The following is a 72,089-nucleotide window of genomic DNA, read 5'->3' as shown; positions in this document are numbered from 1 at the left end:
TGCTGGAACATGCATACAAACACCCAAAATCTCGGTCATTTGCACATTTTCTTTTCTTCACCTCTGCTCACAAACCTGCTTACTGGGGCTCAACTTGGACTTAAACGGCATCCGGAGAGTCACTATTCATTTCAGCCATCCCGAAAAGTATGCATTCGACACTATTTTCTATTAATTTTATGTCTCACTCACCCCCCCCCCCCCAAGGTCGCTGAACTCACTTCAATAGGGAACACTACGAAATTCTTCTCTCTTAATGCTGAACATGGAATTTTAAAAATCCGGAGTGTCACTACACATCTCAGCAACGCCGAACACTATAGATTCGTCACTATTTCCGATTCATTTTATATCTCATTACCCCTCGCCCCCCACCCCAAAGGGTGATGAACTTTGAATTTAAAAAATTCCGGAGTGCCACTATTCATCTCAGCGACCCCGAAAACTATAGATTCGACTTATATTTTCTATTACTATAATTATTATATCTCACTCCCGCCTCGTCCCCACCACTTAGGGTGCTGAATATGAACTTTAAACAATCCGGAGTGTCACTATTCATCTCAGCGACCCCGAAAACTATGGATTCGATACTATTTCCGATTATTTTTATATCTCACTCTCCCCTCGTCCCTCACCCCAAATGGTGATGAACTTGGACGTTAAAAAGTTCGGAGCGTCACTATACATTTCAGCGACCCCGAAAATTGTGGATTTGGCACTATCACCGATTATTTTTATATCTCATTACCCCTCGCCCCCCACCCCAAAGGGTGATGAACTTGGACTTTCAAAATTTCCGGAGTGTCACTATTCATCTCAGCGACCCCGAAACTAAGGATTCGACTTCTATTTTCTATTATTAATACGTTTATATCTCCTTCCCCCTCGCCCCCCCCGCTAAGGGTGCTGAATATGGACTTTAAAATATCCCGAGTGTCACTATTCATCTCAGAGACCCCTTAAACTATGGATTCGACACTATTTTCGATTATTTTTATATATCATTCCCCCCTCGTCCCTACCACCCCAAAGGGTGATGAATTTGGACTTCAACAAATTCCGGAGTATCACTATTCATCTCAGCCTCTCTGAAAATGATTAATTCGTCTCTATTATTATTATTATTATTATTATTATTATTATTATTATTATTATTATTATTATTATTATTATTATTATTATTTTCACTCCCTCTCGCTCCCGCCCCGAAGGGGACTGAAATTGGACTTTAAAATCCGGAGTGTCACTATTTATCTCAGCGACCCCGAAAACTATGAATTCAACACTATTTTCGATTATTTTTTAACTCGTCCCCCGAGGCCCCCCCCTTTAAGGGTGCTTGTGTCTTTTACCACACGAGGTTTGCTTCCGGATACTAAGTCATAAGTGTACCAAGTTTGGTTGAAATCGCTCGAGTGGTATAGTATTTTTTGCTAGGGGCTTTACGTCGCACCGACACAGATAGGTCTTATGGCGACGATGGGATAGGAAAGGCCTAGGAGTTGGAAGGAAGCGACCGTGGCCTTAATTAAGGTACAGCCCCAGCATTTGCCTGGTGTGAAAATAGGAAACCATGGAAAACCATCTTCAGGGCTGCCGATAGTGGGATTCGAACCTACTATCTCCCGGATGCAAGCTCACAGCCGCGCGCCTCTACGCGCACGGCCAACTCGCCCGGTCGAGTGGTATAGGAGGAGATGCAATACATACCCACATACCCACCTATAGACCTATAGATTACATAGACTCGCCTTTGCTCGTTGGGAACCCCCAGTTGCTCTTCGTTAAGAGGGGGTGATAACACTTGTCATTCCATTGTTGATATTCTATATTTTTAAAAGTTTCTTAAATATTTTACACGTCTAATACACAGCTACATTCTTCAAAATGGGCAGACCTATCAATGTTGGTACTATGACATGAAAGTACATCTCGATCCCGGCATGTTGGATTGCTATTTCAAAATAATAGGCATAAGAATGCACCTCCTATCAAGAAAGGTACTTTGTAAGTCAACGTGGCGTGTTTTCATCCTCCTATATACAGCAAATATTATCCTCATCACGACGTGCAGGTCGTCTACGGGAGTTAAATCACAAGACCTGCATGTGGCGAGCCGAACATGTCCTCGGGCAATCCCGTCACTGAACACCATTCGCCATTTCATTTAGCGGACTATCGTGGTATAACGTAAGCTTCTGTCGCCTAGCGACAATCTGTCCATCAAGTCGATCCAATCTTGGTGAGGCTTTGCAATTTAATAAAATTACATAAAATTACTCATAATAATAAAACTACCTTACCGATTTCGTTCAAACCACTTCATAATCCCTTTCAGATGAAATAAGATCTAATTGTGAAAATTTCATCGAAATCGGTCCAGTAGTTTTTGAGTCTATTAACGTCAAATATACCAACATCCAATTTTATATATATAGATTCACACACAACTTGATTCAGGAACTGGAAAACATCCAAAGAAAAGCAGTTCGATTTGTTCTGGTCGATTTCCGACAAAAGAGTAGCGTTACAAAAGTGTTGCAAAGTTTGGGCTGGGAAGACTTGGGAGATAGAAGACGAGCTGCTCGACTAAGTGGTTTGTTCCGAGCTGTCAGTGGAGAGATGGCGTGGGAGGACATCAGTAGACGAATAAGTTTGAGTGGTGTCTTTAAAAGTAGGAAAGATCACAATATGAAGATAAAGTTGGAATTCTAGAGGACAAATTGGGGCAAATATTCGTTTATAGTAAGGGGAGTTAGGGATTGGAATAACTTACCAAGGGAGACGTTCATTAAATTTCCAATTTCTTTGAAATCATTTCGGAAAAGGCTAGGAAAGCAACAGATAGGGAATCTGCCACCTGGGCGACTGCCCTAAATGCAGATCAGTATTCATTTATTCATTCATTCATTCATTCATTTAACAAGTAGTGCGGTAATGAGTGCCAACGATATAACACTCTCAGGGTAACTGCCTGCTGCAGGTCCGCAGCAATCAGGTCATGGGGAAGCAGGCACGGTGCTGCGGAGTGCTGCTCGCCAAGCTGATAAGGAAATAATCATCGCAGCACAAACACGTCGCTCCCTTCAACAGTCAACTAGCAATGGAATACACATGATGATCTCTGTGACAATGACCACTTCCGTATTATTCTTACTTTGTTGAAACAGAAATACATCGAGGTTTCTGCCCGACGGATTCTTAAACTTGCTGATTGGCCGAAACTTACATCATTAGCTGTCTTTAATGATGCGAACAGCCGCAGCGTAGACGACAATACAATTTATATAACACATGCTATTCTTGCTGCTGCTGAGGAGTCAATTCCATTCTTTCCGGGAACTCCTCGACGAAAACTCGTTGCTTGGTGGAACGAAGAGATTGCAGCAGCGACATGAGAACGACGTTGCGCTTATAAACGGTATCGTAGGCAGCCTACTGTGGCCAACTTGGTAACATTTAAAATACTCCGCGCTAAGGCGCGAGTTCTTATTCGACAGAGTAAGTAAACTTCCTGGGAAAGGGGATACACCGTCATCTTAAGAGTGGACTATACTTCGACGTATATCCGGAGTACAAGGACCATCCCCTCTTCCGGGAATTTCCATTGCAGGCCGCATCATTACCGATGCACCCTCTGTTGATAACTACCTTGCAAGCCATTTTGCAGATGTATCTGGTTCCGGGAATTAACACCATGATTTCTTACCTGTGAAGCTGAAGGAAGAACGCCATCAGCTGAGTTTTATCACTCAAGCTACAGAGGACTATAACGTACCCTTTACGGAGTGGGAACTCCGCAACACTTTGGCGCGTTGTAGGGACACGTCTCCAGGACCGATAATGTCCATAACCAGATGTCGATACATCACAGTGAGGACAGTCGTTTTTATCTCCTTGGGGTCCTCAACCGAATCTGGATTTCTTTTTGCTAGGGGCGTTACGTCGCTCCGACACAGATACGTCTTATGGCGACGATGGGATAGGAAAGGCCTAGGAGTTGGAAGGAAGCGGCCGTGGCCTTAATTAAGGTACAGCCCCAGCATTTGCCTGGTGTGAAAATGGGAAACCACGGAAAACCAACTTCAGGGCTGCCGATAGTGGGATTCGAACCTACTATCTCCCGGATGCAAGCTCACAGCCGCGCGCCTTAACGCGCACGGCCAACTCGCCCGGTCCGAATCTGGATAGAGGGTGAGTTTCCGTCACACTGGCGAGAGGGTATAGTAATTCCTCTCTTCAAGCCTGACAAATATCCTAAATATGCAGGAAGTTATAGACCTATTTGCCTCACTAAAGGTCTGTGAAAGCTGTTTGAGAGGATGATGAATCGCCTACTTGCGTGGTGCCTTGAGAAAAGGGAATTTTTGTCCGAGTACCAGGGTAGTTTTCGAGCCGCTCGCTCGACCACTGACAATTTGGTACGCCTGGAGAGTTCTAAGCAGGATGCTTTTCTCCGCAAACAGCATTTGGTGGATGTTTTCTTTGACTTAGAAAAGGCCTATGGCATCACATGGCGATACGGCATCCTATCAGTCCTGCATCAGTGGAATTTACGAGGCAACTTGCCGGTATTTATTGCGAAAATTTTGTCCCTCCGTCTATTCTGTGTCCGAATACAGATCGTATATTCACAAAACCACGTTCAGAAAAATGGAGTCCCAAAGGGATCGGTTCTCAGTGTCACTCTGTTCGCGATTGCCATAAACGGTATTGTTGCTGCTGCTGGTTCAGCAGTAATACCGTCGCTATATATAGACGATTATAGCTAGCAAAATATGGCCGTCGCCGAGCGACACTTACAGCAAGCAATTAAGAGAGTGGAGGAGTGGACCTTAGAACATGGCTTTCGGTTTTCAACAGCAAAGACCTCGGTTGTGCACTTTTGCCGGAAGCGCACTCTTTACTCCCATCCTGAGCTTTCTTTAGGGAATATCGTTCTTCCCATAGTTGACACTTGCCGATTTCTTGAGCTCCTTTTCGATAGCAAAATTATCGAGGGAGCCACACGTGCGGCAGTTAAAAGCGAAATGCGCTAAGACGCATAATATCTTGAAGTTTCTTAGTGGCACTACTTGGGGGCAGACCGCACGGTGCTTCTACGATTTTATAGGGCACATATTTTATCCAGGTTAGACTACGGCAGTGCAGCATATGGATCAGCAAGGCAAAGCGTCCTAGCCAAACTGATTAGCATTCACCACAGCGGAGTTAAGTTGGCAACGGGAGCTTTTTGTACAAGCCCCATTGCTAGCCTGCTCGCTCAATCTGGTGTGCCGCCTTTACACCTGAGGCGCCAGCAAATGCTTCTGTCGCATGCTGCAAATTTGCGACAGATGCCACTTCTCCCAAGCTATCCTTGCGTATTTCACAATGGAAACTTTCGGCTGTACGCTGCTTACCCTCGAGCAACGCGGCCTGTTGGAATACGCTTAGATGGTGTACCTTCGGTCCCTTGTCTTGTCAGATGACCAAGTATGGTACCTCCTTGGATAATACGACGACCGGAAATCATTCTAGATTTGCACACTGGTCCGAAGGACAACACGGATCCCTGCATTTATCGGAGACTCTTCCTGTCCGTTGTTGGCCGGTACCCCGATTCGGTCGTTGTTTTTACGGATGGTTTAAGGGCAGAAGCTGGATGAGTACCGGCAATTTCTGTTGTGTACCGACTCCTTGAGCGCGCCACAATATATATATATACACTAGCAAGATACCCGTGCTTCGCTACGGTAATATACTGAAATTTATAATTGGATGCTTATCGTTTTATATACAACCCGCCGATATTCGTGATCTGACTCGTTTACTGAGAGATTACGGCAACGTTCCTCCCATTTTTCAATCTTTCTTTCCAGCAATCGATTTCGTATTTCCCGGGCTAGGTCCAGGTATTCCACCCGGTCAGTTGGGTTCCTAAATCTTAGCCATGCTTTCCTATAAGCATTTTTAATGTGGATCAAATCCTTGAGGAGATCCGGCGTGGTGTCCTCTTAGGTGCCTTGGCGGTACTAAACCGGCGGCCGGACTGCAATCGTAGTCATTACCCGTCCAGGACCCGTTTCCAGCACGGTCCGCACATGTTGACGACGGTCCAGGACATTATTATTATTGTTATTATTATTATTATTATTATTATTATTATTATTATTATTGATGTTCTGGACCCCACAGCAAGATGCAAGACTTCTACTTGGCGGTAAATTACATCTGCTGCCATTGTCATTGATGACAGTATGACCAGCACCATTGTCTCCCGTAGGCAAGTGTGCAGGACTTCTGGCGATACGAATGACATACTTCCGTGTATTATTGACCTTATTATAGAAATGAACAATTGCACGGTCAATCTTATACCTATCGTTTATTTCAAATGTGTTTAAATTTCTAATTATATGCCAGCAGAATCTACTGTAATCTAAGAAGGTTCTCCAAAGGAAAAGATGGCTCTTGAAAACGAACCCAGGAAAGATTAAAAATGATCGGTTTATGATCAGAATAAGTCCATTGAAAATCAACAGTCATTCAACCGGGTCAGGAATGGAATTAATAAATCCCCCAGCTAACGGTGAGGATAGGAATTGTGCCGGCTGCCGAAGCCCGTCGCACTCCTCTGGAGGAATGATTATTGAATGACAAATGAAATGAAATGATATTGGAGAGTGTTGATGGAATGAATGATGATGGGGAATACCGGAGTACCCGGAGAAAAACATGTCCCGCCTCCGCTTTGTCCAGCACAAATCTCACATTGAGTGACCGGGATTTGAACCACGAAACCCAGCGGTGAGAGGCCAGCGCGCTGCCGCCTGAGCCACGGAGGCTCCTTATAAGTAAATTAGGAACAGTAAAATTAATTGGTCTCACCTCCGTTTTCACCCCACCGCGGCAGTTTCTTTATGATTAAAGGAGATTCCAAATATCAATGTTTACGTGTGTTACCTTCAGTTTTGAGATATAAGTATTCCCATAAAAATAATTAACTTTTTTCACTTACTTTCACACTCCCCTCACCCCCTTAAGTGAATTTTCCGGCAAAACATATTTGTTTCTTTAATAGTAAATGATCTTCTAAATACCGATTAACTTCAGATTTTGAGATATGTGTCCTCATGAAACGAATTCAACTCCTTTTCACACCTGCCCCCAAAGATTATTCCCCGAACCCCCCTCCCCCAAAACGCGTCGTTTTATTTTTAAAGAAAATCTAAATACCATTTTTTACGTCTGTAACAACTTTACATTTTATTAGATGTAAGTATCCTCTTACAATTAATTCAATTAATTTTTCAATTTTTCACCCCCCACCACCACCATCACCACCTACCCTCCCTTCATCGGATTTTACGAGAATACCTGCTTCTTTACTTTAAAAGGAGATTCCAAGTACCAGTTTTTACGTCTGTAACATTTTACGTTTCTGAGATATACTGTACATACAGTCTTTCTAAAAATTCACCCCAATTTGTCACTCCTGTTTAACCCCATTGTTTAGATTTTCCAAAAACAAAATACATGTTTCTGTATTTTGAAAGGAGATTCCATATACTAACTGTCTGGTCTGTAATGTCTTCAGTTTCTGAGATATAAGTATCCTCATTTAAGACATTCAACACCTTATTCACACTTTTCACCCCTCCTATTGGGATTTACAGAAAACAAAAAAATACATGTTCTTTTATTTTTAAAGGAGAATCTAAATATCAATTTTTACATCTCCAAACTTTTGACGTTTTGAGATATAGATACACTAATTTTTTAAATACACCCCCCTCTTCACCCCCCTATTTGTATTTTCTTAAAACAAAAGTACATGTTTCCTTATTTATAAAGGAGATCCCAAATACCGATTTTCAGGTCTGTAACATCTCCAGTTTCTGAGATATAAGGATCCTTATTAAAGGCATTCAACCATTTTTCACCCCTCCTATTGGGATTTTCCGAAAACAAAAAATACGTGTTTCTTCATTTTGAAAGTAGATTCTAAGTACCAATTTTTACGTCTGTAATCTTTGAAAGTTTTGAGATACAGATACACTCATTTTAAAAATTCACCCCCCTTTCAACCCTCCACTATTTGGACTTTCCAAAAACAAAAAGTACATGTTTCTTTATCTTTAAAGGAGATCCCATATACCTTTTGTCAGGTCTGTAATATCTTCAGTTTCTGAGATATAAGTATCCTCATTAAAGACATTCAACCCATTTTTCACTCCTTTTCACCCCTCCTATTGGGATTTTCCGAAAATAAAAAATATGTGTTTCTTTATTTTGAAAGGACATACTGAGTACCAATTTTTATATCTGTAAACTTTTAAAATTTTTGAGATATAGTACACTCATTTTAAAAATTCACCCCCCTTTCAACCCTCCACTATTTGGAATTTCCAAAAACGAAAAGTACATGTTTCTTTATTTATAAAGGAGATCCCAAATACCGATTTTCAGGTCTGTGACATCTTCGGTTTCTGAAATATAAGGATCCATATTAAAGGAATTCAACGATTTTTCACCCCTTTTCACCCCTCCTATTGGGATTTTTCGAAAACAAAAAATACGTGTTTCTTTATTTTGAAAGTAGATTCTATGTACCAATTTTTACGTATGTAAAGTTTGAAAGTTTTGAGATATATATACTCATTTTAAAAATTCACCCCCTTTTCACACCCCCATTAATTTGATTTTCCAAAAACAAAAAATACTTGTTCCTTAATTTTTAAAGGAGATCCCAAACACCAATTTTTAAGTCAGTAATATCTTCAGTTTCTGAGATATAAGTATCCTCATTAAAGGCATCCACCATATTTTCACCCCTTTTCACCCCTCCTATTGGGATTTTCCGAAAACAAAAAATACGTGTTTCTTTATTTTTAATGAAGATTCTCAGTACTAATTTTTAGATCTGTAAACTTTCAAAGTTTTGAGATATAGATACAGTCACTTTAAAAATTCATCCCCTTCTCACCCTCCCAGTAATTGGATTTTCCAAAAACAAAAAAATACGTGTTTCTTTATTTTTAAAAGAGGTCAAAAGTACCAATTTTCATGTCTGTAATATCTTCAGTTTCTGAGATATAAGTACCGGTATTCTGATTAAAGGCATTCAACCCCTTTTTCACCCTTCCCCCCTCCTATTGGGATTTTCTTAAAACAAAAAAATACCTGTTTATTCATTTTTAGAGAAGTCTTTAAATGCCAATTTTTACGTCTGTAAACTTTGCAAGTTTTGAGATATAGATACACACATTTTAAAATTTCACCCCCCTTTTCACCCCCTTAGCGACGGGATATCCAAAAATCCTCTCTTAGCGAGCACCTACATCTTAATATGAATGTATCCCCAAAATTTCATTTCTTTATGTCCAGTAGTTTTGGCTCGGCGATGATGAATCAGTCAGCCAGTCAGTCAGGACAAGTTATTTTATATATATAGACTAGCAAGATACCCGTGCTTCGCTACGGTATTATACTGAAATTTATAATTGAATGCTAATTGTTTTAGATATATAATCCGCCGAAATTCGCGATCTGACTCGTTTTCTAATAGATTACGGTATGTTTCCTCACATTTTTCAATCTTTCTTTCCAGCAATCGATTTCGTACTTCCCGGGCTAGGTCCAGATATTCCACCCCGTCAGTTGGGTCCCTAAATCTTTGCCATCTTTTCCTATAAGCGTTTTTAATATGGATCAAATCCTTCAGGAGATCCGGCGTGGTGTCGTCTTAGGTGCCTTGGCGGTACTGAACCCGCGGCCGGACTGCATTCTTAATTATTACCCGTCCAGGACCATTTTCCAGGGGGGTCCGCACATTTGACAACGGTCCAGAACATTATTATTATTATTATTATTATTATTATTATTATTATTATTATTATTATTATTATTATTATTATTATTATTATTATTAAAAGATGTTCTGAACCCCACAGCAAGCTGCAAGATCGCTACTTGGCGGTAAATTACATCTGCTGCCAGTGTCATTGTTACAATGTGACCAGCACCATCGTCGCGCGTAGGCAAGTGTGCGGGATTTCTGGCGATACCAATGACATACTTCCGTGCATTGTTGACCTTATTATAGAGGTGAACAATTTGACGGTCCATCTCATTCCTATCGTTTATTTCAAATGTGTTTAAATTTTTATTAACATGCCAGGAGGATCTACTGTAATCTAAGAACGTTCTCCGAAGGAAAAGATGGCTGTTGAAAACCAGCCCAGGAAAGATTAAAAATGATCGGTTTATGATCAGAATAAGTACAACGAAACTATATAGCCTGTTTCCAGTCATTCGACAGGGTCAGGAATGGAATGAATAAAGCCCCATCTAGCAGCGACAATAGGAATTGTGCCGGCTGCCGAAGCACACCTCTGGGGCAATGATCGTCGAATGACAAATGAAATGAAATATTGGACAGTGTTGCTGGAATGAATGATGAGAGAGAAAATCGAAGTATCCGGAGAAAAACCTGTCCCGCCTCCGTTTTGTCCAGCACGAATGTCACATGGAGTGACCGGGATTTGAACCACGGAACCCAGCTGCGAGAGGCCGGCGCGCTGCCGCCTGAGCAACGGAGGCTCCTTAAGTACATTATGAACAGTAAAATCAATTGATCTCACCTCCTTTTACACCCCACCGCCGTTAAGTTTATTTACACCCCCCCCCAAAAAAATAGAAAACGTGTTTCTTTATGTTTAAAAGATATTCCAAACACCAATGTTCACATCTGTTACATTTAGTTTTGAGATATAAGTATCCCCATAAAAATAATTCACTTTATTTTCACTTCCTTTCACACTCCCCTCCCCCCCCCCTAAGTGAATTTTCCGGCAAAATATACTTGTTTCCTTAATAGTAAAGGGTCTTCTAAATAGTAATTATCACGACTCTAACTTCTTCAGTTTTTGATTTATGTGTCTTCATGAAAGGAATTCAACTCCTTTTCACTCCCGCCCCCCAAACGCGTTTTTCTTTGTTTAAGGAGATTCAAATACCAATTTTCACGTCCGTAACAACTTTAGTTTCTATTAGATGTATGTATTCTCATACAATTAATTCAATTAATTTTTCAATTCTTTCACCCCCCACCCCCCCTTCATTGGATTTTCCGAGAATACGTGTTTCTTTACTTTTAAAGCAGATTCCAAAGCAGATTTCACGCCTGTAATATCTTCATTTTTGAGATATCAGTAGCCTAATTAAAAGAATTCAACACCATTTTCAGTCACTGTTACCCCCCTCCTTCCACCCAAGTGGTATTTCCGAAAGCTGAAAATACACGTTTCTTTATTTTTAATAGAGATAAAAATACCATTTTTCACTTCTGTAACATGTTAAGTTTTTGAGATATACTGTAGAAATTCGCTTTTTAAAATTTCAACCCTTTTTATTTCCCCTTACGTGGAGTTTCCGAAAACAAATCACCTATCTTTCTTTACATTTACAGGAGATTCCAAATACCCACTTTTTACGTCTATAACATTTTACGTTTCTCAGATATTCTGTAGATATAGTCTTTCAAAAAATTCACCCCAGTTTGTCACTCCTGTTTAACCCCCATTAATTGGATTTTCCAAAAACAAAAAAATACGTGTTTCCTTATTTTTAAAGGAGCTCCCATATACAAATTTTCAGTTCCGTAATATTTTCAGTTTCTGAGATATATGTATCCTCATTAAAGGCATTCATCCCATTATTCACGCATTTACACCCCTCCTATTGGGATTTAAAGAAAGCAAAAAATACGTGTTCTTGTATTTTTAAAGAAGATTCTAAATACCATTTTTTTCATCTGTAAACTTTTAAAGTTTTAAGATGTAGACACACTCATTTTAAAAATTCACCCCCCTTTTTACCCTCCATTATTTGGATTTTCCAAAATCAAAAAAATACCTGTTTCTTTATTTTTAAAGTAAATCCCAAATACCAATTTTCAGGTCTGTAATATCTTCAGGTTCTGAAATATAAGTAGCCTCATTAAAGGCATTCAACCGCTTTTTCACCCTTTTCCACCCTTCCAATTGGGATTTTCCGAAAACAAAAAAAATATGTGTTTCTTTATTTTTAAAGGAGATTCTAAATGCCAATTTTTACATCTTTAAACTTTAAGAGTTTTGAGATTTAGATAGACTCATTTTAAAAATTCACCCCCTTTTCACACCCCCCATTAATTGGATTTTCCAAAAACAAAAAAATATGTATTTCTTTATTTTTAAAGGAGATCCTAAACACCAATTTTCAGGTCTGTAATATCTTCAGTTTCTGAGATATAAGTATCCTCATGAAAGTCATTCAACCACGTTTTCACCCCTTTTCACCCCTCCTATTGGGATTTTCCGAAAACAAAAAAATACGTGTGTCTTTGTTTTTAATGAAGATTCTAAGTACCAATTTTTACATCTGTAAACTGTAAGAGTTTTGAGATATAGATGCACCCATTTTAAAAATTCACCCCCTTTTCACCCTCCCATTAATTGGATTTCCCCCAAACCAAAAAATACGTGTTTCTTTATTTTTAAAAGAGATCAAAAGTACCAATTTTCATGTCTGTAATATCTTCAGTTTCTGAGATATAAGTACCGGTATCCCGATTAAAGGCATTCAACCCCTTTTACACCCTTTTGTGCCCCTCCTATTGGGATTGTCTCAAAACAAAAAAATACGTGTTTCCTTATTTTTAAAGAAGATTTTAAATAACAATTTTCACATCTGTAAACTTTTAAAGTTTTGAGATATAGACACACTCATTTTAAAATATCACCCCCCTTTTCACCCCCTTAGCGACGGAATATCCAAAAAACCTCTCTTAGCGAGCACCTACATCTTAATAAGAATATATCTCCAAAATTTCATTTCTTTATGTCCAGTAGTTTTGGCTCGGCGATGATGAATCAGTCAGTCAGTCAGTCAGTCAGTCAGTCAGTCAGTCAGTCAGTCAGTCAGTCAGTCAGTCAGTCAGTCAGTCAGTCAGGACAAGCTACTTTATATATATAGATGTTTCCGTCGGCACCCTCTGGTGCAGCGGATCCAGGACCTGCTGGCCGGGTGTTCGGCTGCCGACACCAGAATTACGTTTATATGGCTCGCAAACCACATGGTGTAGATGGAAACGAGTTAGGTGATACGGCTGCTAAGGAGGCTGTTACATTGCCGTCGTTGCCTAACAGGGTTCCAGCTAGTGATATTCGCTCTCAGCAGAGACATTTATTTATGTCCCACTGCGAGATGGAGTGGCAGGCCATCCCTCTCCAAAATAAGCTGTGAGCGATAAAAGGAACTACGAAGGTATGGAAGACTTCGCTTCGGGCTTCTCGGAGAGAAGCAGTGGTATTACTGTATGTCGTCTTCGGGTCGGTCACGGCATAGTCTGCTGAAGGGTGAACGACCCCCGGTGTGTACTTGCGGCCGTCATCTAACCGTGGTACACATCCTTTCGGAGTGCGTAGATCTGGCCGACCTGTGCCGTGGTTTAAAACTCCCGACTGCCATTTCCCTCACCCTACTAGATGACGAGCAGTCAGCAGACCTCGACATACAGTGCCCTTTCTTATGGGGTGTAAAAGTATATTTTGTATTAGAGTATTTTTGTTAACTAAGTTGTTGTCCCAATGACTCTATTTTAGTTCGTGTTTGTGTATTTTAATGTGTTATTTTAACTTCTAACTTGAATGATATACACTGACTGACAGAGCAAATGCAACACCAAGAAGGAGTGGTTCGAAAGGGATGAAAGTTGGGGAAAAAACAGAGACGGCACGGACGAATAATTGATGTTTATTTCAAACCGATATGCAGGTTACACAATGCGCACGGCATCGACTCAGTAGGATGTAGGACCACCGCGAGCGGCGATGCACGCAGAAACACGTCGAGGTACAGAGTCAATAAGAGTGCGGATGGTGTCCTGAGGGATGGTTCTCCATTCTCTGTCAACCATTTGCCACAGTTGGTCGTCCGTACGAGGCTGGGGCAGAGTTTGCAAACGGCGTCCAATGAGATCCCACACGTGTTCGATTGGTGAGAGATCCGGAGAGTACGCTGGCCACGGAAGCATCTGTACACCTCGTAGAGCCTGTTGGGAGATGCGAGCAGTGTGTGGGCGGGCATTATCCTGCTGAAACAGAGCATTGGGCAGCCCCTGAAGGTACGGGAGTGCCACCGGCCGCAGCACATGCTGCACGTAGCGGTGGGCATTTAACGTGCCTTGAATACGCACTAGAGGTGACGTGGAATCATACGCAATAGCGCCCCAAACCATGATGCCGCGTTGTCTAGCGGTAGGGCGCTCCACAGTTACTGCCGGATTTGACCTTTCTCCACGCCGACGCCACACTCGTCTGCGGTGACTATCACTGACAGAACAGAAGCGTGACTCATCGGAGAACACGACGTTCCGCCATTTCCTCATCCAAGTCGCTCTAGCCCGGCACCATGCCAGGCGTGCACGTCTATGCTGTGGAGTCAATGGTAGTCTTCTGAGCGGACGCCGGGAGTGCAGGCCTCCTTCAACCAATCGACGAGAAATTGTTCTGGTCGATATTGGAACAGCCAGGGTGTCTTGCACATGCTGAAGAATGGCGGTTGACGTGGCGTGCGGGGCTGCCACCGCTTGGCGGCGGATGCACCGATCCTCGCGTGCTGACGTCACTCGGGCTGCGCCTGGACCCCTCGCACGTGCCACATGTCCCTGCGCCAACCATCTTCGCCACAGGCGCTGCACCGTGGACACATCCCTATGGGTATCGGCTGCGATTTGACGAAGCGACCAACCTGCCCTTCTCAGCCCGATCACCATACCCCTTGTAAAGTCGTCTGTCTGCTGGAAATGCCTCTGTTGACGGCGGCCTGGCATTCTTAGCTATACACGTGTCCTGTGGCACACGACAACACGTTCTACAATGACTGTCGGCTGAGAAATCACGGTACGAAGTGGGCCATTCGCCAACGCCGTGTCCCATTTATCGTTCGCTACGTGCGCAGCACAGCGGCGCATTTCACATCATGAGCATACCTCAGTGACGTCAGTCTACCCTGCAATTGGCATAAAGTTCTGACCACTCCTTCTTGGTGTTGTATTTGCTCTGTCAGTCAGTGTATATCTCTGTACTTCCAGGCAATGCCTTATTCCATTGTATTCTATATTTTCTATGATGTTTACTAGAAAATAAGGCACTACGAATTAGACCCGCTGATTATTTTCATCTCATAATCTTTTTTCATCACCATTTGTTTTAAATTCTAATCGGTGGATATATTTTAAAATTTTAATAATCATGTCCTTTTGTTCCATCTCGTACCATAAGGGGCCGATGATTTAGCTGTTAGGCCCCTTTAAACGACAAACATCATCATCATCATCCATGATGTCACTCAATGCTTCATAAAACTTGTCAACTTCATCCTCATCTGCACCCTCACATGGTGAATACACGGACACAATTCTTGTCCTAATTCCTCCCACTGACAAATCTACCCACATCATTCGCTTATCATCATCATCATCATCATATTATTATTATTATTATTATTATTATTATTATTATTATTATTATTAGTGCTTTGTCAGTATTTGCATAGAGGTTGAAGGTCGAATGAGGTCAGTCCTACTCACTGATCACCGCGTTATCTGAGTAGCCTTTGACTGCTGGATAGTGGATACATGCTGGTTGCTATCCCATTAGTTATAATATTGAAGTAACTAAGATGGGCCGAGTCTTGTTGGCGGTTTTCTTGTTCGGAGTGGGAATGTCCTACGCCTATACGTACATGGAAATTGTAACAGAGAGCCCAGGTAGGTACTATAATTTAAGTCCAGAAAACTTTCACGTGATGCTTGAAATATTCTATGGACGACTTCATGCGAGACGTCTTATGGTATATATTTTCTTTTTCTCCAGCAGCAGATTTATTTTCAGAGTTTAATAATGACGTATTAAATTAGATATCATATCGGTTGGAGTGGCCGCGAGCGTGTTAACGCCCTACGGCTATGGAGTCGGTTCGAACCTCAGCGTCGGTTGTCTTCAGAATGGTTTTCTGTAGTTTTTCACTTTACAATAGAAATTTATTTCCTCCTGTTCAATACATGTATCCATCTCCTGAGGGGGAGATTTTTAAAAATTACTCAAAAATCAAATAGGGAGATTTTTAAAAATCATTCAAAAATAAAAAAAGATGGATGAGTGTTTTGAACGGGATGACGTAATAAAAACTTTTTATTGGAAAGTGAAAACCGTCAATACGGAATAATTTCTGTAGTTTCTCATTTTCACTTCCAGAATTTTGCTATTCGTAGGACACAGTCGATTCCTTTCACCTCTTTGCCCATTTTTATTTACCGTCATTTACTTCATCTTGTGGTTCATGTTTGTGGGTTACTGTAGTCACGTCCTAGTTCGTGAACCATGGGCAACGGCTGAGTGGCCTAGTAAGTGGTCCTGAGAGTCGGGATACCAGTTGCTATGGAATGGGAGTGGGCATCTCGGACATATTCTCAGTCTCGTGGCCCTCCTTGTGCTCAGGCGCTAGGACTATACAATTCACCGGTGGTCCATAACCCGTTAGAGGAGAGATCCTCACTTGGACTATGTGCAAGTAGGGTAGCATCCTGCTTCATGAATTTACCGAGCTCAGAACACTTTAAGCAAGCCTCGGACGTATGGGAGTAATGGAGTCCCACTCCCATTTGACAGGCGAGGGACTCCTTGGAAACAACTTGGCGAACGAAATGGAATTCGATGGGGAGCTATCAATATTAATGGGGCTTATGGAAGAAAGAAGGTAGAACTGGCTGAGTCAGCAAAGAGGATGCATCTGGATGTGCTAGGAGTAAGTGATATTCGGGTAAGGGGAGATAATGAGGAAGAGATAGAAGATTATAAAGTGTACTTGACGGGTGTTAGAAAGGGAAGGGCAGAGTCTGGGGTAGGGCTCTTTATCAGGAATACCGTTGCACGCAACATAGTTTCTGTTAGGCACGTAAATAAGCGAATGATGTGGGTAGATTTGTCAGTGGGAGGAATTAGGACAAGAATTGTGTCCGTGTATTCACCATGTGAGGGTGCAGATGAGGATGAAGTTGACAAGTTTTATGAAGCATTGAGTGACATCATGGTCAGGGTCAACAGCAAGGATAGAATAGTGCTAATGGGCGATTTCAATGCGAGAGTTGGGAATAGAGTTGAAGGATACGAAAGGGTGATTGGTAAATGTGGGGAAGATATGGAAGCTAATGGGAATGGGAAGCGTTTGCTGGACTTCTGTGCTAGTATGGGTTTAGCTGTTACGAATACATTCTTCAAGCATAAGGCTATTCACCGCTACACATGGGAGGCTAGGGGTACCAGATACATAATAGACTATATCTTAACAGACTTTGAATTCAGGAAATATGTTAGGAATACGAGTTTTTCGGGGATTTTTCGATGATACAGACCACTATTTGATCTGCAGTGAACTATCTCTAGGCCTAGGGTAGAGAAAGTGAAATCTGTCTGCAAACGAATAAGGGTAGAAAGTCTTCAGGACGAGGAAATTAGACAGAAGTACATGGATATGATTAGTGAGAAGTTTCGAACAGTAGACAGTAAGCAGGTTCAGGATATAGAAAGTGAATGGGTGGCATACAGGGATGCTGTAATAGAAACAGCAAGGGAATGCCTAGGAACAACTGTGTGTAAAGATGGGAAAAGGCGAACATCTTGGTGGAATGATGAAGTGAGAGCAGCTTGTAAACGTAAAAAGAAAGCTTATCAGAAGTGGCTCCAAACAAGGGCCAAGGCAGACGGGGATTTGTACGTAGATGAAAGAAACAGAGCGAAACAAATAGTTGTTGAATCCAAAAAGAAGTCATGGGAAGATTTTGGTAATAACCTGGAAAGACTAGGTCAAGCAGCAGGGAAACCTTTCTGGACAGTAATAAAGAATCTTAGGAAGGGAGGGAAAAGGAAATGAACAGTGTTTTGAGTAATTCAGGTGAACTCATAATAGATCCCAGGGAATGACTGGAGAGGTGGAGGGAATATTTTGAACATCTTCTCAATGTAAAAGGAAATCATCATGGTGGTGATGCAAACAGCCAAGCTCATGGGGAGGAGGAAAACGATGTTGGTGAAATTAAGCTTGAGGAAGTGGAAAGGATAGTAAATAAACTGCATTGTCATAAGGCAACAGGAATAGATGAAATTAGACCTGAAATGGTGAAGTACAGTGGGAAGGCAGGGATGAAATGGCTTCATACAGTAGTAACATTAGCGTGGAGTGTTGGTAAGGTACCTTCAGATTGGACAAAAGCAGTAATTGCACCTATCTATAAGCAAGGGAACAGGAAGGATTGCAACAACTATCGAGGTATCTCATTGATTAGTATACCAGGCAAAGAATTCACTGGCAACCTGGAAGGGAGGGTGCGATCAGTCGTTGAGAGGAAGTTGGATGAAAACCAGTGTGGTTTCAGACCACAGAGAGGCTGTCAGGATCAGATTTTCAGTATGCGCCAGGTAATTGAAAAATGCTACGAGAAGAACAGGCAGTTGTGTTTATGTTTCGTAGATCTAGAGAAAGCATATGACAGGGTACCGAGGGAAAAGATGTTCGCCGTACTGGGGGACTATGGAATTAAAGGTAGGTTATTAAAATCAATCAAAGGCATTTATGTTGACAATTGGGCTTCAGTGAGAATTGATGGTAGAATGAGTTCTTGGTTCAGGGTACTTACAGGAGTTAGACAAGGCTGTAATCTTTCACCTTTGCTGTTTGTAGTTTACATGGATCATCTGCTGAAAGGTATAAAATGGCAGGGAGGGATTCAGTTAGGTGGAAACGTAGTAAGCGGTTTGGCCTATGCTGACGACTTGGTCTTAATGGCAGACTGTGCCGAAAGCCTGCAGTCTAATATCTTGGAACTTGAAAATAGGTGCAATGAGTATGGTATGAAAATTAGCCTCTCGAAGACTAAATTGATGTCAGTAGGTAAGAAATTCAACAGAATCGAATGTCAGATTGGTGATACAAAGCTAGAACAGGTCGATAATTTCAAGTATTTAGGTTGTGTGTTCTCCCAGGATGGTAATATAGTAAGATTGAATCAAGGTGTAGTAAAGCAAATGCAGTGAACTCGCAGTTGCGATCAGTAGTATTCTGTAAGAAGGAAGTCAGCTCCCAGACGAAACTATCTTTACGGGGGCGAAAGCTGGGTGGACTCAGGATATCTTATTCATAAGTTAGAAGTAACAGACATGAAAGTAGCGAGAATGATTGCTGGTACAAACAGGTGGGAACAATGGCAGGAGGGTACTCGGAATGAGGAGATAAAGGCTAATTTAGGAATGAACTCGATGGATGGAGCTGTACGCATAAACCGGTTTCGGTGGTGGGGTCATGTGAGGCGAATGGAGGAGGATAGGTTACCTAGGAGAATAAAGTACTCTGTTATGGAGGGTAAGAGAAGTAGAGGGAGGCAAAGACGACGATGGTTAGACTCGGTTTCTAACGATTTAAAGATAAGAGGTATAGAACTAAATGAGGCCACAACACTAGTTGCAAATCGAGGATTGTGACGACGTTTACTAAATTCTCAGAGGCTTGCAGACTGAACGCTGAAAGGCATAACAGTCTATAATGATAATATATGTATGTATGTAGGCTTATGTACTTCATCTTCATTAAATACCCAGCTGAGCTCAGCTGAGGTTGGCGTCAGGAAGGGTAGTTGGCCGTAAAAACTTCATCTCACCTCATCCCTGACCCCGTATCAGGAAACGTGAGTGAGCGGTAGACATACATTAGATATCGTTTTTATTCGTGGCGATGTTCGAGCTCTTGGCCATTTCATACACAACTACTGTTACACTATTTGATTATTGTGCCAAAAATTACGCAATACTACACAGAATAATAATAATACTGTGAGGGATGTGATGATTGAGAGACATGTCACTGGGTTTTTGATTTTCACCGAAGTAGTCGTGTTTAGAATCTCGACCATTGAATGTGAGATTTTTGAAAGAGTAAATAATGACTTTTTGGTTCGGATTCCACATAATATTGTATGACTTCTTGCTTTATAATAACAGCTATCAATAATTAGAATCGTATTACTGTTCCCCAAAGGCTCGCAATAATACGTTATTGGTTTCATGTCCCACTAACTACTTTGACGGCTTTCAGAGACGTCTAATAATTAATGTAGTCGGCATAGTTTACAATTACTTGTATATTTTTCTGTTTCAATCTGTATATTGGTAAATCTTTGATCTAGGATGCCCTTCTTTTGACATTGTGCCTAGGTTACCGGTCATTAGGGATGCCTGTTCTCTTGGGCAAATATTACCCCCCAAAAATTATATCCAACAATACATTTTTATTGTAGCGAAAAAAATAAGGATTTCTGGAGATACGGTAGGTGTGCTGCACCTCTTCTTCAGCTATCTTTGTAAGTCATAACAGTTGACCACCATTGTAAAGAAATTATGTTCTCAGAAGGTTCCTGATCAATCCTGCAGGTTCTTCGGTTACAAGCACTTCCTTCTACTTCGGTCTCGCCGGCCATCTCTTTCGCCTTAAGAGGTTCCTCATGAAATATACGATACAGGCCGGAGGTTCCTCATGAAATATACGATACAGGGCGACTTCCTTTCGGTGATGATTATTATTGTTTGAAGAGGAAGTACAACTACGCAACCATCCTCTATATAACACTAATCAGAGAGAAAAAATGGAAGGTATCCGGCACTTCGAAAAAAAAAAGGTATCGACCAAAGAAAGACAAGGGCGACGAAGGGCGTGACAATGAAGGACTCACTATGTTTCGAGTGATCTAATACAGTCGGGATCGGAAAAGACCAAGAGTTGACCAATGTAGGTTGGAAAGGATAGATGAAAGTGAGGAGCCTTGCACAAGTAAGTGGAAACAATGACAGGACTCAGCTAAGGGCTCCGTGGTCACCAACCCACGCCCCAAAGTTCAGAGCCCCTGGGGCCTCTTTTAGTCACCTCTTACGACAGACAAGGGATAACATGGGTGTTATTCTACCGCCTCCACCCACAGGAGGAAACTTCCTTTTCTTGAGTATATTCGCAAGCTCTGGATGCTTCTCCGTGCACCCCAGTGCCACTGTATTGGGTGTACTGAAAGTCTGTAGTACCATTCAGAAAATCAAACTCTCGAAGTCTTGCACTATGATATTGTTTCTCAGTGTCAATCTCTCAGCATCATGGAGTAATGATTACATTTATAAAATACTTCCAGGGAGGTGACTCTTCGAATAGAGGCCCCGCATTGTCACACGGTAGGTTAGTTACCCTTAAAAAATAAGTGGGCAATTAGAGAGCTCTGCTCCTTGCGCATGAGCGCGAGAAGGGCCGAGAGCAGCTGACTTCTAATAGTTAGTCCTGTAAAGGCGATATGCGGCGTCAAGGGGCAAGCAAAGCCACAGCAATGTATAGTACCTGACTATATTATGTTTACGCCATACAATCGTACAGTTCGTTTGACGTTCTTTGTTTATGCTGTATTCCTAAACAAGCTTTTATGTTGGCCTACAGTATTTCTATGAGTACAGGCAGTAGTCAAAGGAGTATTTAGTTGCCACATGTGTATGTATGTTCAGTCTTCAGCCCTAAGGCTGGTTGGATCCTCAACAGCTCTGCCATCAGCTGTCATAAATGGCCTAGGCATCACTGAAGAGGCGTACTAGGGAAATGAGGAGTGAGGTAGTTTCCCGTTGCTTTCCTCACCGAGCCAGAAGTTGCTATTACAATCAGTCTGCCAAGCCCACTGAAATGCATGCACCAACCGACCCTATGAGCAACATTTTCACACCATTCATAGCAGGGACTGGCTGCATAAGGAATGGCATTACTAGCATCGCTCATACCTCAGTCACTTTCACATTGTCAAAGTCAAGGATAAGACAGAGACAGATCAATGAAAGTAACAAAATTGCTCTAGCCCATACCAGAAGACATAGTGCACTGTAAACACTAGGTCCTGCCAGCAAAGGCACATATCAAAATGATCAATTTTTTCCTACACATAACCTAACGAAGTGAATATTCTATAGGCTAATTAAACGCATTTACTTAGCACATAGCGTTTGTATACAAAATAACTTATTATCTTTCCTCACTACAATCTAATGCACTGCAAATAACGAGACATTAGGCACAATAACAATTTCAAAAGTTTAAATCTGTTTAAGTAACGCCTCCTTCAATTGTTCTAACTGCGAACCGTGCAATCAGTTGCTCGGCTGGTCATTTCTTCAGAGCGCACACTCAGCTCCTTTACCAGTCTGAGCTGGAACGCTGTTCATTGAGCCAAATTGTGCTTGCCTTTGATCTAGGCCTTCAGAAATCTAGATGCCGTATTACTTAAGATTTCATACACGGTCAATTAATTTTCTATTACATGTTCAAGTGAGTTATACTAACTGCCGTACCTTTTATCCTTTTTATGGTATTAATTTTGAGTCTGTATTTGCATTCCCCAGCTATTTTGTCTACAACCTCAAGACTCTAAGACAAGAAGGTACCATCAGTGTACCTAAAGTTATTCAGCAATCCGTGTGGGTGGGGGGTACAGATGAAGAATACACCTAAGTATCCCCTGCCTGTCGTAAGAGGCACTATAAGGGGCGGCGTAGGGGCAGAAATGGATTGTGGCTTTGCTACCATTAATTGTACCTCTGTGGATGGGAGGGGCTGAATGCGTACACAGGTAATCCGTGCCTGTCCTAGAAGCCGACTGAAAGGGTCACCTGGCCATCGGTCCCCTCCTTATTTTATATTTATTCGTGAGAGTTGGTTGCAGACAGAATCAAAATTGGATGTGCGTGCTGCTTGGAGACGGGCCTGTTACGTTTGCGACTACGCTCGAAAGCCCAGACGGTATCACCAAATCTTCGGGTGAGAACGCCAAGTACTCAGCAGTAATATCCGCCTGACAACGCAGGTTCCCGCAAAGCGGATTGACAGAAGAACATATTTTTATCAAATAATTTTTTGGGTCTATACTTATCACTCTGTACACACTATGCCACGAACCTACTACGCTGGCGTAGCACGGGGAGAGGTGACCCTCCCACGTGGCGCGTCCCAGGTGGTGGGTAGGGTGCTCCTAATCGGCTTGCCGGTGGACTTGAGCGAAATAAAAGAGCTCTCGCGGACCAAACACACAAACCCCTGTGGGTGGGGGACGCAGACGAAGAATTCATCCATGTTATCCCCTGCCTGCCGTAAGAGGAGACCACAAGGGGCGACCAAGGGATGATTGAATTAGTACCATGAGACTACTCGTAATTAGTACCATCACACTCGAGAAACACCGTGCGTCGCCTTTGCTTGCGAATAGTACCACTATTATTTACAAGTTGCTTTAACGTCGCTCCGACTCAGACAGGTCTTATAGCGACGATGGGACAGGGAAGAACTAGTAGTGGAAAGGAAGCGGCCGTGGCTTTAATTAAAATACAGCCCCGGTATTTGCCTGGTGTGAAAATGGTAAACCACGGAGAATCATTTTCAGGGCTGCCGACAGTGGGATTCGAACTCACGATCTCCCGAATACTGGATGCTGGCCGCACTTAAGCGACTACAGCTATCGAAGTCGGTACCACTATATTAGGTACACAAGAGGTTTGTGATTTGTAGCAACAGACGCGGAATCAGTATGGGTTTTACAGTATCCGCGATTAGTACCACTATGCGAGAAACACCACGGGTTAGTACGAGTCCCTGTGATTTGTACATCTGTGTGAGAAACACCATGGGTTTGCGTTGCCTATGAGTGGCTCTATAATGTGAGAAACACCATAGGTCTGCGTTATCTGTGCGTATTACATTACCTGCGAGTAATACCACAATGTGTGGGACACTGTAAGTCTACATTACTCATGATTAGTACAGCTACATGAGAAATAACATGGTTCTTACTTTCCTAGCGATAAGTACCATTATAAGGAGCCGTTGACCTGGATTTTGGACCCCTTTAGACAACAAGCATTGTCGATTCAGGGCTGTGCTTTGGAAGCAGCCCCTTGGTCAGTATATGCTATTGTTTTCAGATTGCTTCTGAGAACGTGGGGCGTTGCGGGTCGGATTCAATGATTGTTTTAAGTCATTATCATTGTTCATCGTCTCATCTTTTTGAATTCCAGTCAGTGGATTAATGTTGGAATTATTTTAAACTTTCAATATTGCGAGTTGGATCTGCTGATTATTTTAAATTTATATTCATACATTCATTCTTCAGCATTAGGTTTCGAATTCTGATCAGTGGATGAGTTTTGGACTTTAAAGTGGCATTACATTTCGTACCATTAGGGGCCGATGACCTAGATGTTAAGTCCCTTTAAACAACAAGCACCATCATCATCAGCTGTGGGGTACATGCTATTTTGGAGGATATGAGGAAGTCCCGGTGCTCATTTCCTCACTCAGTCCATATTAGGCATCATCAAACAACGGACGCCGGGCAATACCTGCTATGACCAGGTGGGCATTATCTTGGCTGCTTGGTTCGGCTACAGAGGCCCCTGATCGTAGTGGGTGGCATTCTGGGAGGATGATTTCTGACATGGCTCCGAAACAACCAAAACCTGTCCAGGGTGGTTCACCACCCAAGCCTTTAAGTTTTGATTTTTCTCTGGGGACAACCCAGTGGGGAAAGACGCAGCGTGAAAATATGGGATCTAGTTTCCGTAGGTTCCTGGTTGCTTCCAGAACCGATGGGAATGCCTTCAAAGTGGTGCAATATGTTTTGATTTGCAGGCACACAGAAGGTGTCTACGCTGAACCGGAAAACTTAAAAAATGCGCAATGGTGGTTTGTTGTTAAAGATGCGCACTGCTGTGCAAACTGACCTGTTGCTCAAGTGCGACCACTTTGGCGAAATCCTCATCAAAGTGGAAGAGCAAGCACACATTCTTGAATCTGGTTCGGAGGGTCATCCTCTACCGCAACTTGATCCTTAAAACGGATGATGAGCTGATGGAAGACATGAGAAAACGGGGCACGACATGCGTCCGGAGTATTAAACGCAAAGTCAATGGCGAAAACGTTGCCAATTGTGCTTTCTTTGTTTGCTTTAAGTGGTCAATGTTACCAGAGAAATTCAAGGTTGCAACGTGTCGTTGCGATGTGAGGCCGTACATTCCGCCTCCCATGCGGTGCTATAATTGCCAAAGATTCGGATACATGTTATCTCGTTTGAATAAGTCTGTGTGTGATACATGTAGAAAAGAAGCTCATGGTGCGGAGCAGTGTGCACCTCCGGACACGTTTACCAACTGGCCTGGTCTTTGTTCTCCTCGAGATATAAATTGCCCTGTCTATTTCAGAGAAAAGGAGATTCAGGAGATCAAGACCCTGGATGGGCTCTCATACCAGGAAGCGCGCCGTAAGTTCAGTTCCACGAATGCTACCTCGAATGAAATAAAAATTGGCGTTATAGCATAGAGTCTTTCTAGTTCGTCGTTCATACCAATAACTTCTGCGAAGATCCCTGCGCCCAAGGTGAAAGTTGCTCCTGTGAGCAACGCCTCAAAGAGTAAAAGCTCGAAGGCTGGGCCCATCCAACCTCCGACCACAAAGAAGTCTGTGCCGGCTAAGAAACCTGAGCTGGTACAGCAGGGGAGGAAGACAATCTCTCCCTTCCCCAGGAGGTCAACGAAAGCCGCACCCAAGCCGGCGTTGCCGGCTGGGAATCAACCCTCATGCCCATCTAAACCAGAATAACAGGCGGGGAAGACATGAACCCTTACCAGACGCTTCCCCATCTACCCTCGCGAAAGGGGAATCATGCCCTCGATCTCTAGAATATGCATTAGCGCCAGCAAGTTCATCTACTGCAAAACCTGTATCCTCCTCTCGTAAGAGGAAAGCCCGCCACCGAAAAGCGCCGAAGTATTTAGGTTAAAAAGCGTCTCACCGCTCACAACCTAAAACTCTTAAAAGTCCACACTATGGTACTGTTACAGTGGAATGGTAACGGTTATGACAGGCATCTTACTAGTTTCGCCAGATAATCAGTTATAGTCGATTATAGCTTGTGTTCAAGAAACTAATCTCAAACCAGGCCTTAAGAAATAATTTAGACTATATTGAACGGGACGAAAATTTGTTAACCGGGCTTCCGGTGTTGGTACTTTTACTCGTTCTGATACCTACAGATAAGATATTCACTAAGAATCCAGCTGCAGGCAGTAGCGGTACTTGCCTGTCAAAACTGCTGTTTATAGTGTTTATTTCCCACAAGCCAACCTCTTAATATCAATTATGTAATTGATCTTATAGATCAGCTCCCAACCCTTTTCCTCTTATTGGGTGATTTTAAGGCTCATCGCCCATTATGGGGCTCTGAAATGTCTTGCCTCAGACGAAGAGATCTGGGACAGTTAACTGGAAAGCTGGATTTATGCGTTTTGAATACAATGAAACTAACACGTTTCAGCGTGGCACACGGTACCTTCTCCCGCATGGCTCCTCCTCGATGAATTGTTAAACGTGCTGATTGGCCAATGTTCAATTCACTAGCTCTATTTATCGATGCGAAAAGCCGGGGCGTTGACGGTGGTATAACTTATATCATATAAGTTATTCTTGCTGCTGCTGCTGAGGAGTCCATTCCATCTTTTACTGGGGCTCCTCGTCGAAAATTCGTTCGGTCGTGGAACGAAGAAATTGCAGCAGCTATAAAAGATCGACGTCGCGCTCATAAACGCTATCGTAGGCAGCATACTGTGGTCGACTTCACTAAGGCGCGAGTTCTTATTCGATAGAGTAAGAAAGCTTAATGGGAAAGGTATGTACCGTCCATGACATCACTACACCATCATTTCAAGTGTGGACTAAACTTCGACGCATTTAGGAAGTTCAAGGATTATCTTCACTAGCAGGAATTTCCATTTCAGGCGGTATCGTCATTGATCCACTCACGGTTGCTAACCATCTACCAAGTCATTTCGCAGATGTGTATGGTTCCCGGGATTATCATCCTGATATCCTTGCTCTGAAGTGGGAGGCAGAACGCTATCGTGTGAGTTTCGCCACTCAAGGTTCAGAGGATTATAACATGTCCATTTCGGAGTGGAAGCTCACCAGCGCCTTTGCGCTTAGGAAGGGCACACCAAACGTATCATCTAATCTCCATAACCAGATATTAAAGCACCTCAGCGTCGATAGTTTCTTATACCTTCTTGGGGTGTTCAACCGAATCTGGTTAGAGGGTTCATTTACGTCACAGTGGCGAGATGTTTTAAACCTCTCTTTATGCCTGACAAAGGTCTTAAGTATGCAGCCAGTTACAGACGTATTTGTCTCACTAACTGAGTGTAAACTATTTGAGAGGATGTTGAATAGCTGACTGTTTATTGTTTGGAGAAAAGAGGACTTTTGTCCGCGTACCAATGTGGTTTTCCTGATTCCAGCTCTGGAACTGACCACTGGTACGCCTGGAGACTTCTATCCAAGACGCGTTTGTCCGAAAACAGCATTTGGGTGGCATTTTTCTTCGATTTAGAAAATGCCTATGACACTACATCGTGATATGACACCCTTTCAGTCCTGCATCAATGGAATTTCCGCGATAACTTGCCGATTTTTATTGCGAATTTTTTGTTCCTCCGTCTATTCCGTGTCCGAGTAGGGAGGGCATATTCAAGAAAATGGAGTCTCACAGGTATTGGTTCTCAGTGTCACTCTGTTAGCGATTGCTAAAAATGGTATTGTCGCTGCTAGTTCAGCAGTAATACTGTCGTTATTATTTATTATACAATCTTCCTGCAACAGCTGCAGGTTGCCCAAAGACAAAGAGTACCTTCACAACAATAATGGATGTGGATACAATAGGTAATGTGATCGTATGGATGTTAAATGTAGGCAGTCGAGTGAGGCATGTCAAACATTTATTTGAGGTCCGCAAGCATGATTCTTGAAGATCATGATGGACTTCTTGAGTGTGGTAATATCGATGTTATAGATAAAATCTCTATTTAGCCCAAAGGTATTGCAGAAGTTGACAAAAATGTAGGTATGGTTCCTCGAGCACCTAACATCAAACCGATTACAGAAATGGATGAGAGCTTATATTTTCGCTTGTAGAAGTCCGCCGTTTCTTCATAAATTCTTCTTTTTTCTGCATCGACCTCTTCCGGCTGATTTTCGTTAATTTCACTAGGTAGACGATTTTGCATTATAGCTCACAAAGTATGGCAGTCGCAGAGGACAATTACTACAAGCTATTAGGAGAGTGGAACAATGCACTCCAGTGCCGTCGGAGTGAAGGTTTAAAATTTCAGCTTGAATAGGTACTCTATTTCGATGGTAGGGCTAATGAAATTGACTTCCCTTTCAGAATAATTACTAGCAGGAGGAATTATCTTGTTGGTCATTCGAATAAAACTAAAATACTTGATGTTTCTAGGATAACTGAAAGTCAGACAGAGCACGTAGAAGGATTCCTTATTCCTCCGATTCCCTTTAGTAATGATTCAGAGGCCTCGTTTCCTCAGGTTAGAAACTTCGTTATTTTCTTCAGTCCTTGAACTCTGGCAAGCAAATTAATAACTCCAGATTTGGCAAGACGTTGCTGGTGAGTCATACTGAACTGAAATATATCTTATGTGTTATGGTGTAATGTATTTGTTCAGACGTGGGGTATCTCTGCAACTGATATACACTTCCTGGAAGGATCTGTACCAACGCTTCACAGTTGCCGAGAATGTACAATACACGCTAGACATTACAGACGTGTCGTGATACACTTCATGTTTTAACAAACCTTCTGGTGTTAAGCTTCTCACAACTCCACCGTATTCGTCTTTTCGAGCCTCCATTTCGTTACGGACAGGTGTTAACACACATTACCTTGCGATCCATTTTGCCTTGCTGCGTGATCAGGCGCAGACTGTTAGCCGACGGATTTTGATTATTTCACATTTACCCGGATGTCGTGTAACTGACGTCTAGCCGGCTCCGATAAGAATGTGAATCCTTTTCACATCTGCCCGACAAGCAAACGACAGCCGTTGTTTACACGTCGCGGGTAGGAATGGATCACAAAAAATCACTAGTTTATGGTCTTGCATAGGCGTTTGAAGAAAAGGAGAAGAAATAGACTGCAGTGGTTTCATCCAATCAATATTAAAAGAGACGAGATTGGGACATTCTTAGTACTTTTTGAAGATTTAAGAAATGACGGGGACAAGTTTTCAACTATTTTTGGTTGAGCGTGCAATCGTTTGACAAGCTACATGTAAGAATCAAAACTTCCATTGAGCACGTCAACACATCCATCAGAGAATGTATCCAGCCTATTCTAAACAAGGAAAGACAACACTCAAATACTGCAGACAGTTACCGTGCTGGCTAGATCTGTCATCCTCCACTGATTCAACTGCTCCCACTATCTTCACAATCTGGTTTTGCCGGCACCGAAAGCCAGTCCGCATTGTGGGAACTGCCTACTACAATAGCATTGTAGCCGTGTATCGTTTATACGACTTTTATTGGCAAGCGTGAAGCGTCTCGTACACTTCTCTTCCTGACAATCGTGCACCCGACATCAGCTACCCGACAACCGAGTTTGAGATAGACTTCATTCCATGATTCAAACGGACGGAGCCATTTGGTCAAAAGGAAGGTCGGCTTTCATTACTTTGACCCTTTGTTATACTTCTTACATTTCTTTCTCACCTGCATGCACTCATACACACAAATCAGTACAGTGGACATGAAGATTTTTCAGGGTCATCTTGTGTGCCTAATCTCTTGCTCTTAATACTGAATATTTTTCTTTCTTAGATTATCCCGGAATGTGTTTCGATCGGGACACTAAAGAATTCTACGCTTCGGGTTCAAGATGGTTCAAGTCTGGCGCGTGTGAGATGTTGTTGTGCTCTTTTCCTGTGATAAGTGGCTATGGGTAAGTAAACCAAACATTAAATATTCACGTCTATGATGTTGGGCTCCACAGCTTAATGGTCAACGTTTTTATCTTCGGTAATAAGGGCCCCGGGTTCGATTCCCGGCCAGGTTGAAGGATATCAATTGTAAACGGCTAATTCCTGTGACGTGGGGACTAGGTGCTTTTAGTGTCCCTTATGTTCCTACAACCATCTAACACTATCCTTCACCACAGAATGACGCAGTTTCTCACACACAGCAGGTGCCACTCACCTTCATCGGAGGGCCTGCCTCACATGAGCTCCACCAGACTAGAAATAACAACACGAAATTAAGAAAACGAAAATCTAATCTGATTTTATGCTCATTGAAATGGGATTTTCATTTCGGTTGGAAAGGCAGCTTGAATGGGCCGCTTCCTTTGTGTTTTGACCCATGTCCCTGTTTATTATACAAGGGAAATAAGAAAATAAAAAAATAAAATGTAGAATAGTAAACAGGAAAATCAAAGAGGGTAGGGAGAATAGAGAAACTAGAAAACAGCTAATGAGGGAACTGAATAGAGTGAAAAAGGAAGCAAAAGAGAATTATATTAATGGCATACTTCAAGAGGGTAATGGACACAAAGGGAAATGGAAAAAGGTGTATACATATATTAGGAGGGAGGGGAAGGAAAGGGAGGAGTTGTAGAAGACAGGTGGTCTAATGTTCTAAGGGGAAGGAGATTGCAGGCCAAGGGCTCTATTCAGGATCAGAATTCAGGACAGGTGTCTGTGCGAAATCGGTACGAGTCACTCCAGGTAGAACAACAGAGGGAAGATGAGCGACAGGGAACTGTTGCTGAGATGCATGGAAGTAGGAGGAAGGGAAAAGGTAGGAAAGGGAAATGTAGAGTAGAGGATAGGAAAAGACAGGTGGAACAGGGTTATGGGAAGGAGAAAAGGGAGGAGGAAGTAGCTTCTGCAGCTATCAGGAAAGATAGGGCTGACCAGGAGGGGAGGGGATCAAATGAGGTGGATAGGGTTGAGGCTCTGGTCATGGGGGATTCCATCGTTAGACACGTGGGGAAAGTGTGTGGAGGAAAGGGAACCAGGGTAGAATGTTATCCAGGAATTAGGTTGAGGCAGATGTTGAGAAAAGTAGAAGAGAGGGAGGAGGGGAAGGAGAAGGTGGTAGTGTTTCACGTTGGTACCAACAACGTAAGGCAAGCTGATATAAGTACCAACATAGTTGGAGATGTGTGGGATCTGGTAAATGCAGCACGGGTGAAGTTTAAGAAAGCGGAGATTGTTATTAGTGGAATACTGTGTAGGAGGGATACTGACTGGAGGGTGATTGGGGATTTAAATGAGACTATGGAGTGGGTATGTGGGAAACTGGGAGTGAAATTTCTAGATCCTAATGGGTGGGTAGGAGATAGGGATCTGCGCTCGGATGGCCTTCATTTAAACCGCAGTGGTACGTATAAGTTAGGAAATTTGTTTGGAAGGGTAATAGGGAGGTACATTCAGGGAAACGGGGTGGCCTAGGGAGCGGTGATGAGGGAACAGGGAACTGGAAATCAAGTAGGGATGACATAAAATTGTTAGTGCTGAACTGTAGAAGTATTGTAAAGAAAGGAATAGAATTAAGTAATTTAATAGATATATATTTACCAGATATTGTAATAGGAGTTGAATCATGGCTGAGAAATGATATAATGGATGCAGAAATTTTCTCACGGCACTGGAGTGTGTATCGTAGAGATAGGATAGGAAAGGTGGGTGGGGGAGTTTTCATTCTGGTGAAAGAAGAATTTGTAAGCTACGAAAGAGTTAAAGATGAGACACATGAAATTCTAGGTGTAAGGCTCATTTCTAAAGATAATAGGCAACTTGATATATTTGGAGTGTACAGATCGGGAAAGGGTAGCACTGATGCGGATTCGGAATTATTTGATAGGATAATAAGCTATGTGGGAAACGACATGGAAAGAAATGTGATTGTAGCGGGAGATCTGAATTTGCCAGATGTAAATTGGGAAGGAAATGCGAACGACAGGAAGCATGACCAACAAATGGCAAATAAGTTAATATGGGAAGGACAGCTGATTCAGAAAGTGATGGAACCAACCAGAGGGAAAAATATCCTGGATGTGGTGCTGATAAAACCAGATGAGCTCTATAGGGAAACTGAAGTAATAGATGGTATTAGTGATCATGAAGCTGTTTTTGTGGTAGTTAAAAATAAATGCGAGAGAAAGGAAGGTCTTAAAAGTAGGACTGTTAGGCAGTACCATATGGCTGATAAAGCAGGTATGAGGCAGTTTCTAAAAAGTAACTATGATCGGTGGAAAACGGTAAATAAAAATGTAAACAGACTCTGGGATGGGTTTAAAGAAATTGTTGAGGAATGCGAAAACAGGTTTGTACCTTTAAGGGTGGTAATGAATGGTAAAGACCCACCTTATTATAATAGAGAAATAAAGAGACTAAGAAGGAGGTGCAGACTGGAAAGAAATAGAGTTAGAAATGGCTGTGGAAGTAAGGAGAAATTGAAGGAACTTACTAGAAAATTGAATCTAGCAAAGAAGGCAGCTAAGGATAACATGATGGCAAGCATAATTGGCAGTCATACAAATTTTAGTGAAAAATGGAAGGGTATGTATAGGTATTTTAAGGCAGAAACAGGTTCCAAGAAGGACATTCCAGGAATAATTAATGAACAAGGGGAGTGTGTATGTGAGGATCTTCAAAAGGCAGAAGTATTCAGTCAGCAGTATGTAAAGATTGGTTACAAGGATAATGTCGAGATAGAGGAAGAGACTAAGGCCAAAGAAGTAATAAAATTTACATATGATAACAATGACATTTACAATAAGATACAAAAGTTGAAAACTAGAAAAGCGGCTGGAATTGATCAGATTTCTGGGGATATACTAAAGACAATGGGTTGGGATATAGTATCATATCTGAAGTACTTATTTGATTATTGTTTGGTCGAAGGAGCTATACCAGATGAATGGAGAGTTGCTATAGTAGCCCCTGTGTATAAAGGAAAGGGTGATAGACATAAAGCTGAAAATTACAGGCCAGTAAGTTTGACATGCATTGTATGTAAGCTTTGGGAAGGCATTCTTTCTGATTATATTAGACATGTTTGTGAAATTAATAACTGGTTCGATAGAAGGCAATTCGGTTTTAGGAAAGGTTATTCCACTGAAGCTCAACTTGTAGGATTCCAGCAAGATATAGCAGATATCTTGGATTCTGGAGGTCAAATGGACTGTATCGCGATTGACATGTCTAAAGCATTTGATAGGGTGGATCATGGGAGACTACTGGCAAAAATGAGTGCAATTGGACTAGACAAAAGAGTGACTGAATGGGTTGCTATATTTCTAGAAAATAGGTCTCAGAGAGTTAGAGTAGGTGAAGCTTTGTCTGACCCTGTAATAGTTGAGAGGGGAGTTCCTCAGGGCAGTGTTATCGGACCTTTATGTTTTCTTATATATATAAATTATATGAGTAAAGGAGTGGAATCGGAGGTAAGGCTTTTTGCGGATGATGTTATTCTCTATAGAGTGATAAATAAGTTACAAGATTGTGAGCAACTGCAACGTGACCTCGAAAATGTTGTGAGATGGACAGCAGGCAATGGTATGTTGATAAACGGGGCTAAAAGTCAGGTTGTGAGTTTCACAAATAGGAAAAGTCCTCTGAGTTTTAATTACTGTGTTGATGGGGTGAAAGTTCCTTTTGGGGATCATTGTAAGTATCTAGGTGTTAATATAAGGAAAGATCTTCACTGGGGTAATCACATAAATGGGATTGTAAATAAAGGGTACCGATCTCTACACATGGTTATGAGGGTGTTTAGGGGTTGTAGTAAGGATGTAAAGGAGAGTGCATATAAGTCTCTGGTAAGACCCCAACTAGAGTATGGTTCCAGTGTATGGGACCCTCACCAGGATTACCTGATTCAAGAACTGGAAAAAATCCAAAGAAAAGCAGCTCGATTTGTTCTGGGTGATTTCCGACAAAAGAGTAGCGTTACAAAAATGTTGCAATGTTTGGGTTGGGAAGAATTGAGAGAAAGAAGAAGAGCTGCTAGACTAAGTGGTATGTTCCGAGCTGTCAGCGGAGAGATGGCGTGGAATGACATTAGTAGACGAATAGGTTTGAATGGCGTTTATAAAAGTAGGAAAGATCACGATATGAAGATAAAGTTGGAATTCAAGAGGACAAACTGGGGCAAATATTCATTTATAGGAAGGGGAGTTAGGGATTGGAATAACTTACCAAGGGAGATGTTCAATAAATTTCCAATTTCTTTGAAATCATTTAGGAAAAGGCTAGGAAAGCAACAGATAGGGAATCTGCCACCTGGGCGACTGCCCTAAATGCAGATCAGTATTGATTGATAGGAATCAAAAAGGAAGGGAAATCCAAATTCCTACAATGGTGGGAGAACGGGGTGAACGCTATTTACAAACAGGAGCTTTAAAAATGAATTTGAATATACTTTGGATGAGGAAGTTATCCCAAAAGATGGCAAGTGCAAATACTTAGGTGTGAGATTTGAAAGTAATTTGCACTGGAAGGGTTATGTTGATGACATTGTTGGGAAAGCATACAGATCGTTCCATGTCATAATGAAGCTACTTAAAGGATGCAACAAAGAATTAAAAGAAAAAAGTTACTTAAATATGGTTCGTCCATTATTGGAATATACAAACAGTGTTTGGGATCCTCGCCAAGAATACCTAATAAAAGAAATAGATAGTGTGCAGAGGAAAGCACCAAGATTTGTAACAGGGGATTTCAGAAAAAGTAGTGTATCAGAAATGTTACAGGAACTTGTGGGAAACTTTAAGTAAGAGAAGGGGGAAAACTAGACTTATAGGATTATATAGAGCCTATACAGGAGAAGAAGCTTGGGGAGAAATCCGTGAGAGGCTTCAGTTGGACAATAATTATATCGGCAGAACTGACCACAAGTATAAAATTAGAAGGGATTTTAGCAGAAGCGATTGGGTAAATTTTCATTCATTGGGAAGGGCGTGAAGGAGTGGAACAGTTTACCAGGGGTAGTGTTTGATCCTTTTCCAAAATCTGTACAGATATTCAAGAAGAGAATAAACAGCAACAGAGAAAATAAGTGAAATGTTAGAGGGCATTCGACCAGTGCAGGATATTGTAAATAAAAAATGTGTGTGATTAAATTAATTCCTTTCCCTGGTCTATGGAGTTTGGACAGCCCAAGCAGGGGACTGCCTGTAGGGGTGAAGTACAGTGGGGACTTCGAGGGCCCTGGGACCGCTACGGTAGCTGTGAAGGTCCTTCAGGAACTCTGAAAAGTGGTAGCAAAAGGGGCTCTGGTTAAGACGCAGCAGGTCGTTATGCTACTTAGGTTCCCAAATGGGTAAAAAGTAAATAAATAAATGCAATGTTAATTTTAATCTTATACCAGTTGTATAGTATTATCAGAAGTAATTTCACATACTGTATATGAGTTGACATAAATTTATTAAGGATGAGGTGTGTGTTTAATAAAAAAATTTGTTAGCGTAAATTGTATAATATTGTATTCTAGGAAAATTTTCTTCTTCTTTTGTTAATTTAAAATTTAGTGCTTGACAATAATGTATTTTAGTGTACCATTTGCCACCTCATTTGCAAATGAAGAGATTTTGATTTTATTTTGATTTTTGATTTGATAGAGGACGGTTTGAATAATATTACTCAATTCTTTGTAGCTAAATTAATTCATTTCGTAGTTTGAAAGTTCGAATGCCGACGCTGTCATCGGCTACTATGAGAGTGGGTTTCCGCTGTTTTATTTCACACACACTGGAGGAGCGGTTTCTCTTGAGCTTAATCCGAATAATTATAGTTTTACACACCACAAGAGACTAATAAATAATAATACAGTCAACGATCTTCTTCTTCAATATCTACCGCTTTTCCCACATCTGTGTGAGCTGTGTCGCACATGTGGACTTGGCCCTGTTTCATGGCCGGGTGCCCTTTCTGACGCCAACCATATATGGAGGGATATAATTACTATTGCGTGTTTCTGTGGTAGTTGGCAGTGTTAGTCTGTTGTATGAATATGAAGAGGAAAATTTTGGAACAAACACAAACACCCAATTCCCGAGCCAGAAGAATTAATCAGATGCGATTAAAACCCCCGACCTGGCCGGGAATCGAACCCGGAATCTTCTGAACCGAAGGCCTAAGCGCTGACTATTCAGACAATGAGTCGGAATAATACAGTCAACGATGATCTTGATAAATTAATGCATCTCCGTACGGGTCATGAAAACACCTGGAGTTTTGGAAGGAAAAACTTCTCAAAGCTGTGTACTCCTCCAAAGGTGGAAAATCTCATTTCTCGTCTTATTGACAGGGAATATTTCAATTCATCCCAGCAGTAATTTTAGATTTTACATTTTCCCGCTAAATTTTTTCTACCCAGATATTCCTATATTATCTAAATCTTATTGTATTTAACGTTGATCTATAACAAAATGTGGCGTCATGGTTCTAATACCTAGAATGATACAGAGCAAAGGTATGGAGAGTCACGTTTTTAACGATATCACGGTATAGTTATGTCTCTGGGAGGCACCTACAACGGTACGGCGACAATAGAAGGTAGCCAGTCGCTCCCAGCGTTTCCGTTTCCGGACTTAACCCTATCAAAAACGTTTGGTCCTAGTCGAAACGAGTGATGTCCCTTTCCCAGTTCAACAATCGACCACTAATCGTAATTGTAGGGATGAGAGAAGAGACAAGAAAGACATTTTTACTAAACAATCAAAGGTCGGAAATCAATAGCTGAAGTATATTTTTGAGATGGTTAGGAATACAATTATGAAATGTCAATCTTCAATATACTGTATATACATAATTTGAACGTGTAACACGATATTGTGAGAAAACCACTGTATCAAGTATTATACATGAAAAGAAAGGTCTCTATCTCAGGATTACTAGAAAACTATTATTTATTTAAGTCTTAATTAATAGTCATTTATTCGAATAATACAACGCTTAGGTCGTTGCAGTTAGCTGTATTCGCGTGTAGATGGCTCTATGAAAGTTGTCTCCGCTTATCTTTCTATGCCAGCCCGATAAAGGGCTCTGTGGAAGTTGTCTGTGCAGATCGGTGACAATGCAATGCAATGTGACAATTTCTATGTTAGTGTGACAGTGGCTCTGTGAAGTCAAGTATCACCAGAATACACTCAAGTTCATAAAAGCCAGAACACCTTGAAATACTAGAGATAGGAAGTTTATATTTACAGGACACATGCATTAGTATGTTCTGAAGAAATGATTAGCATTTGAACCATGTCGGCCCTCAGCTTCAAGGTCCACATCCATATCTCGGTGCACCACCACTGACCGGTAAAATGTGCCTACATATCTCGTTGCCGCTATAAACCGAAGGTAATGGATCAGTGTGACTTGAGCAGACGTGAAGGATGCCTCGCAGACGTATGCGAGAACCGTATCGTCGAATTAGTAAGTTTGAAAACAAGAGTCTAACTCCTGAGGGAACAATAGTATCGTGTTTTGCCGCATAGCTCTGTGAGAAAATAATCGGAGCACTTCGGAAAACTTCGGTGAGGGAGCTTTAGTTTCAAGCTGTGGCACGTAATGTCGGGAGCGCGCTGGTGCAGTGGATTCTGATCTTGTCTTGTGAATTGGGACGCTGTCTACGAGATAAGTAAAAACCTCTGCATGCGCAGTATTTTCAAGTACTAAATTAACAGAGGAGCAGCAGTTCAAAATAGTGCCGCTAGATGTCAGGCTATCCCTCCATTCCCCAGAACGATTCCAATTGGCATTATGAGAAGAACTTGCACACAAAAGGAAATTCGTTTTCCTCTTTATATCATCATTACCACAATTTCACTGGATTCTTCGAAGATGCAGGTGACTCGGAATGCCTGCGTTGCTGTAGAGACGAAGTCTCGGTTCCCTCCAATGTCTCGGACTTCCAATAAAAGACCATTAGAAAGATACCAAAAATGCGTTTTGAGTGGAAAAGTGATACTTCTATTACATTTAATAAAGAAGAATGAAATTATCACTCAGTAATTCAAGAAGAGCTCATACGAGTCAGATCGTTGCTACTAGGAAGTTCACGTCCTAGTAGAAATGAAAATGCTCCATAGTGTGTATATGTATTTACAATTGACTTTACATCACCGACACAGATATCTCTTATAGCGAAGATAGGATAGGAAAGAGCTAGGAGTGGGAAGGAAGCGGCCGTGGCCTTAAGCTAAGCCCCAGCATTTGCCTGGTGTGAAAATGGGTAACCACGGAAAACCATCTTTAGGGCTGCCGACATTGGGATTCAAACTACCGAATGCAAGCTCACAGCTGCGAGCCCCTAACCGCATTGTTCCCTCGAAAAATTACATCTTCTTCTTCTTCTTGATCGTTATTGGACTCCGCATATATATATCCTCCGTCCAGCCACTAGACCTCTTCGATGTTTGCAATTCTTATATTAAGGGCCATTCTGAATGTCTTATGCTATTTAAAGCACATATCTATGAAGGTCGATTCTTGTTGGTGGGATATATAGAAAAATAGTGGGGAAAAAAGTACACAGATATACAGGGTACTATATCTTCTTGCCGGTGTGATTCATCACGGTATTTAACTACCGAACATACAAGACCGAAGCACATACAACTGAGGTTGTTACTTATATTAGCAGAGTTATACTGTTTGCTTTCCTGAAGAAAATGAACCATTGACTCTGCCAGTTGATTTGTAGGATTATATAAGGGGCAGGAGATTTTCAAAGGCAGTGGGAAACCCAATTTCGTTAATTTCTGAATAATTTTTTATTAGTTGATGATTGCATTTCTCACATTGAAAAAAATTGTGGTTGGTTGTACCGACTAGTTTACAACATTCACAGATATTCGATAACTCATCTTTATTTTAAACAAATGTTCAGGAGTACAGGCCTGATTGAGTCTTATACTTATTATCATGGTTATGTGTCGTCTTTTGCTCGAAGAATTACATTTATCTCACCGAAATTTTCCGAAGTGCTCCGATTAATTTCCTACAGTGCTATGCGACGAAACATGGAACTATTGCTCCCTCAGGAGCTAGATTCTTGTTTTTGAAAAAGGGCTCATTATTGGCATGAGAGAACGTGATGCATCCATCCGGGAAATTGCTGCTCGTGTGGGACAAAGTGTGTCGGCAGTGCAACGGGTGTGTACAGAATGGTTCACAGAAGATCGTAATTATGAATAGGGGGAGTGTGTATGTGAGGATCTTCAAAAGGCAGAAGTATTCAGTCAGCAGTATGTAAAGATTGTTGGTTACAAGGATAATGTCGAGATAGAGGAGGAGACAGGCCAAAGAAGTAATAAAATTTACATATGATAACAATGACATTTACAGTAAGATACAAAAGTTGAAAACTAAAAAAGCGGCTGGAATTGATCAGTTTTCTGGGGATATTCTAAAGACAATGGGTTGGGATATAGTACCATATCTGAAGTACTTATTCGATTATTGTTTGGTCGGAGGAGCTATACCAGATGAATGGAGAGTTACTATTGTAGCCCCTGTGTATAAAGGAAAGGGTGATAGACATAAAGCTGAAAATTACAGGCCAGAAAGTTTGACATGCATTGTATGTAAGCTTTGGGAAGGCATTCTTTCTGATTATATTAGACATGTTTGTGAAATTAATAACTGGTTCGATAGAAGGCATTTCGGTTTTAGGAAAGGTTATTCCACTGAAGCTCAACTTGTAGGATTCCAGCAAGATATAGCAGATATCTTGGATTCTGGAGGTCAAATAGATTGTATCGCGATTGACCTAGGGAAGACTACTGGCAAAAATGAGTGCAGTTGGACTAGACAAAAAAGTGACCGAATGGGTTGCTATATTTCTAGAAAACAGATCTCAGAGAATTAGAGTAGGTGAAGCTTTATCTGACCCTGTAATAATTAAGAGGGGAATTCCTCAAGGATCTTTATGTTTTCTTATATATATAAATGATATATGTAAAGAAGTGGAATCGGAGGTAAGGCTTTTTGCGGATGATGTTATTCTCTATAGAGTGATAAATAAGTTACAAGATTGTGAGCAACTGCAACGTGACCTCGAAAATGTTGTGAGATGGACAGCAGGCAATGGTATGTTGATAAACGGGCTAAAAAGTCAGGTTGTGAGCTTCACAAATAGGAAAAGTCCTCTCAGTTTTAATTACTGCGTTGATGGGGTGAAAGTTCCTTTTGGGGATCATTGTAGGTATCTGGGTGTTAATATACGGAAAGATCTGCATTGGTGTAATCACATAAATGGGATTGTAAATAAAGGGTACAGATCTCTGCACATGGTTATGAGGGTGTTTAGGGATTGTAGTAAGGATGTAAAGGAGAGGGCATATAAGTCTCTGGTAAGACCCCAACTAGAGTATGGTTCCAGTGTATGGGACCCTCACCAGGATTACCCGATTCAAGAACTGGAAAAAATTCAAAGAAAAGCAGCTCGATTTGTTCTGGGTGATTTCCGACAAAAGAGTAGCGTTACAAAAATGTTGCAAAGTTTGGGTTGGGAAAAATTGAGAGAAAGAAGAAGAGCTGCTCGACTAAGTGGTATGTTCCGAGCTGTCAGCGGAGAGATGGCGTGGAATGACATTAGTAGACGAATACGTTTGAGTGGCGTTTATAAAAGTAGGAAAGATCACAATATGAAGATAAAGTTATAATTCAAGAGGACAAACTGGGGCAAATATTTACTTATAGGAAGGGGAGTTAGGGATTGGAATAACTTACCAAGGGAGACGTTCAATAAATTTCCAATTTCTTTGAAATCATTTAGGAAAAGGCTAGGAAAGCAACAGATAGGGTATCTGCCACCTAGACGACTGCCCTAAATGCAGATCAGCATTCATTCATTCAAATCACCTCGCGACGAGTATCGTCTATATTCAAGAATTTAATCTCAGATCAGATTATCATACGGTCTTGAGAAATTTTAGACTATACTCAAAAGGACGGGATTATACCAACTAGGCTTTCGGTGGCGTTGGTACTTTCACTCATAATGATACCTGTAGCGAACTAGTTCCATAAGAACTGAGCTGGAGGCAGTAGCTCTACGTGTTCTTTCGTTTGCTATGTCGAAACTTTTTAATGTATATTTTCCACCAGGCTCCTCAATATCAATGTGGTAATTGACCTTGTAGATCAGCTCCCATCACTTCCCTGCTGTTGGGCAATTTTCACGCTCAACGCCCATTATAGGACTCTGAAATGACTTGTCCCAGAGGAAGGGTATTAGAGTAGCCGATATGGGAGCTACATTTACGCCTTTTGAGTACACGAAACCTACTTATTTTAGTGTAACGCAGGGAATTATCACTTGTCAGTGCAGCCACTCGATCGTTCCGCCGTTTTGTTACTTCTGCGGGTTCGGCAGTAACACCGACGCTGTACGTACACGATTTTTCGTTGCATTATAGTTCACACTATATGGCAGTCGCAGAGCGACATTCAATCAATCAATCAATCAATCAATCAATCAATCAATCAATCAATCAATCAATCAATCAATCAATCAATCAATCAATCAATCAATCAATCAATCAATCAATCAATCAATCAATCAATCAATCAATCAATCAATCAATCAATCAATCAATCAATCAATCAATCAATCAATCAATCAATCAATCAATCAATCAATCAATCAATCAATCAATCAATCAATCAATCAATCAATCAATCAATCAATCAATCAATCAATCAATCAATCAATCAATCAATCAATCAATCAATCAATCGATACTGATCTGCATTTAGGGCAGTCGCCCAGGTGGCAGATTCCCTATCTGTTGCTTTCCTAGCCTTTTCCGAAATGATTTCAAAGAAATTGGAAATTTATTGAACATCTCCCTTGGTAAGTTATTCCAATCCCTAACTCCCCTTCCTATAAATGAATATTTGCCCCAGTTTGTCCTCTTGAATTCCAACTTTATCTTCATATCGTGATCTTTCCTACTTTTATAAACGCCACTCAAACTTATTCGTATACTAATGTCATTCCACGCCATCTCTCCGCTGACAGCTCGGAACATACCACTTAGTCGAGCAGCTCTTCTTCTTTCTCTCAATTCTTCCCAACCCAAACATTGCAACATTTTTGTAACGCTACTCTTTTGTCGGAAATCACCCAGAACAAATCGAGCTGCTTTTCTTTGAATTTTTTCCAGTTCTTGAATCGGGTAATCCTGGTGAGGGTCCCATACACTGGAACCATACTCTAGTTGGGGCCTTACCAGAGACTTATATGCCCTCTCCTTTACATCCTTACTACAATCCCTAAACACCCTCATAACCATGTGCAGAGATCTGTACCCTTTATTTACAATCCCATTTATGTGATTACCCCAGTGAAGATCTTTCCTTATATTAACACCTAGATACTTACAATGATCCCCAAAAGGAACTTTCACCCCATCAACGCAGTAATTAAAACTGAGAGGACTTTTCCTATTTGTGAAACTCACAACCTGACTTTTAGCCCCGTTTATCAACATACCATTGCCTACTGTCCATCTCACAATATTTTCGAGGTCACGTTGCAGTTGCTCACAATCTTGTAACTTATTTATCACTCTATAGAGAATAACATCATCCGCAAAGAGCCTTACCTCCGATTCCACTCCTTTACTCATATCATTTATATATATAAGAAAACATAAAGGTCCGATAACACTGCCCTGAGGAGCAAGCTATTAGGAGACTGGAACAATGGACATTTGAACATGCCTTCTGGTTCTAAATAGGCAATACCTCTGTTGCCTACTTGCGTCGGAAGCGCGCATTCCATCTTGAGCTTTATTTGAGAGGAGTCGCTTTTCCTGTAGTAAGCACATACTGGTTCCCGCTTCCTTTCGATAGTGAGTTATCCTGGGAGCCACACGTGCTTCAATTGAAAGTGTAATGTGCTTAGAAAATCAATGTTTTGAGTTTTAGAGCGACACAAGTTAGAGGGTTGAGCGCACGATGCTCCTACGATCTTATAGGGCAAATATTTTATTCTGATTAAACGAAGTGCAGCATATTGCTCAGCACGTAAAACTGTTCTTGATGAACTGAACACGTTTCAGCACAACTGAGTTAGGCTAGCAACGGGAGCTTTCCGTAGAAGTCCCCTGTTCGCTGAGTCCGGTGTACATCCTTTACAGATGAGATGTAAGCAAGTGCTGTTGTCATAAGCTGAGTGCGATTAGAAGGACAACAAAGTTGTGAAAGACTACCCTTTGCGCTTCCCGGAGATAGGCAGTGTTTTTGTGTCGTTTTCGGATCGCTCATGGTGGAGCAGCGTACTCCTAGGGTACGTTTATGCTGCAGCATCGCTGCTGGCACATCGACAGGTCTCGCTTCTCGATGTCAGTCGATGATGAAACAAATCAATGGATCTCCATCGGTGCCTTTAACCTGAAGCCCGGCTTTTCGCTACGCTGCTGGCTGCTATCCTCGCCACATCGATGGTCTCAAACACGTTTGTTTTTGGAGTCTGGCACATCACCGGCTATCCTGTAACAAGGTCACCCGTTCTCACACCCCTCCTCTCCCCGCAATCCACGCAGATGTTCTATAATCGATCACTAGCAGTCTGAATCTAATCCGGTCATGTGTTGTGCTGTTCTGTTTCTGCTTTGGGTGACTATTTTGAAGAAATGCTGATATCAGCTGTCTTCAAACGGAATGCTACTTGGAACCAGCGGCATGCACAATATTATAACGGGCTCAAACTGGATAAACTATAGAATGACGTGGCAAAAGAATGCGTGACGAGTAAGTAATTACTCAGAAGATGAGAACATTTTCACACGCTGAATTTTTGGCTACAACTGAGAGTCGCACCGGGCAAGTTGGCCATGAGGTTAGGAGCGCGCAGCTGTGATCTTTCATCTGGGAGATAGTGGGTTCGAATCCCACTGTCGGCAGCCCTGAAGATGGTTTTCCGTGGTTTCCCATTTTCACACTAGGCAAATGCTGGGGCTGTACCTTAATTAAGGCCACGTCCGCTTCCTTCCCATTCCTAGGCCTTTCATATCCCATCGTCGCCATAAGACCTATCTGTGTCGGTGCGACGTAAGGCAAAAAAAAAAAAAAAAATACAACCAAAACAAAACTGAGAGTCGCCAGCAGCGTGAGGGCGAGACTGCTGCAGGGTAAAAGCTCCATGGCGAGCAGCCTGTCAGCGAGGTGCTAGAGTGAGCATCCATGTGACAGCAGCGAAGCTGCAGAATAAACGTACCCCTTCTTAATGGAGGAAGATGCCCTTGAGGTGTTTACTTGCGGTGGCCATTGGGCCACATTATACGGAAGTACGCGGACCTGGCCGATCTGCGCCGAAGTCTAAAACTTGCAAGTCCCGTCTCCCTTATTCTACGAGATGGCGAGCAGAGAGTAGATCTCATCATCCATTCTCTGAGGGATAGTGGTCATTTAAAAAAATTGGTTTTAAGTGTGAAATATTTATACTAGTTATTTGTCTTTAACTTTCATTTTACTATAACTACGCTTTTATTCTTTTGACTGTTTTCTTCTATTTGCTGTATGTTTTAATATGTCTTTAACTTTGAAGTTTTATAATATTATATTTGATCTTACTTTTAAGAACAATGCCTTATTTAATTTTTTTACATTTTAATTTATGTTTTAATAATTTAATCGAAATAAGGCATTGTGATTTAGATACACTGATTTTTTTTAATTTAACAATAATTTTCATTATTATTTCTGAATCCTAGTTAGTAGATAAATTTTGTGTCTGTTTCATTTTATGTTATCTTACCACATCAGGGACCGATAGCCTACACTTAGGTCCTTTTGAATAACAATAATAATAATCATAATCATCATTGCGACGTAAAGCAAAAAATAGCATCTTCATCATCATGTTTCATTTTCACACGGTTCCATTGAATCGTTTCCACTTCCTAGAAAAAGCCATGTAGGAAACTTTCATTTTCAAGAATTTGTTGAAAAGTTTCACTTTTTACATTAGAGTATTTTCACAAGAAGATTGTAGAGTGCAGTACTTGGTTAACAACTTAAGTGCTTCGTTGTTGGAGTATTCGCAACAATTTCCTTTTATCACAGCTTCTGATATTACAAACTTTCGTTACAAAATGTAGAGTCGCTCAAAAAGGAATAAGGGCATTTCTGATAACAGTTGTGGCCATGTCCGAACGGCAAGTTTTCACGATAACCTTTGCAGCAATGTCAGCTATGGGCTCGACGAGAATACAAGAAAGAATGTAAAAACATGCCCTGAGATTTAACTTATTTTTTTTTTTTTTTGCTAGGGGCTTTACGTCGCACCGACACAGATAGGTCTTATGGCGACGATGGGATAGGAAAGGCCTAGGAGTTGGAAGGAAGCGGCCGTGGCCTTAATTAAGGTACAGCCCCAGCATTTGCCTGGTGTGAAAATGGGAAACCACGGAAAACCATCTTCAGGGCTGCCGATAGTGGGATTCGAACCTACTATCTCCCGGATGCAAGCCCACAGCCACGCGCCTCTACGCGCACGGCCAACTCGCCCGGTGAGACTTAACTTCAGTCACTACAAATAAAACCAAGTGAGAATACGGGATAAATTCTGCCCATGCTGGAATCAACCAGAGACCCAAAGGCTGATTTTAAACCTCGGGGTTGAGAGTTGGCGGAATTCTCAACAGCATTCCGGCATCGTGTAAGGTAGACCAACACCAGCAATGAACGTTAAAATGACCACTTCTGTGAGAGGTGACAACGTATTCATCATCACACCTGGCACTGGGTTCACGGTATATGCGGACGTGAATAGTACCCGCATCTTTACAGGAAAACGTAACTTCATCGATGAAGTCTAAATCTTGCTACGCTACGTTCAGTAATTCCGTGGCATATACAAGGCGGCCAATTATTTGGTCCTCGTTGAACTGGACCTTGCTAGGAGTGACGTAATTTTGGACTCCCACATCCCTAATTCGATTAAATGCATTCTGCACCTCAGCTGGAAGGAAATACAAAGCCCGCAGTAAAACTGCTGAGAGAAAGAGGTTCTCCTCTAGTGCTACCAGGAGGGTCTCAGTTTATTATCTAATGGAGATGCTAGAATGACTTGTAGAATACCCTGTGTGTCTTGAGCACTTTTCTGATGAAGCTTGGCCTATCGCCTACTAGTAGCAGTATAATAGGGGACGTCTTATCTACGGCCAGTTTCAGTTGCAGAGAAACCATCCTTCACTATAGCCAACACCACTGACCACTGCCTTCGTGACGTACAGGCCGTACTGTACCTCCGATGACGTCACACAAAGAGGCGAACTGTTTCCTTCGTCCGACCCGTGTAATGCAAGGACATGATGCGTCTGTATCTTTTGTAATTATGAAATATTTATAAATGTTGTATTAATATTACAGGTGAGATCACTAAAACCTGTAATCGCATCATAACTCGTAAGTCAGGTCTATGTAATTTTAGGAGAAGTAGGTTTGAAGAGCGATCTACGCGGTCAAAACTTCAGTGCTTTACTCGTCAATGTACCCAACAAATTATTATGCATTAATACAAATATGGAGACAACAAACATGCAACAATAAATGTTACTTCTATACCTCTAGATGGCCATAAATACAGTAGCTTTCTTAGTTTTTTTGGACACTTCTGGCACTATCCTTCGAAGATTTTCTTGAGATCCTTTCTTCCATACAAACATTTGTATCACTTTTTGTTTAGGAATAGCCCATGTTTTCCCAAATATTAATGCACTGATCAGCCAGATCTATTAGTTACTTCCCACATTCACGGAAACTACCGAGGAATGGTTCTTACTTGCATTAATTTTGGGGAGAAAAGGCAGCGTGTACTCAACATTACGAACCCAATAAATAACCATACGTTGGTTCCATTGGTTACTGTCCACTTTTATACTTGTTCTGTATCAACAATGAAACGCTCTGCTGTAAAACTGTGAAAGAAGAAAGTCAAAAGCAGAACTCATCATCAGCTCTGGAAAATGAGTGAAACATACACCTTTATTCTTTGTAATAGGAATTTTTTCGGTTGGAATTTTCGTTTCTCATAAAGGTTACCTGGCCCCATACGAAGAAAATGAAAATACACTGACTGACAGAGCAAATGCAACACCAAGAAGGAGTGGTCAGAACTTTATGCCAATTGCAGGGTAGACTGACGTCACTGATGTATGCTCATGATGTGAAATGCGCCGCTGTGCTGCGCACGTAGCGAACGATAAATGGAACACGGCGTTGGCGAATGGCCCACTTCGTACCGTGATTTCTCAGCCGACAGTCATTGTAGAACGTGTTGTCGTGTGCCACAGGACACGTGTATAGCTAAGAATGCCAGGCCGCCTTCAACGGAGGCATTTCCAGCAGACAGACGACTTTACGAGGGGTATGGTGATCGGGCTGAGAAGGGCAGGTTGGTCGCTTCGTCAAATCGCAGCCGATACCCATAGGGATGTGTCCACGGTGCAGCGCCTGTGGCGAAGATGGTTGGCGCAGGGACATGTGGCACGTGCGAGGGGTCCAGGCGCAGCCCGAGTGACGTCAGCACGCGAGGATCGGCGCATCCGCCGCCAAGCGGTGGCAGCCCCGCACGCCACGTCAACCGCCATTCTTCAGCATGTGCAAGACACCCTGGCTGTTCCAATATCGACCAGAACAATTTCCCGTCGATTGGTTGAAGGAGGCCTGCACTCCCGGCGTCCGCTCAGAAGACTACCATTGACTCCACAGCATAGACGTGCACGCCTGGCATGGTGCCGGGCTAGAGCGACTTGGATGAGGGAGTGGCGGAACGTCGTGTTCTCCGATGAGTCACGCTTCTGTTCTGTCAGTGATAGTCACCGCAGACGAGTGTGGCGTCGGCGTGGAGAAAGGTCAAATCCGGCAGTAACTGTGGAGCGCCCTACCGCTAGACAACGCGGCATCATGGTTTGGGGCGCTATTGCGTATGATTCCACGTCACCTCTGGTGCGTATTCAAGTCACGTTAAATGCCCACCGCTACGTGCAGCATGTGCTGCGGCCGGTGGCACTCCCGTACCTTCAGGGGCTGCCCAATGCTCTGTTTCAGCAGGATAATGCCCGCCCACACACTGCTCACATCTCCCAACAGGCTCTACGAGGTGTATAGATGCTTCCGTGGCCAGCGTACTCTCCGGATCTCTCACCAATCGAACACGTGTGGGATCTCATTGGACGCCGTTTGCAAACTCTGCCCCAGCCTCGTACGGACGACCAACTGTGGCAAATGGTTGACAGAGAATGGAGAACCATCCCTCAGGACACCATCCGCACTCTTATTGACTCTGTACCTCGACGTGTTTCTGCGTGCATCGCCGCTCGCGGTGGTCCTACATCCTACTGAGTCGATGCCGTGCGCATTGTGTAACCTGCATATCGGTTTGAAATAAACATCAATTATTCGTCCGTGCCGTCTCTGTTTTTTCCCCAACTTTCATCCCTTTCGAACCACTCCTCCTTGGTGTTGCATTGTCACTGTCAGTCAGTGTATTAATGTCTATTTACTTGTATAGTTGTATTTTCGCCGTGGTACGCACAAGTTCTCAGCGTTGTGGCAAAATTTGTAGCACATATTTCCACAAAAACGTGTTATACGATAACAATTAAATGAATAAATTACACGAGAATTATTACGTCCCTTGAATTTACATTACTCACCACGTGAAGATACCATGCCTAACCTAAACTGTGAGGTCTCATGATCTTAGTAACAGCTATTTACGTAAATCCTGATGTGATGAATTTAAAGAAAAACATGGAATATACTTAAATTTTCTTTTCTCTCAACGGTCACAATTATCCTAAGAATGCCCCCAATCCTTATGGATTACATTCACAAGTACAACTTGTAACATTCACTCAGCTCGCCTTAATCGATCAGCTGATTGGCTTGGCGCGCTTTCTACAGTACGGCCTGTACATTACGAAGGCAGTGCACTGACCTACGGTCCACAAGCTTCGCCATGTTGTAAACGCAGCACGGGAGCAACGTAATGACATGAAAAGACTGCAGTTAGCAAATATATCACGATATTTCCTTGGACATCGCAAGAATGGACAAGAAATAGGTTCATGTTTCGTAGCACACACAAAAGAATGGAGTGACAAAGATTAATTGTAATTAATCTAATTAGTAATGACTTGAATGAGGTGAATGGTGAAACGTATCTTTAAAATACACAAATAGAAACTACATCTTGGACAAAATCAAACTCGTGATGTTTGTCTATGTCTACCAACGCCTCAGGCTCTCCTGCTGGCGTAGGCACGAAGCGGCTTGCTGTGCATAATATTGCTGTACTTGAACGGATAAACCTAATTACAATCAATCAATCAATCAATCAATCAATCAATCAATCAATCAATCAATCAATCAATCAATCAATCAATCAATCAATCAATCAATCAATCAATCAATCAATCAATCAATCAATCAATCAATCAATCAATCAATCAATCAATCAATCAATCAATCAATCAATCAATCAATCAATCAATCAATCAATCAATCAATCAATCAATCAATCAATCAATCAATCAATCAATCAATCAATCAATCAATATTCTAAAGGCTAATGCCTTGTCAATGCAACCACTCTTTTCTTTCATTGACTGTTCGTTTCAGTTCCATGTAATTGTCACTTATTACAAGCAACACATGTATTTCTTAATCTACCGGATTAATAAGAGCTAATGTGATTTTTAAATCCTTATATTCCGTCATTCTTTGCTTATAATAATAGAATTACGTTAGCCATCCAGACAAACTGTTTTAAGCACCGTGTGAACCGTACTCGATGAAACTTATAAAATACCATGCACTCATTCCCTTTTTGAGCGACTTTATTTGATAAACTATTGAACGGAGAATTTTTAAAAATCTTCAAATTCTTAAAACTATACGAAAAGCCGCTGAACGAAACCCATAGTCAAATCTTCCTCACTGTGTGAATTAGATGGAGACATTACGCGTTCCCTTCAAACTATTAGGAGATCTTACATCTTATTCAAACCATTACGATCACTTCAATTATTGCAAGTGATGTCGTAAAGTAAACTCGTGTCCTCATCCCGAGGTGGTGCAGCTCTTTCCAGGCACACCCCCATTGGAGGTGAGCAGCTTGTACCATTTCAACCACATACCAACCCTCCTGCCATTCTTAAATTTCTGGCAGTACCGGGAATCGAACCCGGGCCCCCGAGGACGGCAGCTAATAACTCTAACCGTTACGCTACGGAGGCGGACAGTGATGTCGTAAAACATCTAGACATTGAAAGTTTCAGAAATATAGGAATAATTGTTAGCTATTTTTACATTGACGAGATAATATTTCAATTCCTCTTAAGATGGATAAAAGAAACATCCCTTTTATTCTTGGATTCAAACTATATGTCACGAACGTATACTAATTTTCTTTGACACTCGGAAATTTTTTTGCACATTCTTTCATAATCCGGCCATTCTTGTCAGAAATTCATATTTTCTACCTGGCTTCTACTGACAGCGAATTTTTTTGGAATTATTGGTGTGAATACACTGACTGACAGAGCAAATGCAACACCAAGAAGGAGTGGTTCGAAAGGGATGAAAGTTGGGGAAAAAACAGAGACGGCACGGACGAATAATTGATGTTTATTTCAAACCGATATGCAGGTTACACAATGCGCACGGCATCGACTCAGTAGGATGTAGGACCACCGCGAGCGGCGATGCACGCAGAAACACGTCGAGGTACAGAGTCAATAAGAGTGTGGATGGTGTCCTAAGGGATGGTTCTCCATTCTCTGTCAACCATTTGCCACAGTTGGTCGTCCGTACGAGGCTGGGGCAGAGTTTGCAAACGGCGTCCAATGAGATCCCACACGTGTTCGATTGGTGAGAGATCCGGAGAGTACGCTGGCCACGGAAGCATCTGTACACCTCGTAGAGCCTGTTGGGAGATGCGAGCAGTGTGTGGGCGGGCATTATCCTGCTGAAACAGAGCATTGGGCAGCCCTTGAAGGTACGGGAGTGCCACCGGCCGCAGCACATGCTGCACGTAGCGGTGGGTATTTAACGTGCCTTGAATACGCACTAGAGGTGACGTGGAATCATACGCAATAGCGCCCCAAACCATGATGCCGCGTTGTCTAGCGGTAGGGCGCTCCACAGTTACTGCCGGATTTGACCTTTCTCCACGTCGACGCCACACTCGTCTGCGGTGACTATCACTGACAGAACAGAAGCGTGACTCATCGGAGAACACGACGTTCCGCCATTCCCTCATCCAAGTCGCTCTAGCCCGGCACCATGCCAGGCGTGCACGTCTATGCTGTGGAGTCAATGGTAGTCTTCTGAGCGGAGGCCGGGAGTGCAGGCCTCCTTCAACCAATCGACGGGAAATAGTTCTGGTCGATATTGGAACTTGCACATGCTGAAGAATGGCGGTTGACGTGGCGTGCGGGGCTGCCACCGCTTGGCGGCAGATGCGCCGATCCTCGCGTGCTGACGTCACTCGGGCTGCGCCTGGACCCCTCGCACGTGCCACATGTCCCTGCGCCAACCATCTTCGCCACAGGCGCTGCATCCTGGACACATCCCTATGGGTTTCGGCTGCGATTTGACGAAGCGACCAACCTGCCCTTCTCAGCCCGATCACCATACCCCTCGTAAAGTAGTCTGTCTGCTGGAAATGCCTCCGTTGACGGCGGCCTGGCATTCTTAGCTATACACGTGTCCTGTGGCACACGACAACACGTTCTACAATGACTGTCGGCTGAGAAATCACGGTACGAAGTGGGCCATTCGCCAACGCCGTGTCCCATTTATCGTTCGCTACGTGCGGAGCACAGCGGCGCATTTCACATCATGAGCATACCTCAGTGACGTCAGTCTACCCTGCAATTGGCATAAAGTTCTGACCACTCCTTCTTGGTGTTGCATTTGCTCTGTCAGTCAGTGTATATTAGACAACACTTTTAACACAACATGCGTTAAAATATTAAGCGATTCATATAAACAATGAAGAACAATAGAGACAGATTGCAGTCTTGTGTGACTCGTGTTACTGTTTTGTTCCAACGCGTTGCTCTGTTATCTCATAGTGAAGACTGATCAGTCAACATAAGTTCATACATTCGTAAGTTTAACCTGTTTTATTGGATATTCTGTTTAAATGGGTACGATTGTTGTACATATGTGTATATTTAGCCTAAATTTCTGTGGAACAACCATCTGGTATATTAATTATCTCGTTTGTCTTGTTACAGATGTGGCACGGTGACTGTGGAACCACCGTGTGAGATAGTGCCAGGTAACCTCAGCTTACCATATCCTGACTGCTGCCCCCAGGGATACTGTCCTCCAAATGCAATCAATTTCCGAAATGCTTGAAAATGGAAATTAAAACATATCAATAGATACATATATTGTTTTATTCTATCATACAAATAAATATTTTACAATGGTCCGTCTCTCTCACGGCAAATTTGGTTCATCTTCAAGTGTTAAAGTGCACTGTTCATGTGTTGTAATGAATAAAAGCGTATTCCTTATCATGTCTTGGACTTTTTCAGAATACGAGTTTGTCTGATCTTGTGCCCTAGAGACAACCCTCCAGCTATAAGGCCTAAGTGTTCAATGTATTAACATAACAACACTTTTGCCTTTTGCTACCCCCCTGTGGATGGGCGACGCAGATGAAGATTGCTCCCACTGTACTTTTCAGAATACGAGTTTGTCTGATCTTGTGCCCTAGAGACAACCCTCCAGCTATAAGGCCTAAGTGTTCAATGTATTAACATAACAACACTTTTGCCTTTTGCTACCCCCCTGTGGATGGGCGACGCAGATGAAGATTGCTCCCACTGTATCACCTGCCTGACGTAAGAGGCGACTAAAAGAGACCCCAGAGGCTCTGATCTGGGAGAGTGGGTTGGCGATCACGGGGTACTTACTTGAGTTCCGGCATTGCTTCCACTTACTTGTGCCAGGCTACACACTTTCATCTATCCTGTCCAACTATACGCGGGAAATTCTTGTTCTTCTCTGACTCCGACGGTATTAGAGCATTCACGCCCTTTGTGGCCCTTGTCTTTCTTTTTCCAGTACTTCATTTTTCGAAGTGTAAAATCCCTTCCATTTTTCCTCTCTCTAACCCCCTGTGGGTGGGGGACGCAGATGAAATATACACGCACGGTATCCCCTGCATGTCGTAAGAGGCGACTAAAAGAGGCGACCAAGTGATGATTGAATTAGAACCATGAGACTACTTGTGATTAGCACCATGATACGAGGAACACCATGGGTCGCCTTTACTTGCCAGCAGTACCACTATGTTAGGTACACAATAGGTTTGGGATTAGTAGCAGCAAAAGGTGGATCGCTATGGGTTTAGAGTACTCTTGATTAGTACCACTATGCGGAACACCACGGGCTTACGTTGCCTGTGATTATTCATATTACCATTATGTGAGATACACCCATGGATCTGGGCGTTGCCTGTGATTAGTACCCTCTATATGTAAAACACCACGGGATAGTTTGGGTTCCTGTGATTAGTACACCTGTATGAGGAACACCATGGGTTTGCGTTGTCTATGAGTGGCGCCATTATGTGAGAAACACTGCAGGTCTGTGTTACCTGTGCGTAGTACCATTGCCTGTGAACAGTACCACAATGTGTGGAACACCATGAGTCTACGTTACTTGTGATTAGTTTCGCTACACGAGAAATACCATGGTTCTACTTTACTAGCGATAAGTACCATTATGAAGGGTCGTTGACCTGTATTTAAGACTCCTTTAGACTGTAAGCATTGTCGATTTAGGATTGTGCTTTGGAAGCAGCCCCTTGGTCAGTAACTTATGTACTATTGTATAAGATGGTTTCTGGGAAGGCTGTAACCGTTCAACAGGGTTACAGACTTCATTCGGCATTCAATTTAGTAAGTACCACATTTATGAAGATAATCTACAGATATATCACCATTCTGATCTCCAATAAGTTATTGACTATGCAAATGAAAACAATGTATTAATACATTCTAACAACTCTCGGTCAATAATCATTGGTACCGGTACCAGAAGAAATTTGAATGTGATGAAACGTACCTACATGTCTCCTGTTATGCTAAATAACAATTTCATTCCGTACTACACATCAGTAGAGACTCCGTGCCTCAGACGGCACCGTGTCGGCCTCTCACCGCTGGGTACCGTGGTTCAAATCCCAGTCATTAAATGTGAGATTTGTGCTGGACAAAGCGTAGCCGGGACAGGTTTTTCTCCGGGTACTCCGGTTTTCCCTGTCATCTTTCATTCCAGTAACACTCTCCATTCTTATTTCATAGCATCTATCAGTCATTAATAAATCACTTTGGGAGTGGCGACCCCATCGTACTAATAGCCTATACATGATTCATTCATTGCATCCCTGACCCGATCAATGACTGGAAAACAGGTTGTAGGTTTTCATTTTCACTACACATCAGTGACTAGGTAATGTAATGAACGAGACGTTAAATTTGACTGAATACGTTACAAGTAGTCCGCCTCTGTGGTGTAGTGGTTAGTGTGATTAGCTGCCACCCCCGGAGGTCCGGGTTCGATTCCCGGCTCTGCCACGAAATTTGAAAAGTGGTACGAGGGCTGGAACGGGGTCCACTCAGCCTCGGGAGGTCAAATGAGTAGAGGTGGGTTCGATTCCTACCTCAGCCATCCTGGAAGTGGTTTTCCGTGGTTTCCCACTTCTCCTCCAGGCGAATGCCGGGATGGTACCTAACTTAAGGCCACGGCCGCTTCCTTCCCTCTTCCTTGCCTATCCCTTCCAATCTTCCCATCCCTCCACAAGGCCCCTGTTCAGCATAGCAGGTGAGGCCGCCTGGGCGAGGTACTGGTCATTCTCCCCAGTTGTATCCCCGACCAAGAGTCTGAAGCTCTAGGACACTGCCCTTGAGGCGGTAGAGGTGGGATCCCTCGCTGAGTCCGAGGGAAAAGCCGAACCTAGAGGGTAAACAGATGATGATGATGATGACGTTACAAGTATCTGTAATAAAAATTCGCAAATCCCTCTACCCATTGAATCGCTACTCAACTATTTTCCCAGTACGCCTTAACATACAAATTGTTCGCTCCCTGAGTACTGAGACACTATATTACTGGACATAAGTCAAGACAGTAACAATAAATTGGACCGGACTGCATTAACATATCTAAGCGTTAGATTTATCTTTAATCTGCGTTATGAAATGGCGTATGGCTTTTACTGCCGGGAGTGTCCGAAGACAAGTAGACTACCTACGCGTCGTGATGAGGATGACATGATGATAAAGACGACACATACACCCAGCCCCTGTGACAGCGAAATTAACCAATGATGGTTAAAATTCCCGATCCTGCCGGGAATCGAGCCCGGGACCCCTGTGACCAAAGGCCAGCACGCTAACCATTTAGCCATGGAGCCGGGTAACTGCGTTATGGTAGTCACATAACACGTTATTATATGAAACTGTCATGGCTTTGAGTGCAAGTCATTACATCTACTAATGGAAGGATATGAAAGAGTAGCAGCAATCCAGAAAGGAGTGAAGCATGGCTGCTGTTTGTCTTCTTCACTTTTCAATGTTTACATACTACAGGCGATAAAGGGGAAAAAAGCAATTCATTCGTTATAATTAGGCCTACCATCATTAATTGACCCGATTCATTAGATTTTATATTCTGATTTTCATGATTTAGATTGTAGTATTAATTAGATATCACGCATCTCATGTCATCTAATCATTCGATAATGGAATTCCGTTTGTAATCATTATGAATGCAAATAAGTGAGATTTGTTGATTTGAAGGCAGAAGAACTGGCATGACATTGTGCAACCAAGGCTATGTTTAACCGATTTTGCCTTAGGCAAGAAACTTTCCGTTGACAACAGACAGTTTTTAACCGTTCATACGCGCGGAGTAACTAACACGCCTCATGACAAATTTTGTATCACGCGTAGCCACGTGGCTTCGAGCTTGCTTCCGCATTCGCTAGCTACTGTGTAGCGGCGTGGAAGGGATGACGATGTAGAAGGGAGACACGTGGACATGACGAGTTTATTTAAGTCGATGTAAGGCCAGTGGATTCGTCTAATAGGAGTGGTAATTTGTACTGATCTGATGGAGAAGCGGCAGAATCTAATTGCGAATTAGAACGCCCGAATGCAGGTTTATTTCGGCATATTCACCAGATGCTTGGTGCCGTTGTCTTTAGATGTACAGGCAGTATATATTGACCTTAATAGATATATATGTAGTTAAAAGTCACTTGTGTACTTCGAATTCGTAACTGAATTCTACATAATACGTAATTCGCGAACTTGATTCGAGAATTGAATCATATGTAGATGCGTCTAACATCACATAGAACTGTTGGGTTTATATCAATAGTCTCTATATTAGCTATCAGGACGTGCGAAACTAGAGTAGACATCATGCCTGAATATTTCAGGTTTTTTTTCAGTAAAGTTTTCCAATTTCTGACAATGAATATGAGTGGACGTGACCACATGGAGGTGATTACACTCGGACAGAGAAAGTAGGCCAACTTCAGGTACGCAAGAAGATGTGATAACAGACTACAGCTTCTAACTACAAACCGGACGGGGTGGTTCCAGGAGCACTAAGTTCAACGGCGGTGGTTACAGACATAAGGTAATTACAGCATCAGACATGTTATGCATAAATGACATGAAGAAGAAATTAATCAGCGGCGATAACAAGTATAATTCACGTGAAATGCCAATAGTTTGTTAAATTGATATCAGATTTCCTTGTATGTAACAATAAATCTCACGGGGTATTATGTACCGGGAGGTACACCTCAATTCCGCACATTCAAAAAATGCGCCTTAAAGAACTCTATCTATCTAACCAAACGTGAAACTGCTAGTACAGGAAGTTGGAACTTTAATCAGTAGATGTCACTACTGAAGTATTAAGTAATTGTGTTATTGTGAAGTTTCCTAAACTGATTGGATTTCTTTTGATTTTGTTTTGCTATACATCAAGAAGTTTGGACATTTTTCCACAGATGTCACTACCAAAAACTATGGTCATGCACTCTGGTGCAAGGTAAAAGAAGCTGTTATGGAAATAAATTTTGTGTTCATGGGTTTTCTCTAGTAAATCAACTTTCATTAGTCTTTTGTATATATTTCAACGTTTGCAACACTTCTTTCTCATTCCGCCAGTTTTCAATCTGGGCAATTGGAATGTTCTATCACAGGCTTCCTTTTGGTTCTTTGGGTGTAACTTTTGTGTCTGCCAATAAAATTGAGAGGGTGTGTCCGGACTAGTCCAGAATCCTCTCGAACCTTCCCTGCGGGTATATAAGCTGAGACTTTGCTGGCTACCTTGTCTCATTGATCGTCGTCTTTCTGTGTGTGTGTGTTAAGGCAGGAGGAGGGCCGCCTCATTCTCCGGCAGGCAGAACATAAGCCAAGTAATGGCCACATAAATTCTAGCTTTCTAGCTGTCTCCGCAAACGTATCCGAGGGGAAGGTCCAAATTTCTGACTATGTAAACCGTTTGATGTATACTTCTTCCTTTTCATGTAAAATTTTATAAAACCTTTAACTGTAAATCGGGGGGGGGGGGGAGGGGCGAGAGTGAGTTACCCTCTCGATCTCCCCTTCATCTTGGTTTGAGGTGACTACGATTTCGTAACTGTTTTCTTTCCTGTAATATATTCAATTCATTTTCATTCGAGTCACTTCAGTAGATTAGGATTAGCCCCTGTATCATCGGGCCCTGAGCCCTGTTAGGTTACTAATACTTCATTATCTAGGAGCGCCAGTGTCCGCCTCCATTCAGTTTGTGTTCGGGCCAGTTATTTAGCCGGTTCTTGTTTCCACAAAGTTTGGGTAAATTATACCCCTGTATGGTAAAAGTGTAAGATGGACCTAGGGAGGTCAGAAGTTAAAAGTTTGTGTAATGTGCCTTGAGTAGGCGTTAAGAAGTTGAGAGCATGTAAGCTCTTTTCTAAGTTTTTTGTTATTGTGAGGAGTGCCTCTGGAAGGCTAAATATTGTAACCTTTGTAGCAAGTGCTCTTAAATTGGGATATTTCCGTCCTTGTCTAATCTTTGAGATTTCGCAAGTTTTGTAAACTGGATCCGGTATCTCAGAATTTGTAAACTAAGGACTTGAAGCCCCAAATCTGTAAAAAAAAATCACTAATCTTGGAATTTCCAAGTCTTGTTTCAACATTGCTATTTGTACCTGAGCTTTCATTGTTATTTCACCTAGTGAAGATTTGTTAAGTTTCTTTCTTTTGAAGGAAATATAACTTTTATTGACAGTTTTAATTCAAATGTTAATATCGTAGTTAGACCCATTCAAGCTCGCACCTTCTTTCACCTCTTTCTGCGATCCACCAAAACACAGTAACATATTATATTATTCAATTAGAGTAATGCAAGTTGATTGTAATGTCTCATTTCGTACCATTAGGGGCCGATGACCTAGATGTTACCTCCCTTTAAACAACAAGCATCGTCATCAGCATCGCCTACCAAGTTTAAAATGATAAATATCACTCAGAGGCCACTCATTTGTTTTACAATATTTATGGAATTTCTGCCAGAATTAGAGGTTACAATAGATAAGTTTTCTATTTTATTGCTCTATAATTATAAATAGAGGATATCAAATTGAGACATGTTGTCTGGTGATTACTCATATAAGTTTTTTCCATGAATATAAGCAATACTGTTATCTTTTGATTTACATAATACACTCAGGTCTACTGGAAAATAACTACCCATTCCAAGAAAAATAGGATTTAATACCACTTAAAAGGTTATAAATTACCTACGTATAAATACATTCAGTTTTAAGACAACAAACAAAAATGGACAAAGTCTATTTTCCATCCTCTCTTTATGGATATATCAGAAATATTTTGTACCATACAACATATTTTGTGTTCTCCTGAAGTATGTCAGCTGGGAGAGTAGCCTCATTAAGGCGACACTCCGGAGATAAAATTTTTTTGATATTTTGGTCATTTTAGTGAAACTTTTTAAATGACTGAAATTGAAAGGACTGAGTTTCTTTTTTCTTGTCACGAAGTTATTCCGCTGAATTCAAACAATTTATCACTGTAAAATGCTTTGTTTGCCAATTGTAATTTTACAATTAAATCCCATTTTCTCCCATAAAATTCCGCCAAATGTAACAAAATTTGTATGGTATATGTATCACAGCTATATTAAAAAATCTGCGTGTGAAATTTTTGATTGCAGAATTTTTTCAACTAGTAGGGATTTTTAAGTACAAATTTTTAGAACGTAAAAATTACATAAACTTTAGTACAATATATCTCCTTATATAAATTATGCACAGAAAAATCGATACGTAGTGCTTTTAAAAGAAGTATTATCTACCTATTTACGAATTTATATAAATACATGCTAATTAAATTTAATGGAAAAATGGAATTAAAAATTTCAAAAAAGTGTTTTAGAAAACTATTAATTGTAAATGAAAGGAATCTTCGTGATATCTCTACTTTAGTGTAGGTGAAATTCCCACTAAGTTTAATGAAAATCAATGCATTTGGTAAAAATATATTTTTATCTCCGAAGTGTCGCCTTAAGAAGAGACATCGGAATGTTGTCGCCTCTTTGGTGTACGTGGAAGTACTACACTGTAATTGCAAACCTTAGACAACACACGCACGCACAGAATGCAAGTTAAGGCCTGTTCAGTAAGTAAATTTATAGTATGGTACAGTTCCTCGTCCGATGTTATGCGAAATTCTCCCTGATTCTCAATTACATATTGTTGTTTGGCTGACCGCTGGCGTGGTTCTGTCACTGAAGGCTCATGAAACCCACCGTTGATGATACTTGCCTTATTATCTTCTTTATAGAAAAGAGTAAAATAATTTAGTTATTCCCGTTAACCCACCTTTAAGTGGCATGCATCTAATGCCCCGCGGAACTTGGACTAAATATCCAATTTCTCGTAAGCATCTCCATTATTATCCGTCGTACGATACAAACATATATGGCATAAACGAATGGAAATAACATATTCTTACACGTAAGTTTTCAGTTTGTCAAACACGTAAGTAAGCTGAGAACGATAAATGGATCTACGAAGGAATGGAAGAATTCCCTTGAAGTGTCTCGGGAAGAAGCAGTGGTATTATGTCGTTTTCGCACTCCTACTTATCGAAGGGAGAAATCCTCCTGGTATGTACTTGCGGTGTTCATACAACCGTAGTAAACATCCTTACGGAGTGCGTGGACCTGGCCGATCTGCTTCGTAGTCTAATACTTTCGAGTACCTTCTACGAGATGATGAGCATTCAGCAGACCTCGTCATCCGTTTTATGAGGGATAGTGGCCTGCTGTATAGTGTTTGAACGCCAAGTCTTTTCAACAATGTTTTTGCGGACTTCGAGGTGACGCTGTGTGTTCTATGTTTACCCCGCCCTAACTGCATTTGCAACTGCATGTATAGTCCGTAAGTTGTGTGTAAAACGGTGTTAAGTATTTACACTGCCTTCGTAATGTCCAGGCCGTACTGTACCTCTGATGACGTCACGCTTTGGGGGGGACTTGAAGGCGATAGGCATACGCTCCGCTTGGATAACACACTCGTTTAAATTACTTAAAGAACTGTTAACACCTTATAAAACCAAAACCTATCCTCAAATATTTGTTAATTCTGACATACAATGCATATCCTTCTCCGTAATGTTCTATTTCTCGCGTATATACGTTCGTTTGCGTGAGTACAGCCTAACACTTTGAGACATATTCTTGCGATTTTATCCATTTTCTGGTCAACTGGAACATTCACATCATACACACTGACAGAAAACATGCAGCCAATTACCATTACTATTTATTACAAATATAAATTATTTCTGTACCTCACTGTTTCCACTCCATGAACACTGCAGCTTTCCTGGACCTCTTACAGGAAGTTACACCAGTATGGAGTAGGTCTGCTCTCTTTGAAGCACTTTGTTGAGTACACAAGTCGGTGTGAATTTTGGAAACGTTATTTAAAAATATATTCACCCAAATATATATAGGCCTACACTGTCCGGCCAGGTCTTCCAATTTCTTCCCGCAGTCAAAAATGACTAGGGAATCTGCCAACTGCATTGACTCCAAAGCCACGGATTTTGTGACACACTTAGGATCGTCTGAATTTAGAAATACCATCTTATATGTATCTGACACTAACACACAAAATACTTTGTACACCTCAATTCCAAGTTCTATTGACATGTCTGATGGATACTTTAAGCCCTCTCGATTTAGGAAATTCAGATATCTTACTTCTGGAGGTAATTCATAAATAAGATCTGAATCTGTCAGAAGATAAGATTTACATAAATCACACTGCTGTTTGATACTCATAATTTATTTATTTTTTAAAATTATTGTTTGCTATTTGTTTTTCGTCGCACCGACACAGATAGGTCTTACGGTGACGATGGGAGAGGAAAGGTCTAGGAATGGGAAGGAAGCGGCCGTGGCCTTAATTAAGGTAGAGCCCCAGCATTTGCCTGGCGTGAAAATGGGAAACCACGGAAAACCATCTTCAGGGCTGCCAACAGTGGGGTTCGAACCCACTGTCCCCCGAATACTGGATACTGGCTGCAGTTAAGCGACTGCAGCTATCGAGCTCGGTGATACTCATAAATAAGACTTGCATTTTCAAATACACCGAATTCAGATAAGCCGTAGGTCTGATTACATAAAAATAGAGGGCCTACCTAATGTTACCCATGTTTATGACATAATAAAAAAAAATAACTCACCATCTGGACAGGACACTCTTATTTCTCTCAGGATGTGATTTTTAGGAAAGCGCTTAATACACACAACTGTGTTGTGATTAACTATTAAATTCCCCCTGGGAATAGCCTTCTTCCATAACTTAACTCGTTCTTCATCAGAAGGAAACACTAATACCGGAGTGTGCTCTCCTTGTTTATAATTGGCTTTGCAGCCAGGCACACCGCAACTCTTAGGCATGGTGATTTCCCTCACTGATCATCTTAATTCAAGTATATACAATTCGTGGTTAATAATAAAACACAGAATGCACTAACTCAATTAATTTTACACTATAAATATAACTGTACATAAATAAACTACAAAATTAAAACACTGAAGAACGATCTTCTTAACCTATAGCTTCACATAAATACACGCACACACTAAGTTTTCTTCACTAATTAACGACTTTCCACTTAATAATGCAGTCGATGACGACTCATTCTCACATATATCTGAGTGAACACGCGGCTATCGTTAAAAAATTCAATAAAACTGCAAAAATCTATGTTTAACTCTACTAACTCATGTGCTTAACTTCCCCCCTAAAGATCAGCTGATTGCTTTCCCGCGCTCGTTATAGTACGGCCTGGACATCACGAAGGCAGTGGTATTTATTAACTAGTGTACGTTGGAAGATGCCTTCAGTCAAAGGTGCACACGAAAAACCGGACAAATTTGAAGCGGCTATGAACAGGTTCGAGACACGCCAAGAACTTGTTGATGGCTCTCAAGCCTCTGGGACAGCCAACCCTCCTGGTACCTCCCTAGCTTCCTTGAGGCAGGAATTCATGGAATTTACGAAGGTTTGCGATAAGTAGTGAACTCCAGTTGCTTGGAGATGGAATAAACAGTCTTAACATAAAGTGGATGGACATGACGAGATACTGGATGTAGCAGAGCAGTACAGTAGAAAAAACTGCTTGCTTATACATGATATCGCCGAGGAACCAAATGGAGACGTTTATAGAAAAGTGAAGGATGTGTTATCCAAACATTTAGAGTTAGAAGTTCCCATGGAAGTGTTTGACAGAATCCACCGAATTGGAAAGCCTCAGAAAAACCCAATTGAGGTACTAACAGCGAGAAAGTGACCGATTATCGTGAAGTTCGCTCGCTACTGGGAACGTGAACGCGTGTGGGGTGCTAATCGCAAGCTCAAAGGCACGAAAATGTTCATCATTGAATCGCTGACAAGGACATGTAAGGAAATTTTAAATTCTGAACGGGACCAATTCGGCATGAAAAATGTGTGGACACTAGATGGCCGTATCGTAGTTCTGCTTCCAGACGCCACTAAGAAGAGTAGTACCACGAATGCGGATTTGGAAACTTAAAGTTTTAGTGGGATAAAAGATAAAAACTATGTTTATTGTAATTATTATTGTTACGGAGTTTTCCGTGGTAGTTAGAGGTGAAAGAAGGCGCGGGCGTGAACGGGTCTCAAACTACGAAATTAAAGTTAATGTAAAATTTAACAAGGTTATATTTTCTTTGCAAAAACACGAAATAACAAGAATGGCAGGTACAGAGTAGCAAAGCAATAAGGTACAATTACAGTATTTGGGCTCCGAGAGCCAGACACACAATTCTGAGTAATTAGCCCAACTTTACGATATACAGAATCCAACAAAGGGGCAGAAGACCCCAATCAAGCCCAGGAGCACTTGCTCCAAATTACACAGTAAAGCCTCCTCGAGGCATACAACACTCAATTTTCGAAAAAGAGCCCCTCGCTCTCAACTTTAAGCCTATCAAAGGCCACACCAAACTCCACCTTCAAGTTGTCCTCTAAGGACATATACACAGGGGTAACATACCCAACCTACTGAGGTCTATTAAGTGAGAAAAGGTTAATTACTTGACCTCTAAAATAACAATTGAGAGGAGGCGATCTGCACTCCTAATACACTTGTTTAAAACCCTAATCTGGCACTAGGCCGCTAATGCAAGGGCTAATCCCATACTAAAGAGGTGACTTAAGGAAGAAACAATTTACATTACTGTTACGGAAGAATCGGTTGAGAAAAATAAGTTCACCTCAGAACAATATGAGTGGGAGATCGAGAGGGTTAAGCACTCTCTATCCCAATATGTAGTTTTGAAAGAGAATAGAGGCTAAGAGTCTTTACATTTTAGGGAAAGTTACATGGTAGAAACGCTTCGGACCCGCCCCGAGAGTTAAACTGCTGAGCTAGCAATAAAAGAATTTATTAAAAGGCCATTACCTTGGTGTTGAACTGCTCCCCGAAGAAAGAGGCGCTTCCCGCCCCCTGCTATGTACTTTACACACTGAAAGATGGTACAGAAGTGGCCCCGAGACCCGAAAATCAGCAGTTTATATACTCTCGCGGAAAGTTCGAGGCGTTTTTGGAATGAGAACACCCTCCCACAAGGATTTTATTGGTTCACCAAGAAACCCCCTACACAATACGAAGAAGAAACATATTATTGGTTGAAAATTAATTCGAGAAATTCGGGATTGGCTAAATTCAAAACAAGGGGAAAGAAAGGGTTAATATTGCCAACTTAAACAATGACTGAAAGAAATTTAGCAAAGAACAAACTTTTGAAATTAAATTTTCTCAACAAAAACAGTTCTTTCACTTCGCACTAGGGTGCACGGTTGTAGTTCTTCAGTAGTGTCCTCTAGAAGAGAATGTTCACACTTCTTACTACAAGCAAAACAAAAATACATCGAAAACAACACAGTTCAGAAACTTCAAAATTTCCAAGTAGTGGCATCTTCAGGGTAACTTGAAAATTAACACATAAGACAAAGTTCAGACTTCTCCCAGTAGGGGAGTTTCAACTGGCGCAAGGTTTAAATAAGCGGCGTGGAGGTGTACCGCCCGGTACAGACCTCCCCCCCCCCCAAAGTTCCTCCAAGGGGGTAACACGGAAGAACATGAACTTTTGTTTGAAAACAAGGTCCAAGTTATGATGTTGCTATGGAGATTAATTGCAGAAGCATTTATCAAAATAGTGAAAATTTGATTTGATCCAGTTTCAAAATTCTTGTAGTAACTGTTGAAGTAATGTCTTTATGTTTGTAGAAATTGAATTCAGAAGAAAAACTTTTAATACTTGAAAGTGAAGAAAACTTTTCAAAGTCCACCAAATATTGCAGTAGAATTCCCAAGTGTAGTAATTGCTGATAGTAAATGTCCATGTAGTTGATTAAATATTTCAATGTTGATTAAGTTGGATGGCCAGACCGGCCGTTGCAGCTTGTGTCCAAAGGAGGCCGCTCGGACCCCTCAAGTACCCTGAGATACCGCTCGCCCGCACTATGAGGGGAGCAGTGGTGTTGAAGCACGCCGCGGCCGCGGTGAACATATACAGGCTGCGGGCAAGTAGCAGGTCGTGCGCCGCACATCAGCCTTGGCCGGGAGGAGGGCTCCGGCTCGCCGTACACCTGTCGTCCTCGCTGGAGTAGAGGGGGCCCTTCCTCTATCCCAGTCGCGGCACGGCGTCGCGCGGCTGCGGGGGCACTGAAACATTAAAGCTAGGCGGCAGAATTTTGTTGGACCATCATCTTTTTTTGAGGGCACAGGCTTTGTGGAGAGGTTGAGGGGCCAGCGGCGTGCAGATATCCATGACATTTTATATAAGCAAGCCACAGTGTGTGGGGAGCAGGAGACGGGAGCGTGGTAATGGCCGTGGCAAGGACAGAATGGCAGTTTAACGGTTCGGGGAAGGTTTTACAAAATGCTTACATATAAAACAAAATATTATAGAAGGGGCAGAATGCCTTAAAAGTGAAAACTCAAAAAAAAATAACCTTCATATTCCTTTCAAAATAATATGAAGCAAGTTAACACAGAAATTACACCGGTTTCACCTGTGACAGGTGAACCCTAAATATCCTCTCGGTGGCTGGATTACTTAATAACAACGTAACCGGCGTAAGGAAATCGAGAATGATACACGGCCCATGAAATCTGGGGGCACGCTTGCCTGCGGGAACAAAATTCTTGACCATCACTTGGTCGCCTACCTTCAAATTGGTGGGTCTCCGTCCACGATCATATCTTTCCCTAACCTTTTCATGAGACACTTTAAGATTGGCTTTAGCCTTCTTCCAAAGATCTTTAATATTGTCCGGGTCTATTGTCTCGGGTAGAATGTCACTCAGAGACCAGAGGTTAGAGAGCGGCGTGTTGGGAACAAACTTGAACATCAAAGACGCTGGAGTAAATTTATGTGATTCATGAACCGCCGAATTCAAAGCAAAAGCTAACCAATGCAGGGACGTGTCCCATCTAGAATGATCTTCATGATGATAGGCAATAAGCGCGGACCTGAGATTACGATTAACCCGTTCAGCCAAAGATGGTTGAGGGTAATAAGCAGAAGTCGTCACATGAGATATGGATAGGTCAAAGCAGAATTTACGAAATAAATTGGATGTGAAAGCCTTAGCATTATCAGATACAATATATTGACACGGACCAAAAGAAGCAAAGATAGAATTTATACAAGTAATGGTGGACTGAGCGGTAGCCATCTTAGTCGGAAATAACCAGGAAAATCTTGTAAAACCATCTACGCATACAAAGATGAACTTGTTGGCATTTCCCTTCGACTGGGGGAAGGGTCCTACATAATCAATATACAGGCGTTCCATGGGGCGCGACGCTTGATGAGAAGACAAAAGGCCTACCTTGGTGGACATGGTTGGTTTACTAAGCAAACAGGATTTACAAGCCTTTACAAGTTCACGGATTTCACCGTCCATACCCTTCCAGATGAACAGTTCACGAATCTTCTCACGAGTTTTAAAGATGCCTAGATGCCCTCCTAATGGGGTCTCATGATAATACTTGAAGATCATAGGTACAAGAACAGCTGGAACGACAACTTTCATCATCTTATCATGCCTCGATGGGCAACATAAAACACCATTCCTCAAAACATAAGGGACGACATGTTCCCCAGAAGAAAGGGTTTCCATTATCGGAGCCAGCGTCGGATCTTCACGTTGGTATTTCTCGATATCCCTAAAGAGCATGGGAGCATCTGTTAAGATGGCATTAACATCAGATAGCATGGACTCGGGAGGAGATGAACTATCGACCGGTTCATGGTTCTCAACGTCGTTGGAAAACATACGGCTGAGTCCATCAGCGACAACATTTTCGGTACCTCTGATATGCCTGACATCGAATTGGAAGGCAGAGATTCGGATGGCCCAACGGGCTATACGACCAGTACGACGCTGCCTACCTAAGACCCAGCTTAAGGCTTGATTATCTGTCTCCAGGTCGAATTTGACATGTTCCAGATAGAGACGGAACTTTTCTAAAGCAAATAAGACTGCCAAACCTTCGAGCTCATATATGGAGTACTTTGCTTCTTGAGCCGATAGAGTCCTAGATGCATAGGCGATGGGTCGCCTCCCTAGTTCAGTCTCTTGAAGAAGGACTGCAGCTACTGCTGACGACGACGCGTCAGTTTGGACGATGAATTTCTTTGAGAAATCAGGCATAGCAAGGACAGGGGCATTACAGAGAGCTAATTTAAGATCTTCAAAAGCGGCTTGTTGAGAAGGTCCCCACTCGAATTTGATGCCTTTCCTACGAAGAAGGTTTAAGGGCGCCGCTCTATTAGCGAAGTTAGGAATAAACATCCTGAAGAAATTCACCATACCAATGAACCTGGCGATACCTTTAATGTCCTTGGGAGGTTTAAAATCACGGATGGCCTGTGTTCTAGAATGATCGACGGCAACACCATCAGGTGACACAATATGCCCTAGGAATGACATAGAGGGCTTAGCAAATGCAACCTTGGACAACTTGACAGTTAACCCAGCCTTACGAAGGCGATTGAGAACTTCTCGCAGATGATCTAGATGTTCTTCAAAGTTCTCCGAAAATACGACGACATCATCCAAGTAGTGATACAAGTACTCAAATTTGATGTCGGAGAAGACCCTATCTAGCAGCCTAGTGAGTACAGCTGCTCCCGTGGGGAGCCCGAAAGGCACGCGGTTGTATTCATACAAATTCCAATCCGTGGCAAATGCTGTAAGATGTTTAGACTCTTCGGCCAGGGGAATTTGATTGTAGGCCTGATTCAAATCCAAGATAGTAAAGAACTTGGCCTTACGAAACCATGAAAAACAAGAATGAAGGTCGGGAAGGGGCACAGATTGTAACACCACCTTCCGATTGAGAGCCCTATAATCAATGACAGGCCTGAAGCCCCCTTGGGGTTTCGGGACTGGAAAAATAGGCGAAGAATACGCCGACTTAGAGGGCCTAATAATACCATCCTTCAACATCTGATCGATGATTTCTTTCAGAGCCTTCATTTTAGGTGGAGATAGCCTATAAGGTGGAAAACGGACAGGAATCGAATCCGTGACCTCAATTTTGTATTCGATAAGGTCAGTAACACCAAGAGTATCAGAGAACACCTCTGGAAACGACTGACACAACTTACGAATACTATCGGCCTGCTCCTCAGGTAGATGTCTAAGGTCTAACAACATCTCATCCTGGGTAGGCGAAATAGATGAACATGACGCAGAATTACATTTTAACAAGGGGATTTTATAATTGGAAGCAAATTTGAATGTGCACGACTTACTCTGAAGATCGAGCACAAGACCCGTGTGAGAAATAAAGTCGGCTCCCAATATGATGGGGCAAGACAAGTGCTTAGCCACAAACAGTTTGATTCTCCATGTAAATTTAAAAATACGAATTTTGACCTGTAAAGAACCTAGAATTTCTAAGGGAGATGAATTAGCCGAAACATATTGGATCGAAGAGGAACAATAGTCAGGAAGTTTACAAACAGATTTCAATTTTGCATACCATTCAGCCGAAATAATAGAACAAACACTGCCTGAATCTAATAGGGCTGTTATAGGCTCATTATTTAACTCAATTTTAAGAAAAGGAACAGGTGCGGGGGTATCCGCCGCAATCCTAAGACACTCTTTGGGGCATTCAAAAGATGGATTTGCAAATTGAACGTTCCCTGAAGTTTCGATATGTTTACCAGGGGCTGAGCCTCGGAAAGATGGATTAGTCGACTCAGCCGAAGCTGCTAGTCACTTATTATTAGTGACATTGGTGGAAGTTGCACCAGAGGTTGAGCAAGAGGGGGTGCTATTTGAATTTGGGCAATTCTTGGCGATATGTGAGAAAGCCCCACATTTAGAACAGCCTTGTGATGAACCAGCTCCATTATTTGCCCTACTAGATTTGATCAATGGACACTTGTTCCGAAGATGGTCAGGCGACCCGCAAGCGTAACATTTACGAGGTGTGACTGATCGGCGAGGTGGAGGCCGAGTATTACTAAAAGAAGGCGGGGGTTCTTTCGCGACACGCAAGGAATCGGCGTATCTAACTCCTTCCGCTGAGACGGCCAATGCTTCAAGTTCAGAGAAGGTTTGCGGGCACGCCGCGAAACACAAATATGACCTATAGGATGGTGAAATTCCTTCTACAATAGCCTGTACAATCTGATCTTCAGGAAAATGAAGAGCAAAAACCCTAGTATAAAACTTAATGTCTTGTATGAAATCAGCCAGATTTTCATCCAATCTCTGTACTCGATAATAGTACTTCTGAATCAGAGATGACCTTGCCCTAGCCGGGATGAAGTTAGCTAGCAAGTGGGCGTGGAAGTCTTCAATAGATGATTGCTCGGCAATGGCTCTTACTATTTTGTCTGAGAGAATACCTATTGCATAGGGATAGATGATTTGCAAAATCTGACATGGAGAAAGAGAAAAAACAAGGGCATGATCCTGAAATTCAACTAAAAACCTTAAGAAAGAAATAACTTCACTGGTAGTGTTAACCGAAAACTTCGAGATACCTCTGAGCAACATTGCGAATGGATGAGGCAAGCTGCTGAACCCAGGTGACATAGTAGGTAAAGGTTTCAGTGGTAAAGAAGTTAATTCAGAACGTACATTATTCAACGATGCACGGCGTTCAGACTCGTTGTCCAATGGGGCAGAGATCGTTTGAGCTCCAACGGTTATCCTATTGACTTCTCCCTTAGGAGACTCTTCCTCACTACCTATATTCACCGTGGGTTGATCGATTTTGGGAGGAACTTCCCCAGTTAACAATTGAGTTACCTTATTAGATAATTCAGAAATATTTTCAAGCACCGTACTAGCTTCCTTCCTCTGAACGTCATTCAACTTCAGAGACAACAGATCGTTAACTCTATTTGAAAAATGAAATAGCCTGGCTTGCACACGCTTAATTTGATTAGGAGAAGGATCATTTTCGTCAAAAAAACTAACTACAGATGCTAGCCCAGTAATATTCTCGATGATCGTGGAATGAGAGTCGTCAATTTCTTTGTCTCCCAAGGTGGGGATGGAAATGGGCAAATCAAGGGACTCTCTAAGCTTGTTTGTGTCTACTGCAACCGTGCCTCCAGATTGCACATTTCTAATAGTTAATTCATAGATCAACTCCTCCTTGCGCAAATAGTTAAGATGGAGAAGATCGCGAGGGCCGGGCATGATGACAGAACAATTTTGAAACCGAAAAACTCAAAAAATTCCAGCAACAGAGAAAATTGTTAGAGTTCGAATCAAAACAATGTTTAGCCGTCAAAAGGGGCTAAATTGAGACCCATTCAACCACGCTCTGCTACCACTTGTTACGGAGTTTTCCGTGGTAGTTAGAGGTGAAAGAAGGTGCGGGCGTGAACGGGTCTCAAACTACGAAATTAAAGTTAATGTAAAATTTAACAAGGTTATATTTTCTTTGCAAAAACACGAAATAACAAGAATGGCAGGTACAGAGTAGCAAAGCAATAAGGTACAATTACAGTATTTGGGCTCCGAGAGCCAGACACACAATTCTGAGCAATTAGCCCAACTTTACGATATACAGAATCCAACAAAGGGGCAGAAGACCCCAATCAAGCCCAGGAGCACTTGCTCCAAATTACACAGTAAAGCCTCCTCGAGGCATACAACACTCAATTTTCGAAAAAGAGCCCCTCGCTCTCAACTTTAAGCCTATCAAAGGCCACACCAAACTCCACCTTCAAGTTGTCCTCTAAGGACATATACACAGGGGTAACATACCCAACCTACTGAGGTCTATTAAGTGAGAAAAGGTTAATCACTTGACCTCTAAAATAACAATTGAGAGGAGGCGATCTGCACTCCTAATACACTTGTTTAAAACCCTAATCTGGCACTAGGCCGCTAATGCAAGGGCTAATCCCATACTAAAGAGGTGACTTAAGGAAGAAACAATTTACATTACTGTTACGGAAGAATCGGTTGAGAAAAATAAGTTCACCTCAGAACAATATGAGTGGGAGATCGAGAGGGTTAAGCACTCTCTATCCCAATATGTAGTTTTGAAAGAGAATAGAGGCTAAGAGTCTTTACATTTTAGGGAAAGTTACATGGTAGAAACGCTTCGGACCCGCCCCGAGAGTTAAACTGCTGAGCTAGCAATAAAAGAATTTATTAAAAGGCCATTACCTTGGTGTTGAACTGCTCCCCGAAGAAAGAGGCGCTTCCCGCCCCCTGCTATGTACTTTACACACTGAAAGATGGTACAGAAGTGGCCCCGAGACCCGAAAATCAGCAGTTTATATACTCTCGCAGAAAGTTCGAGGCGTTTTTGGAATGAGAACACCCTCCCACAAGGATTTTATTGGTTCACCAAGAAACCCCCTACACAATACGAAGAAGAAACATATTATTGGTTGAAAATTAATTCGAGAAATTCGGGATTGGCTAAATTCAAAACAAGGGGAAAGAAAGGGTTAATATTGCCAACTTAAACAATGACTGAAAGAAATTTAGCAAAGAACAAACTTTTGAAATTAAATTTTCTCAACAAAAACAGTTCTTTCACTTCGCACTAGGGTGCACGGTTGTAGTTCTTCAGTAGTGTCCTCTAGAAGAGAATGTTCACACTTCTTACTACAAGCAAAACAAAAATACATCGAAAACAACACAGTTCAGAAACTTCAAAATTTCCAAGTAGTGGCATCTTCAGGGTAACTTGAAAATTAACACATAAGACAAAGTTCAGACTTCTCCCAGTAGGGGAGTTTCAACTGGCGCAAGGTTTAAATAAGCGGCGTGGAGGTGTACCGCGCGGTACAATTATTATTGTTATTACTATTATTATAGTGTTCTTAAGAATGTGTGAATGTGTGTGTGTCAGCAAATGATAGCTGTCTCATTCTCTAGGAAATTGAGGTGAGTTTCCTTCTTTTAAATGTCATGTATTATTATCTGATAAT

General features: G+C 41.9%; 1 protein-coding gene across 1 annotated transcript; it reads left to right on the top strand.

Annotated features, from left to right (window-relative positions):
* The first annotated feature begins 15,644 nt into the window (after positions 1-15,644).
* On the top strand, positions 15,645-52,537 carry LOC136872651 (uncharacterized). The gene is made up of 3 exons (XM_067146458.2): positions 15,645-15,799; positions 29,809-29,929; positions 52,253-52,537. The coding sequence occupies exons 1-3, from the start codon at positions 15,712-15,714 to the stop codon at positions 52,374-52,376; spliced, it is 333 nt and encodes a 110-aa protein (XP_067002559.2). The 5' UTR covers positions 15,645-15,711; the 3' UTR covers positions 52,377-52,537.
* Positions 52,538-72,089: the final 19,552 nt, after the last annotated feature.

This window comes from Anabrus simplex, chromosome 4 (genome assembly GCF_040414725.1).
Source record: "Anabrus simplex isolate iqAnaSimp1 chromosome 4, ASM4041472v1, whole genome shotgun sequence".
NCBI lineage: Eukaryota > Metazoa > Arthropoda > Insecta > Orthoptera > Tettigoniidae > Anabrus > Anabrus simplex.
This window is presented reverse-complemented; position numbering and strand designations above follow the sequence as displayed.

Coding starts and splice junctions, on each gene's coding strand:
- LOC136872651 (XM_067146458.2), top strand. CDS start 15,712: ATGGGCCGAGTCTTGTTGGCGGTTTTCTTGTTCGGAGTGGGAATGTCC. Junction 15,800..29,808: donor AATTGTAACAGAGAGCCCAG/GTAGGTACTATA, acceptor TTTCTTTCTTAG/ATTATCCCGGAATGTGTTTC. Junction 29,930..52,252: donor CCTGTGATAAGTGGCTATGG/GTAAGTAAACCA, acceptor GTCTTGTTACAG/ATGTGGCACGGTGACTGTGG.